Source organism: Amblyomma maculatum, chromosome 7, assembly GCF_055883805.1.
Source record: "Amblyomma maculatum isolate TAMU_Amacu chromosome 7, ASM5588380v1, whole genome shotgun sequence".
Taxonomy (NCBI): domain Eukaryota; kingdom Metazoa; phylum Arthropoda; class Arachnida; order Ixodida; family Ixodidae; genus Amblyomma; species Amblyomma maculatum.
In genome coordinates this window covers 143,607,113-143,668,685 of record NC_139350.1, presented here as the reverse complement: position 1 = coordinate 143,668,685, position 61,573 = coordinate 143,607,113, and the positions used below count along the sequence as shown (strand labels likewise).

Sequence of the window (61,573 nt, the reverse complement as noted above, 5' to 3'; positions counted from 1 at the left end):
AACCGTACGCGGGTCCATCGGTCGAGAGCCCGTCGAGATCGCCGCCAAGCTTTACCCCAGCCCTTTGTGCTCAGACCCGACCATCCACTCTCCCCAGCCCCGTCCCCAGCCCTGACCACAACACATGACGACCAGGAAGAGCCCAAAGCCAACCCGACCGACCCTACGACGAAGGAACCTCACGACCACTCGAGCGAAGACAGCACCCCTGCTCAAGCCGTTCGTCGTGTCCATGAGCCTTGGCCTTCGGCGAACGGTGAAGAATGGACCTGATGCTCCGGGGCAAGCATTCATCCCACCTTCACATTCACTGTGATGTCCAGCGTTTCATGTCCTAATCCTGTGTCTGTGTTCATCGCCACTTCATGGAATGAATTTCTAGCAATCGATCGGGACGATCGCTCGGTGGCCCCGGGTAGTGCTACGAAAATGACGAAGCGGGCAGTGGCGCGGGGCGGAGCGCTCGTGCCAGACCCGCTGGCCATTAAAAGCATATTTCATCGTCATGTTATCGCGTCGTTCTGTTTTTGTTGTGTCACCGTGTTTCATCACTTGTAATGCCACCACGTAACAATATTTTCGGAAAACATGTCCCTAGTGAGGCATTCCGCCTTTGCATTCAGTAGCGAGTGTTTTTTTCTAAATAAGGTCAAACCTGCTACCGCTGGCGTGTAAATGCGGCGCTAATTCACTCCTTTGAGCCGCTAGAGCACTCCAGCAAGCTTGTCGTGTGCGGAGACGAAAACGACGATGCGCGGCCTTTAGGGGAACTATGAAATAAATAAACCTCTTTTCCTTCGATCCCATGCCCAGCGCTTTACCAACTGTGCCACGCCCAGGATCATGAAACGCTCTTCATAATTCCCCTTTTCTATCGTGAAGATGACAGCAGGATTCCGCGAACGACAGATACTGCGCGTTTTCTTTCCTGTAAATGAATTATAGACTGCCGGTGAACTTTGATGCGTTTAATGAAATGCTGGTAGTGTTCGACAAGGGGCGCGCAATGTACCGTCACGACAGGTCATGACGTCGCCAGGCGATTCATGCATATACAAAGCTGACCCCGCCTGGCGTCCATCTAGGCATCTGTGGGGCGCCCTTCATTTGCCGCTTCCTCGAACGCCGCACCACACGGCAAACAGAAGCAGACCCAGATGTCTAGGAGGCGTTAGTACAGCAGGCATCAGCGGCGTTTGAAATTTATTTACAGGATAAAAAAGGCGCAGTATCTGTCACAACTGTCCGCGGACACATGTGCCACGCATTAAAGGAAGGGAGGAAGGTGGGAGTGAAAAACGCGAGGGAAATACAGGTGCCTTAGTCGATGGCTACGATCCACAGCGCTATAATGGCGTTCGCGTCATTGCACTTTAGGAGTACAAGTGCCCTCTAGAACGTTTTATCTAACGGTTTGGCGAATTTGACTTAGCTCGACATTTCTATAGCGCCTTTCGAAGAGCCAAGGTGTGTGGAATGTTTTCGTTTGAAGCATATCGCGGGAATCTTGCCACATCGCGTAATAGAGAATTGGGCGCATTGGGTTGCGTGCTTAATTAACAGCGCATGTGAAAAAGACACGCGTTCGGATCACAGCAACCAGGTCGAAGCATGACCGGCATTTGATTATACTTGCGGACAAGCTTTTCTGGCTATGCAGCCAAGGCTACGGGGACGGAGCATTTGTCATGATGTTACCACCCCTAAAAGCTTTGGCATATTTGGCCTCAGGTGCGATTTCGGTTTTAGTTCCCCCTTTGCTTTAACGAAAAGCTTCCGAGCCTCCAAATACACAGGAATATCTTTCTTTAGACTACTTAAGGTCCAAGTGAATGTATAATAGCGGTTAATGAATGTACCGCGCTACGTACGATGCCGAAACAAGCGCATTACAAAAGCGCGCAGAAGCAGACGGGTAGAAGCAGCAACAGCAGGCGACGTACGCTTCGGGATATTCTCGGCAGAGGGCGCAGCCATCCCGTTTGCACTAGTTTGTTTTCTTTTTCTTTTGTTGGACTTTTTGGTTTTAGTCGGACTCGTGTAAACTGACGTGCACCAGTTGCATAGAGCAAGACTGTGACATCATCGTCATCATCATCATCATGATCACTCGGGATGTGATCCAACATGTAGTGATCGAGAGCCCAGAACTGCGACCCGCCCCCACTACAACAGCGACAACACCAACGGAGGCGCTTTTGACAGCACTCGGTCTACAGTCGACGTCACTACCCGAAGAGACTAGGGTAATCATGAGGGCAATGGAGACGACAAAGCGCCGCCTCGAGGACTGGTGGCGCAACAGAGAAGACTGTTAAATGTCTCTCCTAGCCTGATCCAGAACTTTGTGATCCCCCGATAGAAAGGGGAATGGCCGCATCAGCATCAGCATCATCATCATTAGGGAGCTTACATGCGCCACGGCACAACATGTAGGCTCCCTAGCTTATACGGTGCCGTGCACTGACTGAATTAACGTTCTTCTGGCCTATATCATAATACAATCTATATCTAATAATAACATAAGCGTTCCTGTAATGATCTAATATTCCAGAGCACGATTCGCGTAATTTATCAAGGAACTATATTCCACTGCGCAGTGAGCTGATGCCTTTCGGCTCTGTAGCTTTGGCTGCATACCCGTAAAAACTTGTCCTGGAGTATAGCGACCAGCTCTGCCTCTGTATGGTCGACAGTTCCTCTAACTAGGGAAAGAACCCAAGCTTACTCTCCCCGAGTACTCCTCGTCATCGTTGATGGTCAGCTGGGTGCAGATGAAGTCTTCGTTGTTGATGCCATGCAGGTTCGGCGATAAATCGACACCGGATTACGGGTTGCTGGGACTTGAGCCGAAGATCACCCGATGGCGTTTCTTGCCCATTGCGTCCGGGTGTGAACCTGCGCAGGGGCAGAGCAAGCATGAGACTATAAATCGCGGTGTATTCGCTTCATAGACTTCTTGCTGCCGTTTTGACACCTTGATACCTATTATATGACTGCGCACACATGGGTGAGGCTTCGAAGGATATCTCAAAATAACGGCTTGAGGGGCTAGTTGGTGCTGCATAACAGTGCTGCATTACATTCTCATTACAGTTCGTAGTGTGCGCGTGTGTTGTGTATCTTCTCTTGTGTTTGTGTTTGTTGCGCCACATTTCTCAATACTTCGAAGGATAGTCCGTCATGACCAAAGAAATTCGAAGTGTTGAGTCAGTTCGTCATAGCATAAAGGTAGATGCAGCAAACTATATCTGCCCCTAAGGCGGAGCTTTACCGACCTCCTTATTTTATCCACCTCCAATTCAACCCAGGCTGCAGCTCGCGAGTAACTCCGAGCGACTACACTCGGCCACCGGCCCCGAAGCCACTGCAGTTAATCACGCAGTGCAACGTACTGCTCCCCGTGACGGCGAACTTTGTTACGACTGTAACCGGCGCCAGCTACGCCCTCTGAGTGCACGTGTTTCACCACGCTCTCAAACTCTGCACCTCGGACACGGAGAGTCACGTGACAAAAAGCAGGATGTAGAACTACCTCAAGGCTACTTATTGCCGCAGTAGTATGGCTTGCCCTCTCAACACGCTTCTTTTTCCTATTTTGTTCCCTCTGTGATGGCCGGCGCTTTAGTTCTTTACATCGGCTTTTAGTATTTTTTTTTACTTTTTTCCCTCTTTTCCCAGCAGTGGCAGGTGGGCGAATGGGCAGCTACTAGAGGTGGTCAAGATTTTATGCGCCGATAACACGGCATGTCGGTAGGAAAGGAAAGGCGCAGAATCTGTCCTCCATCTCAGTGGACACCAGTCTCTACTAAATTCGAAAATGAATTGTGGGAATAACAAATGCGAAGAGGAATTCGACACAGCAAACAGAAAAGGTATGCTTGGTTTGTGGGGTTTAACGTCCCAGTGCGACTCAGGCTATGAGAAACGCCGTTGTGGAGGTTTCCGGAAATTTCAACCAACTGGGGTTTCTTAACGTTCACTGACATCGCACAGCAAACGGGCGCCTTGCTTTTCGCCTCCCTCGAAAAGCGGATGCCGAGGCCGGGATTCGATCCTGCACCGTTGGGAACAGTAGTCGAGCGCCGTAACCACTGCACAGCCTCGGCGGGGCAAAAGTTTGCTTGGCACATATCAAATTCAAATTCATTTATTTCAGCCTTGTAATGTTATTTATCAGTACTGTTAGCCCTTATTGGGCCAGAACATGGCCGTAACGTTTATAGCAGCACGAGCACATTTTATCACGGACAGCGTAAGTTCGCTGTTCAAGCTAATACCGCACTTAAATAAACAGAATCTCCTCCGCGAATGGCTCTTTTCAACGCACTGGCATCTGTGGATTAAAGAAAAACCAAGAGCACGCAACAATTCAAAACACAAGAGCACAAGAAATAAAAGAAGACCAGGAAAAAGAGTGTGAGTGTTATCGACTACACTGCACATCAGAATTCCACGCACTTAAAGGAAGCACATACCTCATAGATTGCTGTTTTGAAATCATTTATTTAATAGCGCCATAGCGGGAGATAGACTCTTCGAACTGGTCCAGTGAATTAACTTCTGCTGTCCGTGGTAGGCAGTTCCAGTGTTCAATTGTTCATGGGAAAAAAAGAGAACTTAAATGTCTCCGTCGTTACCCGTAGAGGAAGGAACTGTGCAGGGTAGTTTCCGCGTACTCGAAGCGATGATCGTTTTTGACGATACCGCTTTGATGTCAAAATTGAAATTGGCTTTGTTCATTAAATAAAGGTATTCTAACCTGGCTTTTTGTATTCACTGCGAAAGTTAGGGCAAGTGTAATTTCGCAAGAAGTTCTGTGACCAAGTCTGTCGCGTATTTTGATGGCATAAATCTTCGGCATATCTCTGAACTGTCTTAATTTTATATATTTGGCTTTTTGTGAAAGAATCCAATACAACACATGCATACTCAAGCTTAGAGCGTGCTACGGTCATATAGGCCATAAGTCAGACATATGTAAATGCAAGTCAAAGTCTACGCTTCAAATACCAAAGTTTTTGCTCAGCTGACGCCCAAATTATTATTTCCAGTTCAATCGTCAAATATGATCATCCCGAAATATTTGAAATGCCTGACATGTGAAATAGATTTACTGTCTAGCTCGTAATCGAGATGTAAAATATGTTTAGTATTCCTAGTAGTCCTTGCAAAAAATATTTTATTCTAACTTATTTACATTTTTTCTCTGGAACACCATTGTTGTATAGTGTTTAAGCCCCAATTCACCAAGACTTTATATTCTCGACTTGAAACATCTCAATAAATGACAATCGTCTGCAAACAAACGAAACGTAATTTTTGGATTTAAATTTTGAGCAATGCCATTAATCTTAATTTAAAATTGTACTAGAACCAGTACGGATCCCTGTGGGCTCCAGACGTTACTGGCAATATTTCAAATATTGTAGAAATATACTACAAGAGTGTGAAAAGAAACTGGACCACATTATACAAACATTGATGCTCCATTCTACAAAATTTTCTCGATTTGCCGAATTCTTACATGAGGTAGATTTTTGCGTCTCCTAAAAAAATCAGAAATGGTATTGGCCACAATGCCTGCAAACTTTTAACGGACATTTTGCAATGCACTGAGTGCCAGTATGACATAGGCGTTTCCAGAGTTTTAAATCATGCAGATTTTTGTATAGTGGCACACAGAACAACTGAAAAAAAAAAATCCTGTTGAAGAATTGTTGTTTAAGACAGTTGGTTTTTTAAATATCTTGGCAGAAACTGTTGATGGAAAACAATTGTCGAGATGTGATTCACTAGGTTCAAAAAAACAATGACAGCATAAAATTTAAATGTCAATATGTTCTTCAAAGTCCACGAGGGTGTTGCTGTGGGCTAGTGGATTGAACATTGCGCAATTCACCTTTATAGTAATCTTCAAAATCACCAGCCGACATCAGCATACTGAACCCATGATATTCAGACGAGTGATGATGGTCGTGTAGAACATTTTGCTTAGGTGCAATTATTCAAGTTGGGGAAGTTGCATGAAAGAACACTTGCATAAGTCAGAGTGGGACTGAGGGCTTGTCTCACCCCTTCTCTCATGCGTGTTCTTTCATGCAACTTTCCCATGTATGAAGAGATGAGTTTGCCAGTTGCACAAACAGAGGTGCAACAGCTGAAATAGAATTAAGACATTTTTGGAGCAGCGAAATTGCTTTGCAGCTGTAAAATTTATATTTGGAGGATCTCAGAGGAAAAAATAAAAAACTCCAAAACAGTCCGGAAACCTTACTTTTGGCAACTAAAAAAAAATGAAGTGTGAATATCGCACCGTATGAATATGATCCAAACGAAATCTAGTAAGGGCCACCTATCACCGGCGCTTAGTATATTTCCTTCGGAAATCTGGCGTGTACCTTTTTTTGTAAGTAAGCAGTTTGTATTGCAAAGCATGCTATCATACAAAAAAAAAGAGCAAAAAAGAATATGAGCCACAAAACCAAGTGGGTTAAGTTTTCAAAATTTAGGGACTGAAAAAAAAAATAATCATCCCCATCATCCTGACTATGCCCACTGCAGGGCGAAGGCCTCTCCCATATTCCTTCAATTAACAAGGAGAAAATTCCAAAGAATATGCACTTTTTTTTTCTGCACCTAAAGCGGTTTGACAACCTTAAAGTATCTCATCCTGCTCATAAGGCTCATAAAACAATGCTTTACTGTCTACAAACTCCTTAGCTTGTGTCGTGTGAAGGCAGCTCCAGAAGAGCTCAATTTGAAGCCACGTCTGCGATCAACTTGAGCCCAAAGTAAGCGCACTATGAAAAAAATGGATTCAAAAGCAAACCCAACTGGGAAAGAAAAGAAAAAGCAACTGCCCTACATTATGGCCATTGTAACGAGCAGATAATTACAGTAGTGAAACATGAGATCCGTGCATTAGACGCAAGGAAAAGAGCAAAGAAAGTAAACATCTGGTCAGAACAAGAAATGCAGCAATAATATAATAATAGATTACTGCATGCTGTTTGGTCTAGAATCCAAGCTTCCAACTTTTACTTGAATGCAGAAGCACCGCCTGTAGATATCCATTCATTTTGATCCCCAACTAACGAGAACACAAAATCTAAGCCGATGAAAGCATATGTAGAGACCACAAGAAATGCATCACAATCTAAATGCAAGACTTTCATTCTAGGCAAGCGGATACAAGACCCTCACAATAAAAACAGCTCATATTGCGATTAAAAATGTAAAATCCTGATGCGGGAAATTAAGATCGGTTGGGCATAGTAGGAACTCAAAATAGTGATTTGTAAATTATGCGGTTTAACGTCCCGCAAAGGCAAATAGGCTATGACAATACAGGATGGCTCAATAATATTTTTGGACATCAGTTAATCCGCTACGTGAACTCACAAGGCACTGTACTTGCTTCTCCATTATACGCTTCTCCATTATACCTCAATGTAAAGCGTAGCTTTTTGGGCTTGGTGGTGCATGAACATAGCCATATTGTAGCGCCAAATAGACAAGACACACGAGAAGATCGCTCGTGTGTCTTCGGTCTTCTCATGTGTCGCGTCTGTTTTGAGCTATAATATAGCTAACCTCAATCTAACCTGCTACGTTGGGATAATCAGCGGAGCAGAAAAGCCACAATGACGGATGGGAAAGTGGTTTGAGTTCCTATACGTCCGGAGCGTTATCTTGATAGTCTGATAAACATTTCATATAGGGAGCTTGCATGAAGCGATGCATGCTGGGTATAATCGGCCATGATGTTGTCGCTGGCAGCAGACGGCTGGAAGCGCAGCCAGGCTGAATGGAGCGAATGCCTTGTCATTTTCGACGGTCCACCGAGCACACAAGCGGCTTTTCATGCGCTGTCCTTATGTGTGTGCAAGACCTTGCAAGATATCAGTGGGCAACGTACGCGTCGACGCTGTGCCTGAAAAATCGGGCGCGCTATGAAGAAAGGCAAAGCAGTGCGGCGCTGACCTGGGCGCAGACGACTGGCTGTACTATGCGTCTGGACCTGTGGCCGCCCGTCGACATCGCCGTATCGCCATGACTTCTAGTTCTGGCGAGTAGTTTGATACTTTCCCGGACTAGCGTCGGTCTCTTAGTGTTGGCCCATGCGAGCCATTCGAGTCGGCAACGCTAGAGGGATCATTTGCCTTCCCGCACTCGTGCATGCGTACTTTTGGAATTGTGAAGAACCCGCAGTCGCCTGTCTGATCGCTCCAGCATCATCTGCGCGCCCTACGCGACCATCCAAACGAGTATGAGTGACGTGCTGTGTCGTCTGCTACCAGCGACAACATCATGGCGGATTATACCCAGCATGCATCGCTTCATGCAAGCTCCCTATAAAAACATAGTAGGTTTCCTTTACTTTGTCACATAACGTGAACACGCACAAACAGAAACGCCTAGAACGAGGCCGAGACTGACATATTAGCGCTAATCACCCAACGCTCAAGAAAATAATTTCATTTCATGAACCCCGTGCGCGTATAGACCAACACCGTGTTTACAAACAAACGGGGCGCTCGCGGTATCGCAGCCGACTGGGGGTGAAAAATAGGGTTAGCGCCCATAGGAATACATGGAACCGAAATATTTCTAAGCAGTTTCCTCATTTCACGAGACACCTATGATGTCCTTGTTCCGTGCAGAGTAACCGTGAACATCCTAGAACAGATCGTGAAAGTATGAAATCTCATGACCGAGGCAAAGTATTTTTAAAACACCGTGAAACGTATGGGGTAAACGCTACTTACCGCAACATTTTTCTCGTTTCGTAGAGCACCAGAAGTGGTGGCCGGTCGTTAAACATTGGCCAGTGCTTTGAAGAAGTATGCTGCGTCATTACTGAGGCGGTCTAAAACTCCCCGAATAATCTATGTTGTGAATCCGGACACCCCCAAAATGCTAATGTAGCGAAACACGTAGTTTCGTTTACAGTCTTTTATGCTGCCGCATGGAGTAAATTAGCTTGAAAATACTGTCCCTCAAGTGATACATCCTAGACAGAATTACATTTAAAAGGCAGTTGTCAAACGCCGTACCGAACGGACCGAACGAGAGTCGCGCATTGCAGCAGACGACAGCGCAGCTGGCGATACCCACCGCGGCCGCCTCCAGCTCCGGAGCGTCTGTTAGCGACAGCGCAGGTGGTGCATTGCCATCTGCAACTGTGCGCAGTCAGTTTATCGTGCTGTGAAGGGTCCAGCAAGTCGTCAAACTTGCAGTACTTGCAAGGGAATGTAGTGCGCCATGAAACATAATGTCGGGGCGTGATACAAGACGTTCGTCAAAAAATGAGAAGGGTTCAACGCTGCTGAACCGAGTAAAATGTTGCGGTGTGTTGTGTTTACATGTGTTTCTATTGGTTGCCCTCCCAACTCGCGCCCGCATACGTTTCGAGGTATTTTAAAAATACTTCGCCTCGTTAATGAGATTTCATACTTTCGTGATCTGTTCTGGATGTTCATGGTTGCTCTGTACCGAATAACGAGATCATAGGTACGCCGTGAAGTTAGAAAAATGATTTGAAATTTTTTAGGTCCTGTATTCCTATGGGCGCTAAGCCTAGTTTTCACCCCCCAACCAGCCCAGCCTGGCGACAGAAGCGCCACCGCATCGCGCTTACGTCACAGATCGGTGTTGGTCTATTAAAGGCAAGAGAGAGTAGTACGCCTATTATTTTTGTTAAAGAAAGGAGAAAGGAAAGGTGGCGTGCCCGTCCGGGGCCCCGGACCGCGGAGCGGACTCGATAGGCCGAGAGCCGTTTTCAGTCCGCGTGCACCGAGCGTCCGCCGCGGACCAAGATTGTTTTTGCTCTTTTTGCTTTATCGTTGCCACCTCCGCGTTGCTACTCCCGCGCTTTTCGTCTCGTATTCAGTTCGAGCCGGGCATGTTTCTTGTGCATGCGCTCCGTCATTCGCTCCGTGTTCGCAGCAGTGCATCGTTTTTTGTGTGTTAGTGCTTGTGGGTGTGCCAGCTTTGTAGCTTTATTCGGTTTCAATTGCTTATTATGGGTGGAGTAGCGAAAAAAGCGCTCAGTAATGAATTGACAGTCAAGATTTTAGCGCTCGTAGGGAGCTGCCCACCGATATGGAATATTGAAGACGTCGCAATAAAGAACGCTTGCAATAAATGAACGCTTTTTTGCTTCTTATTCGTCCTAGCATACTTCACGTATAACAGACAGAGCAGCGAGACGATGGTTTCGCTCAGCGCCCATGTTGAAACTCTCGGTAGAAAGGCATTCGGCAGCGCGCACGAACAGCGGGGGAGAAGGGTACACGTGGATAGTCCGCTGGCTTCGTATGAATGCTCGACGGCCGGATGGACACGCGGACGCTTGATCACGTGGCAGCATATCCGTGGTGACGCGCGCGGACCGTCCGTGCTCCGGTCCTTTCTTCTGAACCCACCATTACAGACGATTACGTAAGCCGTTCAGAAAGCTGCTCGTCTTCGCATCACCGGTGCCGAACCGACAAGTGCGAGTTCAGTTGGTCACGCAAAAACCACTCTTTCAAGCCTTCTTCCTTCGAACCTCTCAAACGTGACACGTTGAAGCAACCGTAGCACTTGAGCAAAACACAAAGAACACGAACACTGCAAACTTGCCGGCTCGATAAATGCCCGTCTGCTTTAAGCATTCTGTCGACGGCACTTCGGAGGCACACACACTTCTGCTGAAGTTAAGCACGCGAAATGCAACACATTTCACGATGGTTCACAATCCATGAAGCACATTTACCAACCGTCGAAACGTGGTCGAACCTGTTGTAGCGCAAGCAGCCATGTTAGCGAGCGGAATGTAGCCTGGGTAACTACCGGCAACCGCCTGTCGGTGAAAGGGTGAGGGCATAAAGTAACACAGAAAGTTTGTTTCGGTTTCAGTTTCGTTACAAAAAAGAAAAGAAGCTTGAGTGTATTCTGAGTTTTAGTATTAATTCTTGTGCTGTATTTGGTGTAAAGGCATATTGGCGACAGTATACACCAAAGAAATATCCAGGAAATTGCCAGATGGAGATAATGTAGAATAACGACCTGCTGCTTGCTTTACACTGAGTTTTAAAAGTTTACGTGTGAGTTCAGATGGCAGCATTAATACGATAGTCACTTTCCAGTGATAGTTCAGCGAAGCCGAACAAAGTGCGCATGAAATTTGTTGTAGAACTTCAGCAATTTCGAAAACGAGGCAACTGTCTCAAATTTGTGATCGACAGCATGACAAATGAAGCGGCAGAGTTGGAACCCGAGTTGGAAGTCCGTTGTCTATGGTGCGCAGCCGTGTCTCGCTATGCGTGCCGATAATACGGTGCTGAACAACGCTGCCTAGTAGATGTGCTGACAAATATTAGACGACACAGATAACTTTCTCTCTTTCTCCTTTCTAATTAGGGCTGCGTGTTTTAAAAGGGCTGTATTCGTTGTGGTATAAGGAAATCGAATGCGGCCCTTTTAAAACATCTATGCAATGCGTAATTCGAAGAGGCGCTGTGCTAAGGTGCACAGGCTGGAAACTCTCTGCGTGTACGCACTCAATGTGCCGATTAGATACAGACATTATCGGCGGCGAAAGTGTGTTACCGAGAACTTCACAGAATGCCCACACCCAGTGGAATTAAGGCAATATCAAACCATGTTTGGATGTGAGGGGGCCCGGTACGCAGCATGCGCTTTGCAGCTGCAACAGCAAATGTACCAACATGTAATTATACATATCAGTCAACTGACCTAATCTCAAGAGTATCTTTATTCATTGTGTCGTGTCACCCTCCATGCTTTGGCTCATTCTTTGTTCACTGTCGCCCAAATCTACGAACCCGAAAATATCACATTTTCTGTAATGGACGCAACATGCTTCGAATATGATCTAATATTATTTCCATTCTCCCTGAGAAATTTCCCACAGTGCGATCAATTTTATAATCAATACATTTCTTATGCACTCTCTAAACCAGTACCAAGTGTATTTTCTATTGCAAGTGTCAATGGGAATGATATGTGCATGCTAATTGCAATGCATTTGAAAAAAAAAAAAGAAATTGAACGAAACACAACTTTGCTGAGAGAATAAATATCCAATTCAAACATTCAATATTTTCTCGGGTTCCCAGTCGCTGTGTCAAGTTTACTATTTTATTTTTTCGCGAAACATATTAACAATAACGCTTTGTGATCAGTACACCATTAGAATATATAGTGTGCTTGCAGCAAAGATTTGTTGCCGCGCCGTTTCTACGTCGTCGTTTGCACCCTTCTGGTAGATTCTCTCGTCTGCACCCTTAACGTAGGGTGCTTCGACGAAATAAGGTGGAAATTTGTGGCACACCCTTTGACGCACCCTTAAAGGTGAGATACTGCCATATAGGGCGCGTTATGGGGTGCAAATTCACAGCGCATCCTTTTCTTGCACCCTTAAGGGTGAGAAACTGTTTAATGTGCACGGACCGCAGAGTGAAATGCCATCTCGTAGGGCTTAGAGGAACTGAGAAACATTATCTGACTTCGTGGCGCGGCCTGCTGTGTCCCCACGCCTTGGTCCCCCCCAGGTAGCACAAAGTGGGCTATGAAGGGTGGGCCCCGGTGGGCCCGATGTAGGCAATGCAGGACAGCCCCGGTGGGCTCAATGTGGGTGCTGCAAGAGGGGCCGACGTAGGCCCGAAGCGGGCTGTCGACAAAGCCCCAATTGGCCCCACTAGGGGCCGATGCAGGCAGCCCTTGCAGGGCTGCCCACATTTTTCCGGCATTGTTAAAAGGGCACATCCCGCCAACTCCCCGCGATGGTCCTACTTTGGACCGATTTGGGCAGCCGCTTTGGAGGAACATTTTTTTTTTATTTCAGTTAGCCCCTCAGAAAATGACATAGGACCAATGCGGGTTCTATAGCGCTAGCCACACTTGGGCTTGCCCACATTATTCTCATAGGGGTCCGACGTAGGAAATTGATGGAAAGCCCTAGTCCAAGTTTTCCCAATAAATATTTAGGCACATAATTAATTACTTTATACATGTCTGCACTTTCTAAACAGCCATAATATTAAATTTTACAATAACTCATAACATTCATCTAGCCGAAATGACTTCATGTACATCTTGTTCAGGCTGTGGAGATGTGTGTTCTGAACAGTAACATTGTACTGCGAGTTGCAGGCTGTCCATAGCAACAACATAAGAGGTAACAGTTAGCAATCAGTTTGTTTTAGTATATGTAGCGCAATTTCCACGAGCGCGAGAACTAAAGCCATGTAAATTTCTAATCGACTAAACATGGCCACAACTGTTATACAAATCATCTATAACAGTAATTTAGGGCAACATCTAATGGAAATAAAAGTTGGAAACAATGATTACGCAATTGCACGCACGCCTTCTAGCCCCATTACGGCCGATGTGGGACCTACAGCGGTTTTGTGTGGGCAGCCCCAATTGGGCTGGGTGTTGGTTTTGAACCTAAAGCCCACTTGCTATTGCACATGCCTTCAAATTCCCCACAAGGGACCAATTTTGGTATCATGCGGGCCCTCCCGCCTTCCAGCCCCATTACGGCCCATGTGGGATGTAAAGCAGTTTTACGTGGGCAGCCCCAATTGGGCTGGACGTTGTTTTTGAACCTAGAGCCCACCTGCTGTTGCACGCGCCTTCAAAGCCCCCACAAAGGACCGATTTTGGTACCATGCGGGCACGCCCGCCTTCCAGCCCCATTACAGCCTATGTGGGACCTAAAGCGGTTTAGCTAAGGCTGCCTCATTTGGGCTTCACGAGGGCTTGCCCAAATTGAGCCCTTATTCATATTTCACCTGCCCTCAAGTAACCTACTAGGGGCCGATTTGGGCAGCATGTGGGTATGTCCGTTTTCTTGCCCCACTACGGCCGATGTTGGTCCCACAAAGATTTAATGGGGGCGGCCTCACTTCGGATCTATGAGGGCTTTCCCATAAAAAGCCCACATTTAGGTTGGATTGCCCTCAAATATCCGGAAAGGGACCCTCGTGGTCTGGATGCAGGAATGTGCTCTGCATTAGCCCAGGAAACGCCGCTATGGGACCCATGCAGGAGGAGCAGGGGCAAGCCCAAATGGGGCTTGCCCACATTTGCCCCATCGGGGACCGATGCAGGTTTTATGATGGTTGCCCCAGCCCCACTTGCCTACATCGGACCTACTGGGGCCCCACATTCTGTGCTACCTGGGCCACCAATATATTTTGCACCATGCGCGGGATCATCGATGCATGAGGACTATCAAACAAGTAGTTAACAGTCATGTCTACTAGCCATCAAAGAGCGGGTTTCTGAGTGCCATTCATGTCACTTAGTTGCCAAAGTCAGACAAGCTATGGCACCTGTGCTGAAATGGAATTGACCTAAAAGAATTGATCTGGGCTCGAACTTGATTTTACCGGCCCGGTTGATGACAACTGCTATGCGCGTGTGGTTGAAGCAGCCACAAAATACCTCGAAGTTCGTCGCGTACAAATATGAAACCCTGACGATGTCATCAAACAGTTGCGTTTCATTTTCGCCACGTTGGGCAGTCCGTAGATGGTCGTCGGTGAGAATGGTACTTAATTTTCCTGACGAAGAAAAAGTTAGTTTTGAAGCGGAACACCACGCGACACGTTGCAAGCGAACCGCATCACCCTGCGAGAAACAGACAGGCCGAGAGAAGGGTCAAGAGGACTAACGTGTGGACAGAAAAACTGCAAAATGAATGTATTGCTTGCCGTCTGGCAAAGTCTCCTTTAGCCGAACACTCAAGTGCTCATGCGACCGTTCAGCACACTGCTGGCAAGCTTATGTTTGAACAACACACAAAAAGAGCTTCAGATTTACTTCATGTCACAAATGCGCCGACTCTAGATGAAAATTGAGTATACCACCCATCTGGAAGGGTAACCAACACTCGTCCGCAATATCGCCGGCTCTCTGAATTTGCTGGCTGCTAGCGTCACTAGTAACACTGATCATCGTTTTTTGAGGTCTCTGTGCTCAAAGGTGGTCCATTACAAAGTAGACACGTGGACCACATGCGATGGCGTTAGACCTCAGAAATCTAAACCTTATTCTCACAACCGGCTTGCTACTGCTCCGTCGCCTTCGTCGCGCCGGCATTTGACAGAGCCGGATGTTAATGGGCCCCATACTCCTCGAAATTGGGAGCCCTGAGCTGTGGGACCTTTCGGGAGATTTCCATGGACCGGCAGTGATGGAGATGCGACTCACCAGTAAGCGCGAGTTAGCTTCTCTCACGTGACTCTACGTGGCGGCTAGCGTGCAGCCCGAGCAAGCGAATAGTTGACGGAGCAGGATGCCACGAAAGAGTGCCTAGATTCCTCTAGCCCCCGCAGCCGTGATAGCGTATTTGCCCTCCCAAGCCAACTAAAACAAGTCTCATGCCCAAGTATACAAGCGTTGTCATAAATCATTCACTTTAATTTCAGTTGTATCTTAGTCGCAGTTCAATATAACGTGGAAACATTGCATGCAGTTATGAATTCCACACATTATCTAGATGGTCGAAACCGTCAACCATATTGTCATGTTGTCTGTGACGATACTTTTCCGTGGGATCGCTAAAGACATGGGGTTAGTACAACCCAGGTTAGAGAGAACGCGGCGGCGGCATTCCCATTTAAACCCACTTCTTTGCTAGTCATGACTGTGCGTTGTGAAAATATCAGCACTCTCTACATCACCTTTGGATGAAACTGAGCTCAATTTACGGCGCATCGATTTGGCAACGTTGGCAAAACGGGGATCATAGTAGCCGCTTGTGTCGTACTTCGCAATGGAATGCGTTGCGGTGTGGCACGTATAATGGTGCGGCCGCGCACTCCACTATTGCTAGTCAAATATTTCCTAGTTCGTTACATGTTTAAGCACTTGTGTGAGTTGGTCAAGGTTGGTAAATATGGCGGGCCAGTCATTAAGAGCGAGACTCAGAAATCTTTGCAGAAATACAGCCGCTAAGAAGCGCAGGTATGGAGATATGTCCATTTGGCGTGGAAAAAGAAACAGTACTCGCACATGAAAAGAAATGCTCGATTCCTTTCAGCGTCTGAAACTCGGTGGCTGAAACAGCGTTAGACAAGTGGCGCGGATCGAGATGCGCGATGCGTGTGTATTGCACTTAAGGGGAAAACAACTGATTGCGAGTCATGTGAAAGTGGACGGTTGTGGTGACAGTGTTCTGTTGCTTATGAGCAAAGGTAAGCTCGTTCTCTAAAACACCAGTCACTCTATCTAGCGCGAACGCTGGCTACTTTGGCTGTTTTGGTGGTTCGACGGGACGCCGGGAACGGATGGCTAAATTGCCGACAGCTCCGAAAACCAAGTTTCTCGCGCGTAATCGACTGACGCGCGCGCAAGAAATACTATCAACCATGCACGAAACCCCGCGCAGTACATGCTGCGTGTAGTAAAACATGCAACGTACAGCAGAACTATCGCAGTATATACTTATCAGCCTTTATATCACTCGATTTTGCAATGGTAAACAAAAATGCAATGTTAAAATACTCTTCTGTCTTTATTGTTTTATATAGTTGACTTAAAGGGCGTAAAGTGAGAAAGTAAAATGAAAGTAATGAGTTACTTTTAATAACAATACCCACCAGTGAGTACATTCAACCGTGGGAGTGCCGTGATGGCGCTACTCGAGTTTAGCCCAACCTCCTCGCCGCGTTTTACCTCCTTGGTTAAAGAACTCGAAATGGCTGCGCCAATAGATTGGCAGGCGGATGTGCTTACATGTAGTCTGCAAATTTCATTTGTTCTAGTTACATAGAATACTGAGCACAGGTGCTGAACGGTGAACACCTTAAGAAACTGACGTACAGCGCTAAACGTGCGAGCTTTACTTTACCACAAGTCTCAGGAGAGGTTGTAGTGCGTTGTGTTGAGTTGTGTTGTGGTGTGGTGTGCACTGCCACAATAGTCTACGCAACCGAAGGAACCGTGATCCGCCCGGGAGATTTCACCGCTTCTTCGGCAAGTGGTATGAATAGCAGAGGCGCGAAGCGTGCATAACTGGGGACAGTAGAATCCATTAAATGTCTCCTTTGCTCTTGTGTCAGTTTAGTTAGTGTCGCGTAGCAATACTAGTAATCGCAGTCGGGCCTCACTCATTTGAAGGTTGGCGTGCTTAAGCGAAAGCTTGCATACCCTACGTAAAAGCCAAATTGCTAGCTGTTTTTCACGGGTTAGCGCAGTTCTCCGGCAATGCTAAATGAATTTGATAGTGCCGCATTCAATTGACAGGATAGAATTTTACCAATTTTACTCATTTGTTTTGAGCTATTCCGAATTAGTAGCGGAAGAACGCGAAACAATTACCAAGCGGCCGGCTTACGGCGCTTGTGTGTATCGCTTCTCGTGGTTTCCGTCGTGGAGCGTCTAGATGGACGCCCACGAACTGAAATTAAGATCCTAGGTCCCTGGCCACGGCGATCGTCTGCGGTGAAGGCCTCCCAGGCACTGCTCCGCGTTATGAAAAGCACAGGACTGATCGAAAGGCTATGATTTTTTATGTTACGTGATATGACTGTGAAGTGATGTGATGTAACTGTACTGTCATCACCCATCCCTCTCTCACCCACAACATTTATACCCATCTACCCCTCTCCCCCAGTCCAGGTAGCAAACCAGTTCCTTTACCGGTTAACCTCCCTGCCTTTCCTCCTCATCTTCCTCCTCCTCCTCCTCCTCCTCCTCCTCCTCCTCCTCCTCCTCCTCCTCCTCCTCCTCCTCCTCCTCCTCCTCCTCCTCCTCCTCCTCGTCGTGCTTTCCCACTCTCTAAGACACTTGGCGACCGTTTTCGGCTGTAATTAGAGGGCGTAACATCACTAGAGTGCTGGCTTTGCGTTATAAGTTGACATGCAAAACTACCGTTCTTACGCAAACTATTGCAATGATTGCAGCTACGAAGATTCGGAATTATAAAATTTAATATTAAGTGCAGTCAATCTATTTTAGCAGTCTAAAATGAATTGCGCTCAACGTACGTCTAGACAAGCGCGGAAGTGTACCCATGCAGACAAAAACAGAGCCACATTTACACCTGTGTGGCATGTTCGTGGGTAATCTTTATTAGGAATCCCCTTCGGGGACGATATCAGTTATGTTGTAGCGTACGGACTCGTCAACGCGCGAGCTAGAATATCGCAGTGAGCAGAACCGTGCTTATATGCTCACGAGCGAAATGTAAACAAATGTAATGAAGTCCGAAACCATTGGTGCGAGAAATGGGCTTTCATCTGTGACGCGCATTTCGCTTCCACGGAATATTGCTGTCTTGCATGACTTGTTCCACACTGTCGTAGATGTGGGTTGGTCACCGAAGAAAATTCCGGTAAACTTAACCGATTTACATGGCTACACAAATGAAGAAAATTGTACACAAATTCACACCGGTGACCGTTTCGTCCGGCGTCCTGCAAGCCACCGTCTGCGCCGACGGTTGGCTGTATTCCGCTCTCTAGGCTTTCCTGTTTTTTTTTTTTCCTTTTAGCCTCCTTCGTACTAGTGAGACGCCCAGCGTGCGTAGACTCTTGCAACTTGGCAGTCGCGGCGCCAATACGGTACGGCGGCGGTAACAGAAATCCTCGTCGCCTCATCGGCGTCCGCTCACGACCCCTAGTCGGCTCGGATATCTGGCCGGTCTGGCGTCCGCATCTGGTTAGGCCGATAGCAAACATACGCACACAAACACACAATAACGAGCGGCCGCTCGGCCAGCGATCAGGGTGATGATAGCGCCGTGGCGCCGTCTCCTGACACTCCGTTCAATTCAGGCTTTTTTATTTTTTTGTCCCCGACACATACTATACACGGAAGAAAGCAAACTTTCCTATTTTCTAAGATTTTTACGCCGAAAATGTTCTTCGAGGTTGCCTATTTTTTAAAAGGAGCACTTTAACAGGAGCACTGCGAAATGAGGCACTTCAGGCGCCCGCCTACGGCGCTAAGATATTTGCGCCGAAGAGGGCGCTAATCGCTTGCTCTTGTTGGAATCCATATACTGGACATAAGCTGCACATCCAGAGCGGGCACTTTGTGTGCGCACATTCTGTACACTCACCGCGTACACACATTCCATACACACATTCCGTAAACGGCGACCACGAGAAAACGATTGCCGGGCTTTAGCATGCTACATTGCGCGTGATATTTGGTTTGCGACACGCAAGTAGCATGCTCACAGAAAACCTTTAAGATACGGTCTCCAAATGCGGCAGCCTCTATTTTTCCCAACCATGGCAATTCCTTTTAAATCTACCTTGGTAACCTCCTCAAAAGAACACTTGGATCATATCATGCTCTAATTGCTGATGATGCTGCACAACATGAGACAATAGCAGGGGTTGCTTGTCTCTTATTAGCTTTATTAGGCTTTTCTCTCAGCGTGTTCGACTATAGAACCATTTTTACTAGGGATTTTTGAGTATGGTACCAGCCACGGAGAATTAAAGTCCTCCCAGGGCAACTGCTGTTATTTCTGTTTGGATATTTTGATTTCTGATATTCAGTAAGATTTTCGTCGCCAGTTCTTGGATCGGGTACCTTCTCACATCAATGAAATTAGTCCTTTGTGGGGGTAATGGCTGCATTGGAATATCAATTATAGAGTCGGACTTTCTCGCGTCGTGTACCCCTGGCCTATCCTGCCATAGTTATCTGCTTTCTCTTGGGTCCCCTTTCTAAGACATTTGGTTTCTTGTTGAAACACTCCAATTATCTTTTATTGCTTTTGAAGACTTACAACATGTACAGTATAAGCGGAATTGAGGCCACTGCCATTCAAGCAAGTGCGACGTGTTTTTGACATGTCTTGGGGGTAGGATTACTTCCCCTCATTATTTATTTGCACAAATCTGGGCGTTCTCCCTTACATTGTGCAATGAACCTAAAATAACGGGTTATTTTTATCCTCTCTTGTCACCGTTTCAACTAGCTAAGAAAACATGCTCTGAATATTTGCCTATTTCTAACTTTTTCCAATCTACTCTCATTTGCAGCCACTCACCTTGGCTTCAGAAATGGGGCAGTTAGCTTCGTTGTTCAGAAATAGGTAAATATTACTCCCTCTGTGAACGGTTCTCAGCTACATACATCCATCCATTCCACTGCTCTCATTCGTCTGCTTGGCTTTCCTTAATTATCCTGTTTGCTTTTCATCAGTAGGATTGCCTTGCCTCTCCAATTATACTAATTCATATTATTATTGCGAAGAATTTATGAACTTTTTGCTTTGAATCTCCAATCTCCTGGTGGGCAATGGCGATTTTTAAAAGGCGCAGCAACAGCAACATTGCCCTGCACTCTCGCCAATCTTCCACTGTGGGAATCTGCCATATTCAGAGGCGAGAAGAAAAAGAAATTGAGTGGTCTCGTGCTTTTGCCTCGTGCGCGCGCCAGTGCTTGCTGCGAGCGGCACGCGACTAGGAGAACGCAGCCAAGGTCGACATTAGTTTTCAAGGCTCCCGGCATTGTATCTGCGTGAGGTAAGTCCATGGCAGTGCTTTATGGCAAGCAGCAACTGCAGCCAGTGGTCTGTGCTCTAGCTTGTGCCGGCGGTGTACCTTCGGCGCGTTTGCTGTGTCTTCTACAGCGAGACTATTGGTAGTTCCATCAGGCCGTGTGCAGCAATCTCCAATGCCTTGGATGAGGACGTCCTAGCTCAGCATTTGGTTTGGCGTATCATGAGCGACTTCGTGCAGACTGAACTCCGTTTATGTCGCAACGACGAAGCCATGTATGGACTACAAGCGGCTGGTCACTCGAGGCTTTTCCGGAGTATTGCACTCCTCTCCCCAGAATCTTACGATACGTATACGCCGCCACAACCTAAGAAGGAAGCAGCACGAGCAAGAGTTTTTGTCGATTCTGGACCCCACCCGCGCCTGCGGTAACATTAGGAGAATCCAATGGTGCCCTGCGTAGCACCCTTCGCGACGTCATTATCATAAGGGATAAATAAGCCTGTATACTTTGCTCCTCCAGCTTAGGGGATATCGCGAATTGAAGATAAAAATGGAAGAAGGTATTTATACATAGTTTAAACAGTAGGAAGCGCACGTATGGAGGTTCTATAGCCCATAATATTTAGAATGCCTTAGCTTTGTGCAAATTAAGCTTAAATGCTAGTGTTGTTTATTAATGCAACATTGGTCTACGGCCACCGTATACTTTGAGCCCGACGGGAGGAGTGGAACAAAGGCCGCACTTGGAAAGTCTGTCCACATGTTTTACGTGCAGGCTAGTTCGTGTTCTCGCAGTTGTGTGGTATGTTTCATGGTCACAGTTGACCCGCAGGGGTCGTGCTGGAGAGCACTCCTTCATTTTTGTTTCTTTGCAGAAACTAAGTTCTCCTAACTGTCATACATAACGGTACTGTCACTTAGGTGTACTTAACTTATGTGCGGAACTGCAGCACGGAATCTCCATTCAAACCATTTTCGTTACCCATCATGGCAGCTTTTAGTTCCCTGTTATAAACTGCAAATACCTTTAGTTTTTTTTTTGTTTTTCTAAAGTGATATAGCTGTCATAAAGACATCTCGAACAGCAACTTTTATAATCAATTAACCAAAAAAGTCATATTTGTGTTCTGTACCATTGTTTTCGCTTCCATTGTTTTTCCTTTATGCAAATCCAGACCACCCGTCGCTGCTACCGTCGCCGTGACAGCGCTTGCACCGCAGGCAAGGGTTGAATCGCAGCATTCACCCAGCAGTAAGCAGCATCCTATGGCTTCATTGCCCGGATAAAGGTAATTCAACGTGAACGTGCACTTTCCAGGAGCATTAGATCATTAGTAGCTCATTCGCCCTGCTTTGCAGCTACCTTTTGCGTCTTGCAGGAAGGTTAGGTTCCACCATTTACGAGGGACATCCTTCAGGCAGTACTGGATTTATTTTGTCGTAACCATGGCGTGTGATGGCGTGTGCAGGTGGCCATAGTGTCAGCGGAAAGTTTCCAAGAGCACTGCTGTATTCGTCCTCATCCGCCACCAGATTTGGAAGGTACATTGGTTTAGAGCCTACCAAAGGAGCAGCGAGAGGAAAAGAGGTTCTGGACTGAGGACTCCAACTGCTACTCCGGCAACATTTGCAGGCGAGTAAGTCTTTAAGATTTACCCGGCCCTATAATCACGTCAGCGGTTCCCGGCGTAATTTTCTTCAGCGCCTACAGCATGTATGCAGGTATTATCAGCGGTTTTATGGGAATTCTCTGCAAATGTTAATGTTCGCTGTATTGACAGCGTTGGGCTCTGGCCGTCATGCGCTGCCATGCACACGGCATTGAGGAGAGTGGTCCGGTAATCTAAAATGTTTTCTAGGAATGCTAACAATGATGCAGGATCAATGATATCGGTATTTGTGGTCTGTGAACCCACGGTCAAGTTTCGCCTACGAGGTGTCGTGCTAGAGAAACAAGGAGCTGAGAATCGGATTTTCTTTTCTCCTTGGTGCGGCCTCTCAGCTATCTTAATCATTAACCTTCTCGCTACTGTCTTTAAGTGTACTTAACCTCCAATGCGAATCACATGCCACTCTTAATCGACCCGCTAGAAGATTTATTGCAGCGCATGCTAGTATTTGACTGCCAATAATAGCCTCCGAAACGGATTCTTTTAAAGCGACGTAGCTGTCATGGCTTTTTGGAGCAGCAAACCTATCCAAACTTGTATTTGTCACAATCGCGTGGGCATCTTTGCCACTTTTCGTGTGCCTCAGGCAGTGATAGGTATGCTGGCGGCGACAAGTGTAATTGTGTTCGCCTAAGCCGCAGCAGCTACTCCTGTTTTAAAGGTCGGCAGGAAAGCTTAAAATTACTGGTGCTTACTGGGACGCATGGACGTTTCGGGATGACTAAACACTGCTTACTATGCTAACTTGTAGTGTGTGCGCGGCACATTTTTATGTTGAATCGCTTGGTAAGGCAACGTATTGTTTGTATTGAGCCAAACGGGTTTCTTTCAGATTATTACGCAACCACCGTCCAGCTTTTTCTTATTACCTTGCCGAAACCGCGGCCGTGGAGTGTTACCGAGCGACGACGCTCAAAGGACATTTCCCAGTAGGGCAATCTTCTTTTCGGTGACACGCAAAGTTAATTTGAAGGAAAGGCTTACGGAGAATCCCTGGCATATTTGCTGCCGAGATTCGTTCATGATAGCAGGGTGAGCTTATTCTTCAAGCAGTAGATGAATGCAGGGCTCGTTGAGCCTTATATTCTACAGAGACGCATGAGTCCTCTGTGGACACACTGTAACGTTCCCTTATTGCAACCGACACGAGAAGAGTGATTTTAAGCATTGGATATGTTATTTCAATTTCAAATGGTGAGCCCCTGAATTATTGCAAGAAGTAAACGCTTGCATTCACTTCACATCAGAATCCGCCGCCTCGCTTTGTTCGACACCGGCTGCTTTTCCAAAAGACGCCTCTGCCGCTTCAAGGTCACGGGTTAGCTGCGATTCTAGATTTGATTATGCTTTATGAGAAGCATGACGTTTCATGCCATAGGAAGCGCTTTTCTGGAAGTAATAGGAAAGATGTACTCGGTACAGCACGAAGACTGCTGGTGGCGGCGACCACTGTGGAGTGCGCGTCTACGAGAACCAGTTATTTGCAATGGGAATTTTGACCTTTGTGAGTATGGCGAATTTTTGGGGGGAGTGGAGGAGGGCGTCGTTTAGTGGTTAGCTTAACGGAGGGGGTGCAGGGAGGGAAAGGCAGCTATAGTCGGATACAATTGAAGAAAGAAGCCGAAATACGCGTCTGCCATTCACGGTAATGGATCAACTGCGGCCTCATGAGAGCCAGCCGATTTCATTAGTAGATATGGCTTCCTTTCAGCGGTAGGCACCGCAGCATTATTAAGTTGTTTCCGACCATACTGAAGCACTGTTCTGAGAATTCTTGTGAATTGCACATTTATCGCCGGTTTTCTTCGAAAATTGTTGGTTGAGATGAGCTGCTGCCCCCTGCTTTCAGTCCCCTGCTGGACTAGTGTCGCACTTTCAAACAAAATTTCTCGCTTGAGTGCAGTGGTGACAAAACTTCAGAGTCGCTCAGAAGATTTTATGCAATAGCGCCGGCATTAACCCTCCTTATATTTATCTCCCTTTGCGGCAGCCAGTAGCAGCCCCGTACTACTTTGGACGTTTTCGATGGAAGCCGCCGACCCCGATAATACAGGACCCGACAACGAAGCTGGCCCCGGTGGAAATGGCAGAGAACCCGAGCAGCGGTAAGACATTCTGTAGGTTTTGTCCGCCAGTGTTTTGGATCATTTCATGTTGCATACAGCATAATTATCTGCTTTGACGTGATTGCAGATTTTATTATAAAGCGAACCTCTGGGGCCTTGCTATGTTGGGATGTGTTTCAGTTATAGTAATTGCCCATACGACACATGCTCCTTGACTAAGACAGATACGCTTCCCTCCATCCCGCAAGTAAATATCCTAATAAATCATCAGAGGGCCCCATGGCATCTCCCCAGACCGCATATGTACTATAACGGGATTCAGGCGTAACGTGGTATTTTCGCTTTTCTCCGGTCAGTTGCAGGGACTAACAGGGCGCCGGCACTGTGCCCGCCGTATGGGTTAGTGTTCGGGAAACTCCAACCACGTGGAGGCACGATCCCCTTCAGGCTCATTTTTGTTTTAAACAGATGACGCAGCCGTGGGTCGGCACCCCATTGCACGTCATATTAACGGCCCTTAAGAGGTAGAAGTTGCTGTGGAGCTCAGCACTTGTTCTATTAGCTCTTCTCCTCGCACCATCTGAGTAAGACAGTTACTGCGCCCCTCCATTTCTTGTCTTTGCTTCACAAACCAACGATGTGTATGCGCCCATCCACTCTGAAGGAACATTTCTGCCCTCGCCTGCTTCACTGGAAGCGCGCCCTTACACTGGAACCTTAGCAGAGATATGCTGATTCTTGCATTACACCGCGCCTGGTGCAGAAGCTGATTTTGTATTATTGGATCAGCCTTTACAGGTTGCTGCTTTTACACGTAGAAAAAAGTATGTGGGAAAAGGTATGATTGTGAGAAAAAAAAAGGTCTAAACAATGTTACTAACAAACGTAGTAGGGTATATATAGTCTTGGCAAAAGTGTAGAGCCCACGGGGTCTGCTTTTGAGCCGTGTAGTGGCGCTGATTAAGAATTAGGAGATCCTTCCCATTGAAGAAGGTAGGGCGAAAAATCTTCTTACTATCTAGAGGATTGAACTCTGCAAATCCATTACAAGCCGCACGAATAGGCTCAGAAGTAGATCCCCTAGAATCTACTTTTCTGCCAGTGACTCTACTTACACTTTCACCATTTATTACAAACGAGGTTGATATCGCAAGTGGTTAAGGATGTTAGTGCTTGTCAAACCTTTTTACAAGCCTTATAAGTCTTTTTTGCTTTTTATAAGTTGACCCTAGCGGGAATTACATTCTGCAATGTATTCCATCCGGAGAGTTAAAAATTAAACAGGTACTTCGCGCTTACAATTGCCGCTGTCATTCTCCCTAGAAACACCACAGACACCTAGACAATATGTTTTTGTCGGCCAGGTCTAATACAATTTTTCGTATCTCCCGAAGGGGAGCGAGTAGCACGGGCTTAGCTGGGATATACGAGTTTAACAAGAGCCCTGCTAAACGAAATCAGAACTGTGGGAACCAACGGAAGAGCGCGGCTTTCAATGTTGACCTGGCTACTCCTCGTTTTAGGGTTAACGCCTCAACTTTGCGATAGGAAGAAGCCGCCGTGACAGCTGACTGCCTAATTTAGCATTCTCTTCACGTCATTGACAGCCAGACCCCCCCGCTCGATGTTTTCGCTTTAATGCATCGTCGTTGCATTTCTTTTTATGCTCCTCCACTCGCATTTAGGCATTGGGGGAAGCCATCCTCACAGTCGACTGCCATTGCACTCTGGCGAAGCCTCGGCTATCCTACACGTTTGAGTGCATTTCACACCTACTTGAAGGAATGCCACGATCATCGCTTTTTTATTAATTTAGAGCACAGGACTTGGCAATAACGCCGCATCAATATTAACTCTAAACGACACGTTGCAAAGCGTGATCTATCTTGGTCCTAATCAGAAAAAGCAGAACGCCAGGTTTTAAAATTATTAAGTAAAAAATATTATATATAAGTAAAAAAAAAATATTTAAAAAAATTAAGTGAAAAGAAATTAGTTTGGCAATATCGAATAGGAACATCCCATTACACTCCGCAGTGAAGCACTGGTAGCGGTAAGAGAATACATTTAATTAGGACACGTAGTGACCGAGAATCTGGATCACGTCGGTGCAATAACAATTGGTAACTTACAATGGGATGGAGTGCACTTGGCAGACACACGCAGGGGATGAAACCCAGTTTGTCTGTATACCCCAAGAGTAAACTATATAACAACAGTGTCCTATATTAGTACTACACTACATGGCGCAAATGGGAGACTAACGGAAAGGGTTGGACTTGAAGTGAGGACAGCGCATAAATGCAGTCAAAGAAAGAAATAGGTAAAATAGAGACAGGTAATAGCAGTTTGAGTGAGGGTAAGATTCTGAGTTAGTAGCATCTAAACAGAAATCCAGAAGCGTCTTTGGGCAAGGGGTATAATATGAAAAATAATAATAAGCCATTTGAAAACAATCAATTCGAATATAACACGATCAAACTTGGCACGGGTCGTCAGATTTTGCGGGAGGACGGGCAGTTTTCCTGAAGGAGCACTTTTCACCTCCAGTGTCTGAATTCAAGCTGTCGCCGGCGGTGACCAGTATTAGCCCGGGAAACAATATTCCGGTGGTTTCCTGCCAAAACAAGCTATAATACGAATTTGTGAAAGATATCTCGCTTTTTTCGAGCGCACTATATTTGATCAAACAAGGTTCAGCAGAGCTGTTATTTTGGCTTACTGAGACATTTCGTCAACGATAGCTCAAAATAATGGAGATGCGCTGATGTGGGCTACCTGCTGCCAGCATGTGCGGTGCCATCTATTCAGGACATGTGTTCTAATTTGAGCTCACCTTGGAGGAGCTTTCATTTCGGGCACGTTTTACTTCCGGAGCCTTTTAAGGCGACTTTCAAGTTACAAGAATCGTTTTTGCATTTCAGCGCGGAAGAGGAAGTGACAGAGTGGCATCTGGAAGATTTTGACATGGGGCCCTTGCTCGGAAAGGGGGCGTTTGGAGAAGTGTACCTGTGTAAAGAGAAGAGTAACGACTACGTTATAGCACTGAAGGTCAGTACTGAGAAAGTAGAGTACATGAACTTATTGATTCGATTATTGCGCTCTTGTAGTGAGCATTCAATTCGTACGGTACACCATTGCTGCCGTACGGTTCTATTATTCGATCTTAGAGGACTTACATGTTGCATCAGCGGCTGCTTGAAGGCCTCATTTATGCGGAGTAATTTATTACACGTTGCTGGTGTAGTATTTAAAAAAAAAAGCGCATATAGGCATTCGCGGTGCAGTGTAAAGTGGCATCATGTACGGACCTTGCACGGTTATGACTGGGTGGTTCACTATGTAGAAGTAGCGAAAGAAAGTTTTATTTATATACGAAGGTTGAAATATAACATTTCTTCTGAAAAAAAAACAGAAATGTGGGTAATTATTTAATTCGCAATGATGTCTCATATTTAACACTCTATCATAGACATAATGTCACTCTGCTTTAGAATCCGGCTGTGGAAACCACAATTACGTTTCTTTCAAGGGTTCTAAAATAAACACCTGCACACGGGGCACAAAATCATCCAGTATATGCTCTCATGCAGACGAGAGTCGTCATATGGTATTAGAGTACAGAGTCCACCAGTTCTATGGACACCGCCTCAGGCAGGCCTGATTTGAACAGCGGTCAACGCAGCCATCTGCCCAAGCAGGCAAATGGTCGCTCTCGCAGAATAAGGCTAATTAAGGAAAATAGCCCGTGAAAATTCGGATACAATTATTCGTTGCTTTCAATAAGGTATACTTTTGATGAAGTTGTAAGAGCATAATGCGCCTTATTTCTTTGTTCATGCTGCTTGTTTAGGGAAAAGTGTGGATTCATTTTTACTAACGCTGGAGCCTCACGCGAAATTATTTAATGACGACGCCCGATAGTTTTATTGCACGATCTTGTATAGCGGTTATTTCTAGCGGGCCGTGCAGCGGACATTTCACGGTCAGAGCCCCCCATTTCTTCCCGTGACCTGCCTCGATTGTCCTGCACACTCTTATCACGAGGAGACTCACTACAATTACCGTCCGAACGCAGTACGTTAGGTCTTCGTTACGATCTAGCTCTTTAGTTCGAATTTGCGGTGTATTGAAACTAATCTTCGAGCTCTATTCCGTTCAACTTACCGAGTCTAGACTCTTTTACGGAACAATGTTGCTCTTCGAGGCTATATGTCTATGTGAAATGCATGTCTCGGTGATTGGCACAAATAAGCCACCGTGCCCTTTATATTTAGAGTCACCGGATATTTAGATTCAAGAGCATACATAGAAGCGTCATGTGCCGAGAATGAGTGCACAAAGAAGGCTTTTGAGGTTGTTTCTTTATAAACAAAATCAACATACAAACTCCGCCCTGTCAGAACATGTGGCGTTTGCGACTTCATCTCTCGCTTTTGTAAGCAGCTCGCGAGCGTGCTTTTAGAGACAGGTAAGCGCATGTATTTGCAGCGCCACATATCTGTGTTGCCCTATCTATCGGAATTCAAGCGCCTGATTTTAGTCGCCACCAAATAAATAAAAAACAACAACGCAGGGTCGAGGAAAGGGTAACCATATAAACGGAGGTGTAGCCTGCCACAAGGCTTGCAGGATTGTAGGATGATTATGGCAGCGCTGTTAGGTAATAATCTTGGTCCTGCACTGAACGCATCCACTGCTTTTAGAGTTAGGGGCTTAAAATACTGAAGCTGTTTAATATCTGAACTAGGACTCAGAGACGTCCGAGAGTTTTTCTATGAAAACGCCCGTCGGAAAGTGAAAGCACTCCGAACAGTGCTATACGAACAAGCCTTTGGCGAGTTTGCAAAGTAAATGGAAACGAGTACATGTCTCGAAGCTTAATACACGTGTATCCAAGCGGCTTAAGCCATGTGACGCGCTTAGAGACGTAATTACCTGCGACTCTTAGAACATTTCGCATCTGCTGCCTTGCTTAATGTCCAATCAGCGGCATCCACAACCGTAGGTTTCCTTGCGAGCACGATTCATGATTGGAGTAGTTCAATCTTGCCAACGCATAGTATAAGATGATTCACGATGCCTATATAAAATTGGTGAGAGAAAACAAACGCTTGATCTATACTGAGAAAAATATTTTTTGAAGCCATATATGGTGGGGGGGGGGGGGATGTTTTTCCTATTCTATTGTTTAGGGAGACCAGATATATTACTAGGAAACTCCAGAGAGTGAAAGCCTTCAACCCAACAGACAAGATAATATATTCAGAGAAATGAAGACTAATAAAGAAGTGTAGTGTCCGACATGAGGAAGTATATTACAGAGAGACTTGAGCAGGATGTAAAGAACGGCGGTGACCTAAAAAGAGTGAAAGTTAAGCACAAGCAAAAATCAGCTGTTCGCGCGCAGAGACAAGGGGGACATTGTCGTTAGCAACATGGATATACTAGTAAATGTAGCCGAGGTGTTCTACATTGATTTATACAGTAGAGGACTTTTGTCAGCATGATATTGTGAGTAGTGGTAGTAGAGAGGAATCAGATGTTCCGTCGAATATTATTTGGGGATTATCTGATTTTTTAAAAGGACAGTGAAGAAATAATGGTGAACATTCTGTCCACCCTTGTATGTAATACTTTATCTCCTCCAGAGTACTGGAAGCTTGGAAGAGCGCTACTATTAATCGTAATCCTTAAGAAAGTGGACGTCAAGGATATGAAAAATTAGGCCGATCTGTTTCGTGTTTCCTGTAATCACAAACAGAAACTATAAAATGCTTCGAGAGCCTTTTCTAAAGGCTACTGTACGATTGGCCACGTGCACTTTATGAAACAGGTGATAGAAAAACCCTCGTGATATGAACGACGCCTGACATAAAATTCATGCTTGGAACGAAATCCGCTAGCAAAATTCGTCCGGTTATTCTAAAGCTCACTGATTACCGAGAAAAGGTTTTGGAATTAAAGAACTGCTCAAAGTTTAAGGGATCTGGGCAGTACGACACTCATGATTACTCGCAGAAAATACGCGCTATTAGAAAACCATTGTGGGACAGCACTGCTAGCATCAGGGACCGTAAAGAACGCGTGAAACTAGTATTCGACAAAATATCAGTGAATGGAAATCTTTACCTATGGAATTTCGATAAACCATAAAAAGTAGCCGTTTCAAATCGAACAAAATTGTGACATGAGAAGAGCTCCTTCCCATTGTAGCTCTTGAACGTTAACTGTCGAAGCATTGTAGATAAAACTGCAGATTTGGAATACTTGTTTACCATTCAGGATCCTAACGTGGTAGCAATTACTAAAACCTGGTTACATGATGAGATAAATGACAGCGAATTTGTTCCCCCTGAGTTCGGAGGTTAACGTCGGGATCGCAACAATAGCGACGGTGGCGTTGCACTACTGCTTAAGAAAAAACTTCTGCGCATGAATGATCACTAACCTTGAATGTTTGTTGGGCAAAATGCTCTGTGATGAACACTCTGTAATGGCTGGCGTTGTTTACAGACCGCCAGGTTCTGGTTTGGATGTGCTAGAGAACTTGAAAACCTACATTATGAACAGCACGACCATTAATACCAAGTTTGTGCTATGTGGCTATTTTAATCTTCCGGGTAAAGATTGGCCTATATTTTCGTCACGTAGTAGTGATGTTGCCCATAATGAAAAGCTCATTAACAATGAGTTTTGTTTCGATTTAAACCAGTTCGTCAGAGATTACACACGTATTCAGGGTAAAAGTAACTCGGTTCTATATCTGGTTTTTGTACGTGGCAACATCCCCGGTGAAATTCAATGCGAGGTTGTTGATGGCACTTCAGACCATCAAGCTGGCTTAGTTCACTTTAGCTCAATTAAACAAGGTCAACTAATATAGCTCGTGTGCCAGTTTTTTCTTCTGCAGATGACATTAGCATTATAGATAGATCAGAACTATTATTTGGTGAACTTCTAATTGGCGCAAATAACAATCCTGATGACGTAAACTGAATGTGCCTGAAATTCAAGAACACTGTGCTTGCCTATATTCAGCGGTTGGTTGCCTTTACACTTAGGAAAACAAACATGACTAATCCATGGATTACGAGAGATGTAATTCATTTAAAAAGAAAAGTAATCACAAACGGAACAATTTTTACAATGGTCACTTAAGTAGGCTATTATATGAATATCCTGCTAATTTCTGTCGATTCATAGCACCAAACACATCTCGCACTGACAAATTTGTGATAAACAATCGGTCAACATGTGATGAAGCAGAAATCTCAGACGCTTTATATGAACATTTCAAATCGGTCTTCACACGTGATAACTCATGCACACCTCATTTTGCTGAATTTGATTGCCTGCCTGCCATTGCAGACTTGGAAATAACTGGACCGGGCGTAATTAACCTTTTAATAAACTTCGACGAGAGAAAATCCTCTGGGCCAGATGAAATACCCAATTCCTTTTTGAAGAGGTACGCTGAATGGTTGTCGAAATTTCTGACAATTATCTTCAACGCAGCTCTGTCGTCAAGTACTTTGCCGGAAAACTGGAAACTGTCACAAATAAAGCCGTTACATAAAAGCGGAAACAGGCAACTTGTCTCGAATTATCCACCAATAGCTCTAACCTGTACCTGCTCTAAGTTATTGGAGCATATCATTCATAAACAGATTACCGCATTTCTTGAAACTCATTCCATTCTTTCCCTAGATTAGCACGGTTTTAGGACGGGTTTCTCGACTGTGACCCAACTTGTTGAAGCAATTCATGATTTTTTATCTGCTATAAACGACCGAAGTCAAATAGGCGCATTATTTTTAGACTTAGCTAAAACATTCGATAAAATCGCTCACTCGAATATACTAACTAAACTTCGTAGCATATAAAACATTCTATACTCTGTAACTGTTTTCAAGCGTACCTGACATCTAGACACCAATATGTTGTCTATAGAGAATTTTCTTCTAAATTTTTGCCAGTTGAATCCGGGGTACCCCAAGGATCAGTATTTAGACCTTTACTTTTTCTGATTTTTATTATTACATTGTTGACGGTTGTGGCGCAAAGCTCTGGTTATATGCTGACGACTATGTATTGTACTGTGTTATTAATTCACATGAAGAATATGTGAAGTTGAACACTGATCTCAATCGGGTTCTAAAGTGGTTTGCCACCTGGCAGATGTGTGTAAACTATGCCAAAAGTGTTGTTTTAACTGTCACAAATAAGAAGCATCCACTGACGTTTGACTATTCAGCTCACGGTAACCAACTTGTCCGAGCTTCTGAATACAAGTACCTAGGTCTTCACATAACTCACGATTTGAGTTGGGATCATCATATTATACACATTGCTAATAAATTCATGACAAAATTACATTACTCGAAGTGATGTCTCCGTAACTCGTCAAAGGATGTTAAGCTGCGTATAAATCTCTAGTGCTACCTCTTTTTGAATACGGCAATATAATTTTGGAACCGCTTACTTTAGTTAATATTAATAGAGTGGAAAGAGTGCAAAAGAAGGCGGTCAGGTTTATCTTCAATCAATGTGGCAAAAAGTCGGTTACGGAACTCAGGGATAGAGGAGGTTTGATTGCATTATCAAACAGAAATAAGATAGCACGCTTGCGTTTCCTGTTTAAAGTTGTAAAAGGCAAATTAAGTAGCAACACGCATGAATTGGTTGCCCTTTCTTCTGGTTATGCTACGAGACGCAGAAATCCTTTTACTTTGCTTCCTCTTCAAACAATGTCTTTTAAGTATTCACTCTTCCCTCGTACGGTAGTAAAGTGGAACGGCCTCGATGGTGCATGGTTTGAGGTGGGAGACATCCAGCAATTTTAGGTGTTTATTGAACGTAGCATGTGAAAAATAGTCATTGTTATTTACAGTCACTTGTTTGTTTTTTAATTCTATTCATGTGTCTAGGATTTCATGTATTTTATCCTTTTGGACAATATTTCATTATTGTTTTTGCTATTGTGATGTTCACTGTGGTCATTCCCACCCTGACACGGCTCCTACCTTCGGGTTAGCAGTATTGCAAATAAATAAATAAACAAATAACTAAATGCCCTACGAGAAGGCATTTATCCCCTTCGAAACCACATGAGTCATGGCTGTATAGCGATATCAAAATGTAGATGGGCCATACGTGAAAATAGTGGAACATTTCTATAGCGACTGCACAGGGACCATGTACAGTCCTCCATCAAGAAAGAAATAAAGTTCCCATAAGGAAGAGTGTTAGGTAAGCAGATAACTGTATGGTTCACCCGCTTCCTTAAAGTAACAATTCGGACACCTCACTTGAGAAAAGTTAGGGAGGATGTTTGATGAAGAGTGCCTCAGTAATATGCGGTTTTTCGGATCACATTGGCGTGCTAAGTAACTCAGGGGACAAATTGTGAACTTTTATATTGATTTATTGAGGAAAAGCGAAATGGTGGGTCTAAATAGTTATATGGAGAAGATTAATGTTTTACAGCCGCGAAAACATGAGCGCCAATACATGGTGGAGAAACCGACCTTCAGGTTTCTACATTTTCAACAAAGCCTGTACATATTCCAGCACGACAACAGTATCGTGTGTAAAATCGCCAAATAGGCGGCACACGATGTGGGAATGTCTCATAGCACAAACGTCTGGCTTACATACGCCACCAGCCTTATTCCGTTTTTTATTCTCCGGGCACACGTTCGTGAATTTGGTATGGAAGCAAAGACTGTGCGACATTTCTTGCCATAACCTTCTTGAGGCCATGCAGTCTGCGACGAATGCGCCGAATGACTGCATGCGTATGTGAATTGTGGTTGGTGAAGAGTACCGACATTTTGGAGTAACTGATTGGAAGACTCAGGAATAAATTGTGTGCATCATACGCAGCAGAGCGCTGCCAAGTTTTTTACCCGTGATACTTTCAATGAAGTGATAACAGGATTCCAAGAAAGCTGGTAAAAGGCAACACAAAAGTATTTAATTCTTGAGCACTTTTGTGCACAGACTGGAGCGGTAACTGGAAATTATGTGGACTGAAATTCCTATGTTTAAACGCAGATCTGAGAGAGCATGAGAACTCAAAGAAAGGCAACTGATACCTCGCCTGTAATTTCGTCGACAAAAATGGTTCTGCATGGCGCAATTCAAATCACGCATGTTCTTAGGGGCCGTCTGGACGCACACGTGAGATCATAGGCGCCTACTGTACGATGAAAGTATTGCCGTTTTGAGTCAGCTGCGATCGCATTGTCTGATAAGGAATAGTGCTATTTAAATGATACTTAATATTTATGCCTTACTTCATTAAATTCGAACGTCCGGCAGATATGTTTCTTCACGATTGTACGTTTTTATTCCCGGGCAATGATTCTATTTATAACTTTATACCCCATTTTTTTTTTATCACGGTAGGTTGGTTACTAATCTTGAAAATGCACAAAAATGTACTCATCCTGTCTAGTTCTGTGTGACTTTAGCATACCGTTGTGTCTTGTGTACGCTCCGTTTCAAAGCGGTTTTTTTAAATCATTGGTGTATGTGAATGCTGCAGTCGTCTTTTAGGGGCCCAATCCTTACTGGAACTGAGAAAAACTGAACGCCTGCTTCGCCAAGTGTTCTCTGTCTTTGCCGCTAATTTGCGCTAAGGTGTCTCTTGAATAAAAGGACTCGCTACAGAGTTTCGAAAACTGTACCATCCAGCGTAAATGGTCTTTATGAAGTGAGAAATGTGTTAGCTTTAAAGACCCATCGTCCGTCAGTCAATACTTTACAGACAGCCAAAAGAAACCGTGTTGTTGAAGATCGGAGGCGGACCTTTGAGAGAAAACATTCGCTCTCTCGATGCTCTTGATGCTGCCTCGTTAGCCGACTTTTGCCCCTTGAGGCTGTCTGAAAGAGTACGGGAGCTCACCCCCATAGGTACCAGCAGTCAGCGTAGAGACGCACTACTGGTTAACGCGCCTCATTCGAAAAGCGGAGGCATCAATCCGCCCACCTACGGGTTAACCGAAAACTGCTTGCTCCTTTTTGTATAGCTCCGTGTTAAGGCGGCACAACGAAGTTCCGCGCAGGGTTCCTGTTTCCGCGTAATTTTTCAACGCCTACTAACTTTTCTTGAATTGTTCATCATCACAACTTTGCGCGTGCAGGTACTGGACAAGGAAGCTGTGCAGAGGGCCAACATGGAGGCACAGCTTGTTAGGGAAATTCAGATTCACGGTCAACTGAGGTGAGCTTGCTCGCACTTCGCTGTCGTGAATGCGCTGTTAGTCTAGCTTCTAACACGTTGCGTAGTGGCTTATGCTGTTGCGCAGAGCTTATCCCTGCTTTCTGGGCTTTCCGCATTGGTGGAACTGCCAGCACGAATCAATTGCTTGACTCCCCAATCGTGCCCTGAGGGAAACGGTGAAGGAAGGAATGAAAGTAAGAATGGTGGCAGTCCTAGAGAAGGGCAGCGTATAGAGTCCGTCCCTTGGGTTTTAACGTCCTCTGAAATCACGCTATAAGCAGTTACGTTTTGCTTCCAATGAAACATATAATTCGAACTAGCGTTTAGTACGGTTGCAGAGCAGGAGGCGATGAGAAAGTTGATACAAATCCGGCTTTCTAGGACATGTAATTTTGCGTCAACACACTAATGTAATGTGATCGGTAATATGAACTAAGCATGCTTCTCGTTCAAATTAAACTATGTGTGCACCAATTCGTGCTTTTTGTTAAATTTCTTCTAGTCTCGTTTCTTCTATTTTTGTTTTCGCCTTTGAAATAGGAGACTTCACGCGCCTTTTTTCCTGAGATGTCGGCTGAGGGGTCCAACACTGATAAATTTATATATTGCTGCATACCATTCAATTATGTATTTGTCGCAGCTGCTAGCTTGCTGCATTATCTGTGTAATTGTAGCGCACAATTGATTGTCGCGAGACGCAGCTTCATCAGCTACTTTGACGCGAAAGAAGCGCCGAGATGTGTCCCAATGATTTCGGCCGCTACGTATGTTTCTGTAAGGGTCTAGGTTTTGTGGCTTCATCTAGAGGTTTCTGCGCCGCCTTGAAATTGAGTGCTGATGGGTGCGACACGTTTTCTTTGTTCGACGGCAACCAAGCATGTTGGCTGTTATCGCCGCCGCCGAATCTCTTAGTTTTTTGCGACCGCAAGTCAGCCAAATAAATGTTTTAATCAGTAAATTCCAAGCCTCTTCTTTCGTCTCCAATGGCCTTGTCCCCAATACGTGACAATACCCAGGTAGCACAGAATGTGGGGCCCCAGTAGGTCCGATGTAGGCAAGTGGGGCTGGGGCAACCATCATAAAACCTGCATCGGTCCCCGATGGGGCAAATGTGGGCAAGGCCCATTTGGGCTTGCCCCTGCTCCTCCTGCATGGGTCCCATAGCGGCGTTTCTTGGGCTAATGCAGAGCACATTCCTGCATCCAGACCACAAGGGTCCCTTGCCGGGTATTTGAGGGCAATCCAACCTAAATGTGGGCTTTTTATGGGAAAGCCCTCATAGATCCGAAGTGAGGCCGCCCCCATTAAATCTTTGTGGGACCAACATCGGCCGTAGTGGGGCAAGAAAACGGACATACCCACATGCTGCCCAAATCGGCCCCTTGTAGGTTACTTGAGGGCAGGTGAAATAGGAATAAGGGCTCAATTTGGGCAAGCCCTCGTGAAGCCCAAATGAGGCAGCCTTAGCTAAACCGCTTTAGGTCCCACATAGGCTGTAATGGGGCTGGAAGGCGGGCGTGCCCGCGTGGTACCAAAATCGGTCCTTTGTGGGGCTTTGAAGGCCCGCGCAACAGCAGGTGGGCTCTAGGTTCAAAAACAACGTCCAGCCCAATTGGGGCTGCCCACATAAAACTGCTTTATATCCCACATGGGCCGTAATGGGGCTGGAAGGCGGGAGGGCCCGCATGATACCAAAATTGGTCCCTTGTGGGGAATTTGAAGGCACGTGCAATAGCAAGTGGGCTTTAGGTTCAAAACCAACACCCAGCCCAATTGGGGCTGCCCACACAAAACCGCTGTAGGTCCCACATCGGCCGTAATGGGGCTAGATGGAGTGCGTGCAATTTGCGTAATCATTGTTTCCAACTTTTATTTGCATTAGATGTTGCCCTAAAATACTATTATAGATGATTTGTATAACAGTTGTGGCCATGTTTAGTCGATTAGAAATTTACATGGCTTTAGTTCTCGCGCTCGTGCAAATTGCGCTACGTATACTAAAACAAACTGATTGCTAACTGTTGCCTCTTATGTGGTTGCTTTGGACAGCCTGCAACTCGCAGTACAATATTACTGTTCAGAACACGCATCTCCATAGCCTGAACAAGATGTACATGAAGTCATTTCGGCTAGATGAAAGATGAATTATTGTAAAATTTAATATTGTGGCTGTTTAGAAAGTGCAGACATTTATAAAGTAATTACTTAATTATGTGCCTAAATATTGATTGGGAAAACTTGGACTAGGGCTTTCCATCAATTTCCTACGTCGGACCCCTATGAGAATAATGTGGGCAAGCCCAAGTGTGGCTAGCGCTATAGAACCCGCATTGGTCTTATGTCATTTTCTGAGGGGCTAACTGAAATAAAAAAAAAAATGTTCCTCCAAAGCGGCTGCCCAAATCGGTCCAAAGTAGGACCATCGCGGGGAGTTCGCGGGATGTGCCCTTTTAACAATGCCGGAAAAATGTGGGCAGCCCCGCAAGGGCTGCCTGCATCGGCCCTTAGTGGGGCCAATTGGGGCTTTGTCGACAGCCCGCTTCGGGCCTACGTCGGCCCCTCTTGCAGCACCCACATTGAGCCCACCGGGGCTGTCCTGCATTGCCTACATCGGGCCCACCGGGGCCCACCCTTCATAGCCCACTTTGTGCTACCTGGGTATGCCTATTCCATTTGCGTGATTTCAGCTTCCAATGCATTGAAAAAATTGCGCCGGGGAGTTGAACACTTTATAAAAAACCAATGCACAGTTTTTTGGAAATATTGTGTTAGAAGCGGTCAAATATTCTAAGACATATTTATGAATTTGTTGTTACAGTTTATATACACCTGATATACGCAGGGAAACATTGCTCCTAAATTTGTCGTGAGCTGGCATTGTGTGGTTAAGACTGTGATAGAAACCTACGGGGTCTCTTTTCGAAAAACTTATAGTGTGTAACACACATGCTTACTCCGGATATATTCATTTTTATGGTGTCATTACGCGATAGGTGAAACAATAGCCTTCGTAAGCGCTTTCCCAAAACTTGTTCAGGGTTTTTGGGTACCATTCGTAACGTTGTTCTACAGCGTAGGCTGTTCTTTCCACTGCTTCTTTTTATGCACCGTCCAGGCGCCCAGTCAGTATTAGACGCTGCTACAGGGTCTTCGCGTTTCCTACACCTAACTAAAATTTGAGGGAAGCACACTCCCTAGCCTGAGTGTCCCTCGGTAATTTCGGCGAGTAGACAGAGCTTCCAGAACAGAAGGTCGATCATCGCGTTCTGTTTTATGCTTTGACTGGGGCTTCGCAACGTCCGATTGGGGTTGTCGCTAGGACATGTTCAAGGCTTTGGTGCTAGGTTGTCCCGATGTTTCAAAAATGACCAAGCAAGCAGCACGTGAGCCGATGGTATTCAGACGGCTGATACAGGTTCTTCAAGACAGGGCCGGCAATATATCGAATATAAAGCTGGAAGGTGACAGAGCAGTGTGTCTTTATATTAACAAGGCTCGTTCAGTTTTTCACCACCATGTGGTGGTGCATGAAATGCGTTGGGACCGATGCTCCTCGCGTGCTTATGATGACACCTCGACTTTTCGGAGCAACCTGTACGATGTTCTCGTTACCGTACGTGCATGATCGTGATCATCAGCTTGCACCACAGTCTACATCTGACATGAATAACTTCACGCAGTTTTATTTGGCTCCTACGTGGCCCATATCTGCTGGACGCGCTCGTTCGAAGGAGACGCAGAAGGACGCGTACAGGGGATGCAGCGAGAGCATCTTCCTTTTATTGAGAGCAATGCGGGGAGGGATGGGGGGATGGGGACTGTTTCGGTTCCTGTCCGCGTTTCCGGTCTTCAGTACAGTCCGCTTCTGTGAGCGCTTAACCGGAGAGCTCCAGTGTAGAGACGTCACAGCAATGTCACCAAATTTAATTTTCTCTAGTATACTTTGAATATGGCAGAGTTTCTGGAGTTCATTTTGCCAGTTTCTAAGCAATGCAGCCACATTTCTTCACATAAAGAGAGTTGTTTGGTTTCATATATCCCTCCAATGTCTCAACACTCCTTGAATTCATGCTGTACAGAGTGTAATTTACCATGCAGTCCAAAATAATCATTGAACTTTTGTTTGTATATAATCGCACCAGAAATCACGGTGATGTAAATGGCGCTCACGTTCCGATTTGTCACGTCGTATATTTCCAGAAGTGGAGTACCTTCGTGTGCAGAAAATATCTGAATTTGGATAAAATCTTGGCAAGACATTATTTTAAATTCTACGAGCTAAAAAGAGTCCCATGTGCGAAGCTTAAGTGTAAAGAATGCGAGGCATTTTGTTTCGTCTCAGGACTTGTAATGGCCAAGTAATTGACAAATTATGCCGCTCCGCGCGTTTAGTCTATTTAGCAGCCCGCAGTAACAGGTAAAAGGCCGTGAATGACGTATTCACTGCAGCGGTGCGTCTGCGTCTGGAAAGCGACCGCTCTAATGAGGAAAACTAATGCTTCAAAAGTCTACAGAGCTTTCCTTGCCTCGAAAAAAAAAATGCGCCTAGGAAAGCGTAAGCGAAAGATACGGTGATCTTACCTCCCAACTTTTTGGACGCGATTACGAGCTTCTCCGCAATGGTCAGGCGCTATGCGAAGCCTGAATATTATTTCAGCTGTAATGGGATTGAACACTACTTCCAATATACATTCTACTGCAAACATATGCTTGGTTTACCTAGAAGTGCCATGTCTTCAGTTGTTGGAATCGTTCCAAACTTTCCGAAAAACCAGAGAAGTGATTGCTATGCGTGTCAGTGCTGTTGCGTATGCTTACATTTGGTTGGTCCTTCTTCCATATAAAAATGAGGGAGCATTAGCTAGATAACCAGGTCTTCTGACTGCGTGATCGTTTTTCCTCTCGCGAGAAAGCGCACGTAAAACACTCTTCAAGCCCCTCGTGAGCTTTCCAAAGTAAAAATGCTTGCTAAGAACCCATTTCTGTTTTCTCGTTTTCTGTGTCGGATTGGATCTAAGTGCCTTGTGTATTCCATTTTCTGGCTACTGTTTAAATTCGTGGCACTCCAACATTATTCTAGTTTACTCAAAAGTTTGGTAATACTATAAATAAAAATGTTGAAATATATACTGAAATGCTTAAACATTTTCGCATCACACTTTATGCACCTTTCAATTTATACGTGCGCATACTATACAATGCTATGTTGTACACCACCAATGGTGACAGAATTGCTCAGCGGCTACTTTGTCCCACTTCTCGCAGACACCCGAACATCATTTGCTTATACAATTGGTTCCACGACGAAGACAGGGTCTTCCTCATCTTAGAGTACGCTCCGAAGGGCTCGCTTTTTGACAAGCTTATGAAGGAAGGATGTCTGTCTGAAAACGCAGTCGCAACGGTGAGTTCTCTGCTTCCTTCTGCTTACCCACATTTCATCGTGCTGGATGCTTTGATTCCTACAATCACCCATGCGACGTTTTCCAGACGCCCCTTTTAATGCCGGGCGAAAAGTGCTCTGCCCATGAGCTCAAGTCTCGGGGTTATCTTTCTATTCGGTCAATAAAGTCGTAATGATTCTATTGCTGAAAGTTGTAATAAAGGCAATGTTGAAACAGGGGTACTGAACGCGCAAGGGCACGCAAGTGCACACCCACACACACGCACACACACACACACACACACACACACACACACACACACACACACACACACACACACACACACACACACACACACACACACACACACACACACACACACACACACACACACACACACACACACACACACACACACACACACACACACACACACACACACACACACACACACACACACACACACACACACACACACACACACACACACACACACACACACAAACACGCATGCACCTCACTCTCCCTGTCTCCTTGTGTAGTGTTTTACTCATTTTCACGGCGGGAGCTGCTTGGAACTTGTTTTGTAGAGATGAATTCGAATGCGAGGAGTTGAGTCCCTTCTTGACGCTCATAGAATATGGTTTCAACCGAAAATATAGTTTAAATGCAATGGGAAACCAAGCTAAGCTCTTGCCATGAGGTGGCGTATATCGTATTAAGTGGCCAGTAACTAACTGTCCTGTATAACAAGCGAATCTTCGAAAATATGAATCAAACGTGCGGAATAGCTTGGCAACGCTGTGAGAAGCTTGGGTACAGGTGACTATTTGGGACACTTTCGCGTGCCTTATGAGCGGCGGGAATAAAGAGGGTATTTTTTTACCATTCACAGATACTTACTACCTATGGGTTACGTCGGTGCTGTAGTATAGGTGGATTGTACAGCAATGCTGACTTTGAGCACCTTATACGGTTCGCGTAATTTACGGAGCAAGGTTATGTTGCGAAAGGTATGGTCATGAGAACCTAACTCATGTCAAAATTGTTCTGGATTTAACAATTTGGTTGAAAATAACGAAGCACGAATAAATTTGAAGGCTTGTAGAGTTGGCTCTTCTGAATCAGCGATTGCAGAACAGCGTCCCTCGCATTTAATAAATATGTAATGCACATTCCGCTGGGGTACATCACAAATAAGGGAACTTCGCTTTGGCAACGGTAAGACGTGCTGCGACGTTATTTTATAACAGTGCAAAACCAACTCAAGCAATTATGAAATGCACACTTTTGAGGATCGGTATTTCAGTCACATCACCGATCAAGTACAATTAGGAGCTGAATTTACCTCCGATTGTGCGGTCCTCAATTCGGCATCTTGTTTGTTCCCCATGAAATCTATAACGTAATTTTTATTGCGTAGCGTGACTCAACCGTATTAAATTTGACTATTATATGAATATATCTGCGTGGTTGTGCAATCCACCACTTAAATCGCCACTGACGTATCTCTCCCGATTTTTGAAACAATTATCTGTGAACTTGAAAAAGAATCATCTAAAAAGCAATAATTGCTTTGGAACGAATCGTTCAGTAGAGGAACTCAATTCTTGAGCCCATTTTAGCAGGATGAAAAGAGCATACAGAAATCTGAGGATATATCAGCCAAAACAGTTAGGTTTGGGAGCATGAGTGGAAGTGGAAGCTAGCAGGAAATGAAACCTTGAGGATTTCCAGACGCCACATGCTTGCTGCAAGTACACTACCTCAAGTTCTTGCGGAGTCCTCTATATGCGGGCACAGCTGCAGGACATTCTAAAACCCGCCCCAAAGGTGACATACCGCGTTTCCATCCCAGCCCCACTCAATGCACATAGGTCTCAAGCCAGCTTGGATCTCGTGGCACGTGTGGAACGCTCTCAAGAGTATCTGGTTCTAAGCACACGTTCCCGATTACCTAGAAGTGCACACATTGGGGATATCCTTTTGTGGAGTAGGCGTACGTGAAAGTTGACGGCTGTGGCATCAAACTATATTGGGAGCGGCCCTGACAGAAAAAGAAAGTGTTGGCTAGAGACATTTCTCAAATAACTCATTATATCCCCGTTTACTGCAAAAGCTATACTGCATGTCCTTGAGTAGTTACTGTCGGTGTTAAGGAATCATTTAGCTGCACGCGCTTGCTAGTAAATTTGCCGAAATCCTAGTAAGCATATTCTTTGGCCGTACTTTCTGCATATAATTTCGGGCGCACCACCATATCGCTAGCAAACGAGAGCACTCACTCACCTATTTGTATTTGCAGGAGCGCCGGAGCGCGTTGTGTTCGCAATAAATGCTGTGAGGGTTGTACGCAGTTCTGCAAGATAAGCCCAGCCTTTTTGATCTCGAATACAATTCAGTGAAATGACAAGTTTTTAGTTATTCCTCACTCGTTGATAAGTAATTTTTCAATAAATAAGAATACCAGAAATTTTTTCTTTCGTTTGGAGAATTCCTGAAGATGCACTGGAAATACCTGATGGGCCCACATATGTGTACATTATTAGCCAACATTCGTTCGACGTCTAAATTATGCTCCTCTTGAGCCATACTTGTCAAAATTTGTAATGATGCAACAATCAAATTGGCATATTTTTGGATATCAGAGAGCTAGATGTTGCAGAACAAACAAAACAATTTAGATACACACATAAGCCGCACACGCGCTACTTTACAAAGAGAAACTTTCATCCTAAAAAAAACGAATTTATGCTTTCTTGCCTTGTGTCTCGTTTAAGATGCTTCCACTGGACTAGTTTCGAAAGCATCACGGTCATAACCGCCATAATTCGCCCAACATAGCGTTTCAGCAGCAACCATAAACGATAAAGGAGGAATGCTGGGCTTCTACAGAGACACTACGAATAAACTTCAAACTTCAAAGTGGTTTTGCATGCTTGAGACCTGCCATCATTGTGGTGCACATGACTAGCACTGGTTCGCAGCACTGTCTTCTTGGGAACCCTAATGGCTGTGTCAGCTAGAAGGGGCTAACACTGGATGATGTGTGAGCGGGGATTTTATGATATAGGGTCCCTGGACGTTGTGGACCCCTTTAATGATGTCATATAGTTATTGGTTTACTTCTCTAGCGTCGAGGGCGACAGAAGTTTCGGGAGCGTTGTATTTTTTTAACTTTCAGCAGACCAATAGGCTTAAAATCATGTTTCCTTTTAGGTTTTAACCAATCTTGCCTTGCTGTGTTCGAAGTTGCTAAAGTTGTTCGGTTTCTTCTCACATTAAACAATACTCTAATACATGAGTACTGGAGGTGATAACATTTTAACGTAGAGCAAGTAACAGTAACTCTAGGTGTTTACTGTACGCGCGTGGTTTAAATAATGAATCCATAAGGCATGCCAAGAAGTCAGTTATCGGTAACTGGAAAGGCGAACTGAATAGGGGGATTCGCTGGTCAACGCATGGTGTTGATTGAACTGAAGCCGTCAGTTTGAATGACTAGAACTGGGCGGGAAGTCTTACGAGGTGCACTCATGAGAAACGGGGCTTGTATCGGTATCTTCAATATCATGCCCAGAAAGATGAATCATGTAGAAACAAAACGTTTGCGACATTTAAAAAAAAATCAAATAGAGGGACACGTATTTCAAATATGTTGCAATGTGATAGAAAAAAAAAGCAGCTGATGACATCCGCATTTATGCCATTTTTGCGTCTAGAGAGAGTCTGCAGATGGCATGTTCCTTGCAAGCTCACGACGAAACCCAAGAGCCGAGAAAATAATTTATTCGTGCGTTGTACCTGAAATGCTTCGGTGCTTCTGGAGAATAAAATTAGACAGTGAAAATGGCATTAGATACCCCATGTTTTCCAGTGTGGCATATAGTTGCCTCAGGTCTCAATCGATTGGGCCTTTTGGGCGGTTAGTTCCCGGTACAATGACAGTAATGCAGTGAACACGCGTGACAGATCTTTGGTCGTCCAGTTGGGAACTGGGTTCTAATATTTCGATGAAAGGGCAATCCAGCCTCTTTTAAATTTTGGTGTGCATTCTTTTTTTGCATTCTTGGACGATACGCTGCGTACCTCGCTCTTACAGCTGCTCATAAGCACTCCTCTCGATGCCTCTCATGCAGTATGTGTTCCAGTTGTGTTCAGCGTTGAACTACCTGCACTCAAGGAACGTTATTCACCGGGACATCAAACCAGAGAACCTTCTGTTAGGCCTCCACGGTGAAATCAAGGTGGCGGATTTCGGGTTGTCGGTGCAAGCTGTGGCCTTTCAGAGGTGGGCACACCGACCAGCTTTCATTAAGTATCGGTCGTCGTTTGTAGTACCTATATGGAGACTACTAGCGCTGTTTACAGTTATGTCTCCATGGTAGGCAATCAGAGCAACGGGTTTGTCTTAACAAAGCGCAAACTAATTTGTTAGGTCCAGAGGGGATTGAAATTTCGAGGTAATGTTTGGCAGGTATAGACAACATTTTATTCTTACTCGGCCAGCTTGCATTTACCGCTCCTTGTAGGGGCGGCTTCGTTCTTCGATTTGCCGGTGTGCCATCTTTTCAAGCAACGTTTATTTTCCCCTAACAACTAATGATGTGCGAGGCGGGGCTGAAACTGACTTCGAGCGATTAGCCGTGACAGCCGCAGATACTGGGGAACTAGTCTAAGCTAGTTATGAGTTTCAGCACCTCTCTAGAATTGCAAAGAGATGAGCGTGCCTTATTTCACGGTGCATAAACGCGCATGTTGATACTTGCAATGCCCCTTGCAGGCGGAAAACGTTTTGTGGAACTTTGGACTATAGCGCGCCTGAGATGATAACCAAACTACCATACGACAAGAAAGTGGACATCTGGAGCCTAGGAGTACTCATTTACGAGCTGCTCGTGGGAAAAGCTCCATTCCAGGCACCTACCGCTACTCGCATCCAGGAGCGCATCCGAGATGCCACGGTCATGTTCCCGATGCTCATGAGCAACGCCGTGTGCGACCTCGTCGGAAGAGTGAGTAGCCTCCATTGTCTTAAGTAGCTTGAGCCTGAGGCTGGTGGCAATAATTGGCCTTCATGCAAGTCAACAAATCAAACGAGGAGTTCATTATTTTGTCCGCACGGCTGGTTAACCAGGCGATTCAAATTATCCATAATGTGTTTTTCAACAACCAAAACATATATTTTTTGTAGTGACTGCTGTTCGTGGCGCGTGTAGGAGACATATATTTCACCTGATAGCTTGTAACGAAAAGAAGAATAATAAACCAATAATTTCGATGTTGGGACATGTAAATATAATACTAAGGTGAAGGCCGTCCAAATTGCGAAATCGTATACAAGGAGAAGTTTTAAAATTTAGCAGTGGAAGTTATAGTGCGTGGTATCAAACGTGAAGAAAACACTAACGAAAACCAAAGTTGGCATTCAACGTTGCACATTGAATAAATGAATTGGCTTTGAGTAAATGCCGACACAGCTTGCTTCTTTTCTCATGTGGAAGATGTCAAACGTGATTCCTGTGACGATATCACGCCACACAGATGCCATTTTTACACTGCGCGATGCAGCAGAACGACCCTCGGCGAGTTGTAAAAAGCCTACCTTTTGGGCTAAAAACGTACGAACAACGATGCCGTTTAGGAATTTTTATAAACTTGGCCTAACTTCACTGTAAAAAACCTTCGCTTTCAAAATATTCATTGCTGGATGAGGTGAAATACGAAACAGTTGATCATAAATTTATGCAATCAGTTTATTACGCACTACGCGCAAATAATATACTCTCTACTGCAAAGCGCACCAGCAGACAAACCGCTCACATACCTTTCATGGCTTTTCAAAGAAGGATCTGAATTAATAATCTCAAGCACAGCATATCCTGTAGCCGCCGCTTTGTGCTCTTACTCCTGATAAGGACAGAACAATGAGAGATGGCTCGACCATGGTCTCCTGAACCAATGTTACTAGACTAGCTGCATATAAACTCTCCGCCCGTGCTTTTAGTGTTGATGTTTTCCTTCCCTCGCAAGCCTCCCGATGCTGGGGCCGCTACATCTTGCTCCGCAGTAGACGGTCCGTCGCAGCCTACAGCTCGCGTAGACGTGTAGCTTGTGTGTGTTTCAGGCTCACTGCTATTTTTCCTTGGCAAACTTGCGATACCAGGAAAAAGTGGTACTCGCCTAAAACGTCTTGGCCAGTCTCATCGCTGCGTTTACTTGTAGACTGTTTACACCACTGTATCAGAAACCTAGCAAGAAAATGGATGCATCGTGAATAATAATTACTGGCGTATGTACCGAGCTCCTGACAAAAAAACGCAATAGCCACCCATACGCGCATGTCTGTACGCGACCACCCACATATGCGCGCATGGAAACACATAACGTCCACACGCATACGAACGCACACTCATGTAAGCTCCCAAGAACACACGCACATATCATATGCAGACACGGACGCCCACACAAGCTTACCCATACGTGCGTGCCCATACGTGTCCGCGTGCGAGTACATTCAGTCGCACTCACGTACACTAACAACTGCCATGTACACGCAAGCACTCACCCGCAAATACTCCCCACACACACGCACAAATAGCCATTTTCACGTACGCAGACACTCTCGTATACCCACATGCAGGTATAGGCCCCACACGCTGAAAGAGACGCACATAAATATGTGCGCCCACATATACCATAGGCGCGTATGTACACACACGCTAGCCCACCTTCACACACACATGCACACATTCACACTTACGTGCACGCGATCGAACTCATATACGCACACAAACGCACAAATACGCACTCACTCCCCAACACGCACGCAGGAATTTACGCAGATACCCACCCACGCAAGAACACATGCGCACAAACACGCACACGTGCACATACGCGCACAAGTGCGGCCAGATACGCGCACTCTGACCACACGCATACGCAAACACGTGCTGACCCTCAGACACACATAGCACACAGGAATGCAAAAAACACGCATGCATGCACGCCCACAGAAACACAAACACACATACATACGCACAGACGCATGCCCACATACGCTCCAACATACGCGCATGCACGCGTAAGCACGCACGTGCGCACGTAGAACAAAGAAAATATGAGAAAGCTGCGCTGCACAGCGCCACCGGCTAGTGAGAGAGGGAAGCAAGTTGCTTCTACAGCTCCATGATGGCGCAGGTACGTGGAGCTCACGCAGAGCCGCCGAGTTTCAGAACTAGAGCTTGTATACTAACTTTTATTTCTAAAGATACAGCAGAACGTCATGAGGCAACAGAATATGAAGGGATGTCCACACAGTGCTCACTAAAAACGAAAATATTATTCAGGAAGCAATTTCTTAAAAAGGCGCTGTGTGAGCAAGCTCATTTTTGATGCCATAAGGTGAACTACGTATGCAAATATTCATGTCTTTACTGCAATATAGCTATACAATGGGTACTTACACAACTCTGATCTAACTGCATTACCTGAGAGGCCTCGAAAATTTCTTTAGCCAGCTGACCTTTGGGTTTATGCACAATTCGCCTGTTTTTATCCAGTCACTGGCAAGAAGAATCACGGCAGTCAACAGCAATGTGGCGCGCGGTGTTCCTCGCATTATGTTTCTGCTCCCTCAGTCTAACATTCAAACAACGATCAGTTTTGCTAACATAGCATCCTCCGCAACCGAAGACGATCGAATATGCTAGGTTTTTTACGAACTTCGCATATTTTACCTCATGCTCTTTCGTACAGACGGGACCAGCTTCACTTGACTTTTCGAGACCATTTACACGAGCACAGATACTTCTCAATTTCACAGGAGCTGAAAACCCGCTGCAGCTCTCCTTACAATTTTTTTCAAATTATAGGAGACGACATGTACGTAACGTATCACAGACATATTTTTTCCTCCGCTCCTTTGGTTGACTGCTGTGCCAGATTTTAACTTCTTCAACATGCCCTCCGCTACTGCTACTAAAATACGAGGATATCCTTCAGTAATGAGCCTCTCAAATGGACAATAAAAGCTGTTGACAGTCCAAGGGGGTGCATTATTTCTTCATGGCGTTACTGAGTCAACACCCGACAATGCCCCTTTTTGCGAGCTTTGAGTGAGAGGAACTGTTCGGAAACTACGGCATTTGATTTTTCTCTTCATAGGACCAGCACATACGTGTATCAGTGAAGTACAAAGTCAAGTCAAGAAATTTTCTAGTCATTCACAGGCGCTTAATGTGTCACTTCAAGAGGCGCAAAAACTTGAAAAATAGACCGAAATGATAGCAATAAATTCTTCACCAAAATTTACCGAATCAGATTTAATCAAAACCAGATAGTCATCTACAAATCAGAAAATCGTACGGCATTTGAACTTATGAGATGATTTTAAGTGTCCGGTAGTGCATAGCTCAATAAAACTCTCTGAGCATTGGAGCAGTGCGCGCACCTATGCGCCTCGCTTCTGAATAAAAGCACAGATATACCATTCAGAGTACGTAGATACAAGGTATGTTTCTATAAGGGCCAAAATGTTTTGTACAGAGATGCAAGACGCATTTTGGAAAGTAACTGCTCCGTACCTGTCAATTACTTTACCAGTGCAATTATCACTTTGTCATGTGGGATACAATATTACAAGTGTTTGACGGGAATAGCGAAAGAGCTCAATCATTTGTCCTGGTTATTAGGAACTTTAGTAACTTGCACATCCTTATACCAAGGCTGACAGAAGGCAAAAAGAAAGCCGAATGACAACGAGAAGTGATATTGTTACGCCGCGTAGCGGCGCATGAGAAGCAGAAGAAAGAGAACAAGAAGAAGCAGGGGAAGCGACCCGCGCACAGACTGCATGATCTGGGTTTTGTGAGCCATGTGCGTTCGTCCTTCATACGATGTTCATCTGTATTAAAACCATTTCATCCGTTACAATATTTGCAAGTACCCACCGAAGCTGCATGTGCAGTGTTCCAATTCGCTGAGTGTTTGAAAAACTGTGGCATGCAGTCAGCTGCTTCATCAGCAGCTCAACTGAGTTCATGTGGCAGCAGCAGCTTCCACTACTTCCAAAGAAACCTTCGAAAAAAACCAAGATGGATGCTTAACAAAGTTTATAACCAGAAAGGTATTCCTAATCCGGAGGATGTTCAGTGCGTCCTACGCCTCGGCCCAAAGTATGCGGTTCAGCGAAGGATGAAGCCCACTCCCATCCCTCTCCCCTTCCCTTCCTCCCTAGCTACTAGAAATGACACGGCACGTTTCCCGACCAGCTGAAGAGCCTAGGCCATTAGGTGTTTCTGTTTCTCGGACGGAGCGGACATAGTGCTGCGCCCGAGACCTCGAACAAAAAGCCTCCCAGTTAACAAGAATGTCACCCACTTGCGGACGAATTCTTTGTTTTTATTAGCCGCGGGCAAAGAATGGAGTTTTTGGGGTATTTCCCAAAGATTGCTTAAGCAAAAAGCGGGCGATGCGGTTTTCTCGGTTTTTAATGAAAACGGAACAGCCTATCTTGCGAAAGCGAAAAAGAAAGCTAAATAATTGTGTGAAAAGTTCGATACAGAAGCCCTGTTTTTATTCATAGATAAGTAAGCAAAACAACCTTAGTGTATTTTTTTTAGCGCAAAAGCTCACCAATTAGTTATGCCTTTACGGGTGGTTATTTAATAAACAGAACGTAGCAGCAGTGCCTTTTTTTTGAAAGTGAAATTCAATGTTTATTAGATTGAACATGTTTACAAAATGTATAAACATACAGACGAGGGTCCCATAGTCATAACACTGCACCGGGACCCTCGATAGATCACTACAACAAAATAAATAATAACAGCAAAGTTAGCGAAAGCTTATAACATACAAAACATGGCAAATCGGTATCTTTACACAAAAACAAATGCACTAACACAGAAATTAGGCGAATCAGTAGTTTTACACAAAAACAAAGGCACTAACACAGGTATCAGAAATAAAAAATATAAAACATCAGCAGTTCAACAAATATTCCTTCAAGTTATTCTTAAATGTGGGCAAGGGCATATAAGTTTTCAGTGTTAAAGGCAATGAGTTCCAAAATGAAATGGCTGCAAAAGATGTCGTCATTTTTCTATAATTAGTACGAACTTTCGGGAGTCATCATCATCATCATCATCAGCCTGATTATACCCACTGCAGGGCGAAGGCCTCTCCCATATTTCTCCACTTAACCCGGTTCTGTGCTAGCGGCGTCCACTTGACCCCTGCGAACTTCTTAATCTCCTCCGCCCACCTAACTTTCTGCCTCCCCCTGCTACGCTTTCCTTCCCTTGGAATTCAGTTTGTTACCCTAAGCGACCATCGGTTATCCTCTCTTCGCACTACATGTCCTGCCCATGTCCATTTCTTCTTCTTAATTTCCACTAGAATGTCAGTAACTTGAGTTATTTCTCTGACCCACTCTGCACGCTTTCTATCTCTTAATGTTACCCCTACCATTTTTCGTTCCATAGCCCTCTGGGTTGTCCTCAACTTAAGTAGAACTCTCTTGGTTAGCGTCCACGTTTCAGCCCCATAGGTGAGTACAGGCAAGATGCAACTGTTGTATACTTTCCTCTTGAGCGATACCGGTAATCTGCTAGTCATAATCTGCGAGTGCTTGCCAAATGCGCACCATCCAAATCTTATTCTTGTTATTTCCTTTTCATGGTCCGGATCTGCGGTTACTACCTGTCCTAAGTAGACATATTCGCCTACTATTTCCAGTATTTCGCTACCTAATGTAAACTGCTGTTCCTTCCCGAGGCTGTTGAATATTACCTTAGTCTTCTGCATATTGATTTTCAAGCCTACCTTTCTACTTTTTCTGTCTAGGTCATCAATCATTATTTGCAGTTCATCCCCCGAGTTGCTTAGCAAGGCAATGTCATCAGCAAATAGCAGATTACTGAGGTATTCTCCATCTACCCTTATCCCTAACTGCTCCCATTCCAAGTCTCTGAATACTTCCTCTAAACAAGCTGTGAATAGTACTGGGGAGATTGTGTCTCCTTGCCTAACACCTTTCTTTATGGGAATTTTGTTGCTCTCTTTATGTAGAACTATGGTTGCTGTGCAGCCACTATATATATCTTCCAGCACTTTCACGTACGGCTCGTCTACCCCCTGATTTCGCGATGCCTGCATCACCGCCGAGGTTTCAACTGAGTCAAATGCTTTTTCGTAATCAATGAATGCTATCTATAAGGGCTGGTTATATTCCGAGCATTTTTCTATCACCTGATTGATGGTATGAATATGATCGATAGTAGAGTACCGTTTCCGAAACCCTGCTTGATCCTTTGCTTGATTGCAGTCTAAGGTTGTCCTGATTCTATTAGCGATTACCTTACTAAATACCTTATACGTAACAGACAGTAAGCGGATTGGTCTGTAATTTTTAAGGTCCTTAGAGTCCCCTTTCTTGTGAATGAGGATAATGTTTGCATTCTTCCATGCTTCTGGTACCGTCGATGACACCAGGCACTGCGTATACAGGGTGGCCAGTTTTTCTAGCACGATATCCCCCCCGTCCTTCAGCAAATCTGTAGTTATCTGATCCTCTCCAGCTGATTTCCCCCTTTTCATAGTTTCTAGTGCTTTCTTGACCTCGTCCTTCGTTACTGGTGGAACGTCTGACTGTTTTTCCCTACCGCCAATCTCATTACGGTCCTGACTACTTTGGCTACTGTAGAGATCTGTATAGAACTCCTCGGCTACTTTGACTATCTTGTCCATATTAGTGATGATGTTGCCCGCCTTGTCCCTTATAGCATACACCTGGTTTTTGCCTATGCCCAATTTTTTTCTTTACCGCTTTAAGGCTTCCCCCGTTCTTTACAGCATGCTCAATTTTCTCCATGTTATACTTCCTTATATCGGCCACCTTGCGCTTATTGATTAGCTTTGATATCTCGGCCAATTCGATCTGGTCTGTTGGAATTGAAGCTTTCATACTCTGCCGTTTCTTAATCAAATCTTTCGTCTCCTTAGACAGCTTACCGGTATCCTCTCTAACTATCCTACCGCCTACTTCTACCGCGCACTCAGTAATGATATCTTTGACATTATTGCTCATTGCCTCTAGGGTAATGTCGCCATCCTCAGTTAGAGCTGAATGCCTATTCTTTAGCGAGATCCTGAACTCTTCTGCCCTCCCCCTCACCGCTAATTCGTTGATGGGTTTCTTTCTTACTAATCTATTGCGTTCCTTCTTCAGATTTAAGCTGATTCGGGACCTCACCATCCTGTGGTCACTACATCGAACTTTCCCGATTACCTCTACATCCTGCACAATGGCGGGGGTTTGAACACATTATGAAGTCGATTTCATTTTTAGTATCTCCGTTAGGACTTTTCCATGTCTATTTCCGGTTCTTCCGTTTGCTGAAGAAGGTATTCATGATTCGTAAGTTATTGCGCTCTGCAAACTCAACTAGTAACTCCCCCCTGCTATTCCTAGAGCCAATGCCATAGTCACCTACTGCATTGTCTCCTGCCTGTTTTTTCCCTACCTTGGCATTGAAGTCGCCCATTAGTACAGTATACTGCGTCTTTTCTTTTCGCATTGCCGATTCTATATCTTCATAGAAGCTTTCAACTGCCTGGTCATCATAACTACATGTAAGTGCATAGGCCTGTACAACCTTCAGTTTATACCGTTTATTGGGCCTAATTACGATGCCTGCAACCCTCTCATTAATACTATAGAATTCATCTATATTACCCGCTATATACTTATTGACAAGGAAACCTACCCCTAGTTGTCGCCTCTCTGGTAAACCTCGATAACACAGTACATGCCCATCCTTCAGTACAGTATATGCCTCATTCGGCCTCCTAACCTCACTAAGCCCTATGACATCCCATTTCATGCCCTCTAGTTCCTCTAACAGCACTGCTAAACTAGCTTCACTAGCAAGGGTTCCAGCATTAAACGTTGCCAGGGTCAGTTTCCAATGGCGGCCTGTCCAGCGGAGCCAGGCTTTCTTAGCACCCCCTGCTGCGTCACAGGTCTGACCGTCGCAGTGGTCAGTTGTTCCGCAGCCGCTGGTGACTGAGGGCCGGGGTTTTATGGAGCTTATCATAGGAGGTTGTGGCCAATTACTGCACCAGGGTGGCCAACTCCTGTTCTGGTGAGGGAGTGCGTTGCCGGATGTGTTTACCGGCATCAGGTCGCACCCCAAACCTGTATATGCAATTCCATCGACACGCGGATTTTTTATTTTTTTTGTCATCCGGTGGAGAATTGCGCAGCACCGGGATTTGAACCCCGGTCCTCTTGCATGCGAGGCGGATGTTCTACCGCTACGCCACCGCTGCACGCTTTTTCGGGAGTAGTAAATTGTTATTCGCTGCAAATCTTGTAGAGTTATAGTTCGAAAGTAGTAACGGAATAACAAACTGGAAATGCAAGCTGCTATTCAAGCTGCTTTGGGAAGTTCCTACAAAAACGATTAGCCCTCTTAACTGCTGACGACCCTTATAAGAGTAAGAAATCAAACGACGGTAGTTGGATTTTTTTAAATAACTAAGACAAAGTGCTGCGTGCTTGCCCTATTGTCGTCAAAGACATGTATTGTTCTATTCCGCATGAAAAACTGTTAAAGTGTATTGAAGTAAGTGAGAGGAACGGAGCAGTTGCTTTCTAGAATGCATCTCGCATCTCTGTGCAAAACATTTTGGCCCTGATACAAACCTACCTTGAGTTTACTTACGCTGAATATGATGGCCATGTTATCGTTCAGAAGAACGGGCAATGCCAAGCCGCGTGCGTAGGTCCATTGCTCATCGATTTGGACTGAGGTATGTACGAAAGGACACTTAAAAATCGTCTCACTAGTTCACATGCTGCAAGATTTTCCGCTTTCTAGATGGCTATCTGGTTTTGATGAAATCTTATTCGGTGAATTTCGATGAAGAATGTATTGCTATTGTTTCCGTATTTTTTCATACGTTCTTCCGACTCTTGAAGTGACACTTGAAGTGCCCATGAATGACTGGTAAAATTTCTTGACTTGACCTTGTATTTCACTGTTGCACGTAAATGCTGGTGTTATGAACCGATAGGTAAATGCTGTTGCTTCCATACAGTTTCTTTCATTCAAAACTTGTAAAAAGGGGCACTGTCTTGCATCAGTAATGCCAATCAAGACATCATACACCCACTGGACAGTGAATAGCTCTTATAGTAATGTTGAGAGCGTTGCACTGCTGAATACCCTCTTAATATTCTAGCGACAGTAGCGGACAATGTTGACAAAGTTGAAATCTGATACCACAGTCAGCCACACTAACAGAGACGAAAATTAGTCTGTGGTACCTTATGTTCATGCCGTCTACCATAATTTGAAAAAAAAAAATTGGAAAGAGAGCTGGAGAAGATGTTTTCAGGTCCTTTGAAATAGAGAAGCATGTGCGAGCATGTAATTGGTTAGAAAAGTCAATTTGAAGCTGGACCCTTGAGTACGAAAAAGGATGAATTAAAATTTGTGATGTGCGTAAAAAGCCTGGTATATTCGATCCCTTTGGATTAGGGAGGATGCTATGTAGGCCAGACTGCTCGTTATTATAATGATAGGCTTAAGGGAACACAAGAACAATGTCAATAAATCAGTCGACCCCCCCCCCCCCCCCCATTGGACTTTACTGCTGTGATTGTTCTTGCCCCCCACTGTATAACGACTGCCGAATGACAGATACATACAAAGATCATCTGACTAGAGAAATTATCGAAGCGTCAGAGATAATGAAGTTAAGTCAGAGGTGTGTAAGTATTCCTTCTGCAGCTATCTTGCAGAAAACACCCGATTTTTTATACTACTGCACCTTATGGTACCAAAACTGCTTGCTCAGAGGGACATTTGTCGTTATTTTTTGTTTGTTTGTTTTTTCAGTTTTTCTTTTTTCAGTGTCACTGGCACATTTATAAGCAATGGCTTCCTTATTAAAACTGTATTTGTAAGTCAGCGTTGTGTGTCGTCCTTTGTTGCCCCTAGCCTCGTGCCGTTGTGCTTTTGGACTATAAATAATGTCTGACGAATTAACGGACCCATCAGCTATTGTTGTATAGTATCGTTTGCCAACCGGCAAGCATGTTTGGCACCTTTCGCAACCCTCTTGATGGATGGCTCAACTGATAAGTGAGCCCGATGGGGGCCGTTTCTAGCGTGGTATTTAAGCGCGTAAGCACTGTATGATTTCGCTAATGCCCACAAAAGACATAATTTTTGTTCCGGCGTGCACTAAAAGTAAGGCTAGGTCGGACTTCTACTTCCAGGGACTAAACATTCTGCTGCTGTGGGACTGTGCATGCGATGGCAGAGCTTTCCTGCCTCCCTTCCTTTCGACTGGAGCATGATAAAACAAGTCGAGAGTGGTATCAAATAGACGGATACTCTAGTGCAAATATCTGTGGTATAATGCAGGGCTTTATTGGAGTTTGCGGAATCGAGTCAAATGTCCAGAGGGAATTCTTTAGCATGGTCCCGAGAATAAGCAATAAAGCAACTCATTAGCAGAATGTTGCATCAGCATATGGGAAAAATAGGCAGAAAATAAATAGTTACCATGGTAACTGGCCAAGGGCTGTCGTTGAGAATAAAAATGGCGTCAAATTGTGACCGCTTATCATGATTCAGAGGGTAAATCAAGTGGACGCCTAAGTAGCTTTAAGAGCAGAATGGAACATCATTAGAGACTCTACGATGTTGGGTCGGTACCGGGACGTTGTTTCTCTATTATGAGATGGTATTACTATGTCGCTATGTTGTGTTAGAGCAACTCGTCTGTGCCACTCCACGAAACCAGTGGGGTAACCGTGGTCGTCTTGGTACCAGAGTGTTGATCAGTAGGAATTCCTGGTAGCACTCTTCATAATGTGTACGTCGTATCGTGGCAGTGTGGCGGTCAGTGTTACCATTTTGCAGCAGTATATATCCAGGAGTAACAGCTGCACCCTAACACCTAGTAAGCAAAGTCTAGCCACCTAGTACCACGGAGTATGTACCGAACAGATATTGGCAAGAGTAGGCCTTCGGTAGTCTCCCTTATCAGTACACATAGGTGTATTACTTTTTAAGACGTTATACGCCGTCCTATCCACTGAGGCACCCTTCACCTCTAACATTCGCTTTCCTCGTAAAGGCGCGCCGTTCCGTATGCTCTCCTTTTGTTTCTGCTTGCTCCAGATTCATGCCACCTCTTTCGGCTGCCAAAGTCAGCCCTGCTGCACAGCAGGGGATATGTGCTGCTATGCCATGGTTTTCTTCATACCAAGCAACAAACTCTCGGCCTGAACCGCTGTTATGTTGCGGACATTTGATTATATGATAGCCAAAGAAATGTGCTAAAGACAGATAGCCGGACAGATAAACGGACAGGTATGATAGAGGTAGGTAAATCGTCTTACATAGAACCTGATAGATACATTACCAGCCGGATACAGACAGTAAACCAAAGTAGGTTATTTATATAAGGAGAGATAAGTTGATCATGACAATTTCGCGATTAAACAATGCTAACTATATCATTTCTTCATTCTTGTGCAGCTGCTGAAAAGGCGTGCAGAAGAGCGCCCAACGTTGGACGAAGTGCTGGCGCATGAGTGGGTGACCCTTCGTGCTGACACTTCCGTGGAGTGTAGCACTCTGTAAGGCCGGAGTGACCTCCAAGAAGAATGTGCAGCAGGCCCAAAAATTGGAAGAGCCCAAACGCATGAAAAGACATTGGCATCAATGAGATTCAAGCAGGAATCTGTAGAAACAAAATTTGCAGCTAGGGCTCAGAAATTTCTTGTGGTCGTTCCTGCTGGCCGATCCAATCAGTTCCCTTACAAAAACTGAAGTTTTCGAAAGGTTCTAGAGTTTATCTGCTGCGTTAAACACTGATAGAAAACATTCGAATGAGCTAGTGAAAGAAAATATTACAGCGGATTTAGCTGAGCTGGCCAGATGTGGAGTATGTGCGCAAGCAAGTAGTTTCATTTCGTTTTCTGTTCGCCACATGAGTTCATGACAGGCTTCCGGGAGAATATCGCTGAAATTATGAGTAGAAAACATACTGCTGCTGCACAATAAAATTTCGGCACCGCTTGAAGCACTTTCAAGGGCAATGCCAAAGAGATTGAAACCACTGTGTACTCAAGGAAGTTGATGAAGGCGACAGCACCCACTATACAGTAAGAAAGCGCCGTTTAAAATAAGGAAGATATTCGGCTTCTTTTATAGCTGTAGAGCACTCGCTTCTCTAGAACAATTTCTTTCAATATCCTCTAACGGATAACTTTTTTGTGTGTGCGAAGGCCGAAGGTGGAGTATTCCCACACACCTGCTATGGTTTCCCAACTTACCCGGAAAAAAAAACCTCTAAAACTAAGCCAGGAGAAAGGACTCGGCAGGATTTGGCCTAACAAATCCAGCCGTCGCACGCGGACTCTAGTATACCCACCGGCTCGACAATCTTCTCCCACAATTCAGGCAGGTCTGAGAGGCTGGCAATGACCTATATTTCTAATTCACCCTGGTCGCCAGGGCGTGAGTGGCGTCAAACACAATTGGGGCTTCGTAATTGTAGCTTCATCTAGATTTGAGGACCTGTGAAAATAGGGTCTGAACCAAAACGCCTCTTTGTAGATAATAGACAATACATATTTACCACCACCACCACAACTGACTAGTTCCTACAGGGTGCCTCGATGCCTAAACTACGACTGCTAGCAGCGACACTGCTGCATGAATTTCGAAGATTCACTTCGTGTCTTTAGACACAATAGGTGAGTGTCTTAACCATAGAGACAAGGTGGTGGGCTGCTAAGTATGGATAGTCTTCAGTTTATCTATTTTGGCTTTTCTCCTTACTAACATTACTTTTCGAAACGATATGAAAGCTGCTTTCTAAAACTCATAGATTGATCGTGAAACACAGTGCGATATAATAGCAGAAGTATATTTCTTTAGTATGCTCTAATCGTGCGAGCTGCAAACAGAACGTTTCAATGGGACAAAATCTCTAGCCTCATGTTTTGGCGGAGGAGAAAAAAATTCACACTTTGTGATGGTGGCGAACATGTATATCGGACGTTAGCTGAAGAAACACGAAAACATAGCAGTGGTTCATCCTTCGGACGTATGCGATTTGATTGGCGGCGTCAGCTGTTGGCACACTGGTGCGGCAATATAAGTATAATTTAGATGTTTTTGTTTTAATGTTTTGCTCTGATCCCACGGTGTGCATGAGGTCACTGGTAGGCAGACTGTCTCAACGCAGAGGGAAACACCTGTTGTAATGTTAATGTCAAGGGTAAAGGCCAGCATCAGCCCGAACTCGCTGTATGTATCGCTCATACCGCAGCAGACCGCTCTAAAACGTTTTTAGCTCGAACTTCGCCTTAAGAGCAGACTCGACAGGGCATTTAATATCACACTTTGTTTCGGTGAATATCCCTTCGAATGGCATAGCTGTTCCTTACCATACGGTCGTGTGTATGTGCGTGAGTGTGTGTGTGTGTGTGTGTGTGTGTGTGTGTGTGTGTGTGTGTGTGTGTGTGTGTGTGTGTGTGTGTGTGTGTGTGTGTGTGTGTGTGTATGTGCGTGAGTGTGTGTGTGTGTGTGTGTGTGCGTGCGTGCGTCCGTTCGTGCGAGAATGAGGTTGAACGAAGACGGAAAGAAGAAACTGTATGGGATTGTGCCTCATGGTTAATATGCCGCCATCACTGTCGGCATGAAGATGGGAGAGAAAAAAGGGGGAAGTAGAATTTTGCGGTACTTTGGGCCACTAACGTGTGGTGAGGCAAAAGCCTTTTTTGGAAACGCGGGTGGTTCCTGCTTCTTCTGTATGATCTGCGGTGCGGCACGCGAGGGCCAACGTAATGGCTCAGCAATGACGGGTCAGCTTCGTATATGCAGTAATCGCCTAGTGATGTCATTGGTCCTGAGTGGCCGTGACGTGATGATGACGTGAGTCTCATTTATTGTACGTGATCGGATGTGACGTCATGATGTCCCATCCGGTCATGCCTCATGTGGGGTCATGGCCGATGAAATCATCAGGTGATGACATAAAAACTTAGCGGTATTTCGCGGAGTCTCGCGAAGAAGTCTGGCATTTCTCGTGGGCGCACACTGATGGCCTTAATGTAGAGAACAGAGTCGCGCGAAGCTGGAGTCGCAGTTGTGTCCTCACCTCAGAGTAAGGCATCCACGTTTATGTCTTGAAGAAACTCGAGAACTGCCCGGAGAGCCTTGAATATCTTGAGGTTGAGATGAAAGAAGAGATCTACAGCACCCCTTTTTTCTCGCTGCCCATATATACCGCAACAAAACTTCAGTTGGCGCCTGCGTACGCCCTTATATCTGTGTGTTTTCGTTTTGTACTTCGCATTGCTCTTTAAGTAAGCTTACACAACTCGTTCTGACGAAAAGCCGTGCTGTCGTCGTAGTGGTCGTGGTAAAGATTATCATTATTACTAGTCTGAGTTATTACAAAGATGACGAACTGCTCAGAATGGAAAGACAATGTAAGCTGTTCCGACTTGTCGGTGCATAAATATAAGAAATTACAAGTTATAGAAAATCAAGAACATAAAATATAAAAAATAATCAACAATGCAAAATCAAAAAACAAAAACAAGCATGTTATCAGAGTGACGAAACATCGTCCATATGGGGCGACACTATCGCCTCATACCCTCAACCGATGAGGTTAAGTGTCACCCCTAAACGTTTTTTATCTTCCTTGTCGTATATGGCATCAGCCCAAACTAGCTGAATGTCCGCAGTAGAGTTAAGACTCGAACAATCGTGCCTCGACCAGGAATGGAACCACCATCCAAGCAGATTATCTTCCTTGGACCAGGCGCGGTAGAACAATCGCCGTTACCTGCCACACCTCATATAAAAGTGCAGCGCACTGTCACACTGTGCTGTAAATGTCGTCTTTATCAAGTTCCATCTGGAAGAGTTGAAGCGAAAGCTTCACTACGCTAGGTAGAGACTCGCTTCGCGTGGGCTTCAATTTGACCTTAATGTGACCTTCAGTTAGCAGGACAAACTGTGTCTAGGTGGTTTAGGTCTCCAAAAATAAATGTGACAGATACTGTGCCATTCCTCTCCTTTAAACCAACACACAATGCCAGCGCGGAACTTGTGCTATGCGATTCAGGTGTCCACAAAAAACTATGACTGATACTCTTTCTTTTTTATACCTAACACATTACGACACTGTGGGCTAGCCATTGACCTACAAGAAACCAGAGGGTAAAGCAGGGATAAAATATACTCTGCCTTCCTTTTCCCAAAACATAATACCACTTGAAGTTCAACTTTGCGGACCACACCACCAGGTCACGTCCTCAACCATGTCATCTTTGACATTTCAAACTTGGAGCAGAGGAGAGAGTGAAAGGGGTGGAGTACGTGAATAATTCCATGGATGACGTCACGTCATGTGATTCTTCGATGGAATCAACCATGACGTCAATCGATGGTTATGAGAACTAGGGGCAACCGCGCTTCGAATCATAGGCAGCCACTGGACGCCAGCGGCGATGATGCTGCGCTTAGCGCGTCGTAGGAATGCCAGTTAATTCGGGCTGCGATACAGTTCTACCAAGCGTAACCATGCTGTGAAGCTTTCGCTGATTACTATCTTTAACTATTTAAACTTCTGCTAATTTGTTGCGGTGTGAATAAACGCCCCAGAACCCTCTCCTACTGGGAAT

General features: G+C 45.0%; 1 protein-coding gene across 1 annotated transcript; it reads left to right on the top strand.

Moving 5' to 3' along the window:
* Nucleotides 1–23,703: 23,703 nt before the first annotated feature.
* LOC146184905 (aurora kinase C-like) lies at nt 23,704–57,509 on the top strand. Its single transcript, XM_084608848.1, has 7 exons — nt 23,704–24,267; nt 27,153–27,279; nt 35,379–35,458; nt 40,724–40,862; nt 44,982–45,133; nt 45,626–45,857; nt 57,405–57,509. The coding sequence occupies exons 1-7, from the start codon at nt 24,188–24,190 to the stop codon at nt 57,507–57,509; spliced, it is 915 nt and encodes a 304-aa protein (XP_084464974.1). The 5' UTR covers nt 23,704–24,187.
* The last annotated feature ends 4,064 nt before the right edge of the window (nt 57,510–61,573 follow it).

Excerpts from the sequence above, each read along its gene's own strand:
- LOC146184905 (XM_084608848.1), top strand. The coding sequence starts at position 24,188 with ATGGAAGCCGCCGACCCCGATAATACAGGACCCGACAACGAAGCTGGC. Across the intron at positions 45,134-45,625 it reads CAAGCTGTGGCCTTTCAGAG|GCGGAAAACGTTTTGTGGAA; the intron begins GTGGGCACACCG and ends TGCCCCTTGCAG. Across the intron at positions 45,858-57,404 it reads TGTGCGACCTCGTCGGAAGA|CTGCTGAAAAGGCGTGCAGA; the intron begins GTGAGTAGCCTC and ends ATTCTTGTGCAG.